This window comes from Gallinula chloropus (genome assembly GCF_964237585.1).
Source record: "Gallinula chloropus genome assembly, chromosome: 10".
NCBI lineage: Eukaryota > Metazoa > Chordata > Aves > Gruiformes > Rallidae > Gallinula > Gallinula chloropus.
The window spans coordinates 22330192-22400985 of record NC_140095.1 but is presented as its reverse complement, the minus strand read 5'-3'; the positions used below and the strand labels follow the sequence as shown (position 1 = coordinate 22400985).

At 54.9% G+C, this 70794-nt stretch overlaps 1 protein-coding gene across 1 annotated transcript; it reads right to left on the bottom strand.

Annotated features, from left to right (window-relative positions):
- Positions 1 to 10847: 10847 nt before the first annotated feature.
- Positions 10848 to 63086, bottom strand: KCTD16 (potassium channel tetramerization domain containing 16). Its single transcript, XM_084268821.1, has 3 exons — positions 62969 to 63086; positions 61571 to 62706; positions 10848 to 11809 (listed from the first exon to the last, which is right to left on the bottom strand). The coding sequence occupies exons 2-3, from the start codon at positions 62400 to 62402 to the stop codon at positions 11358 to 11360; spliced, it is 1284 nt and encodes a 427-aa protein (XP_084124947.1). The 5' UTR covers positions 62403 to 62706; positions 62969 to 63086; the 3' UTR covers positions 10848 to 11357.
- Positions 63087 to 70794: the final 7708 nt, after the last annotated feature.

Genomic DNA, 70794 nt, shown 5'->3' with positions numbered 1-70794 from the left:
TGCACAAGCTGGAGGCTTGCAGCGTGCCCAGTGTGGGGCTGAGACAGCGACAGGCAATCGTGTCCCCCCGACAGCTGCTGGCGTAAAAATGAAAAAATATTTAAAAATCCCACATTTCTCCTGTTGCTGCCGGCACAGAGCGGGGAGGAAACGATTCATTAGTGGTGTTTGTCAGCTGTTCCACAGGAGCACGGGGGAGTATCGACTCCTGCTGCAGAACACTGAAACCCCCAGCGCAGCGTCGGGGAGGCAGCAGGCACCGGGATGCGGCTTCTGCCCAGCGGCAGTGCCCATGGGACAGGGGATTCCCCTGGATTTCAGTGGGATTTCTCCATGCAAATGCAGCATGGCAGGTGAGGAGCGGGTGCTGTGTCACTCCAGCCCCGCACGGGCTCCCTGGTCCTCGTTTGATGGAGAAAGAGGTGTTGGCTAATCCCCCCGGGTTGTCTTGCACTGCCTGGGGCAATGTGGAAACACTTAACTTCCACTGGAAAATGCATAAGGAAAGGTAATTTAATATCTAGTCTGAGGAACAGATCGTTTACACTCAAAGCTCTGCTGTTATTAAGGCATTAGGAGCTTAATTCCAGGCTTGAGTGCAGGCCTGGGAGCAGACGGGCTTCCCCAGCTCCCAGGCTCAGGGCTGGGGAACATCCCCAGTACGTTTCCATTCTGTGGAGTGAGGACACTTGGAAAAACCAGTGCAGGAAGAGCAGTTTGCCCCAGACTGTGCTCAGCCCGTGCTGTTGCCTGTGTTTCATTGAGATGCTTTGCTTTCCTAATTTATTTCCCAGATTTTACAAGCCAAAAGGTCTTTACTCTGGCTTTCATGAAGATATATGGTTTAAGCTTAAATTGCTGTTGTAGGAATTTTAAAAATTAAAAGAGAAAAAGGGAGAGGTCTGGTGCAGGTTGGCTGTGGAGCGTGGCTTTGTGATCCGTCACGCTGGCAGCTGCGGCGCCGAGCGCTTCTGTCTACTTCTGAAGATGGAATCAATCACCTCTGCTCTTGACAAGCCCTCAGGAGAAGAGCATTTATCAGTATCTATTAGAACAGCCTAAAAAGAAAGACTCCAGAAGTGACATTTCAGGGAGTTTGGTCTGGTGGGAACACAGCAGGAGCCTGATCCTTCCCCTGAGGAGGCTGCGCTGCGCCTCATGCAGCCGCTGCCATCGCTCCTCACACCTCACACCGTGGATTTGAGGAGCAACTTTTTATACCCCCCCCGTGTCAGTCCTGCCAGGGGGGAGACTCCAGAACAGGAGAGCAGGAGGCCAGCACGTGAACCCACACAGGGTCCCCGTCCCAGGGCTGCGGATGAAGCCGGGTCTGCGGCCAGCGCTGGCGGGACGGTGCCGGCGCGGAGCAGCACCCGCCTCACACCCTGCCCAGGCACATGGCTGGGTCTCCAAATCCACCCTCATTAGCAGCAAAAGGGCTTTGCTCCTCCGTCAGGCCAGTGAGCACTGAGCCCTGTGGCTCAGCACCCCATCCTGCTGGGCCCAGCTCCTGCAGCACCGACGGACCATCCAGGGATGTTCCTCCCTTGGCAGTGAGCACAGAACGGGCAGGGCAGGGGCAGCGTTTGCCCAAGCACTGTCCAGACCTTTCTGTACTCAGAATCTGGCACCACATCCATTCAGCCCTAATAGTGAAATCACTGGGACCATTACAGTAGATTATGCACTAATAATTATGCAAATATTCCTTCAGTGAAACTATAAAACTCTCATGAAGACTGAGCACGTGGCTGTTATGAGGGGAGAAATATGTGGGAAATGGGACTGGAGATCAACTTGAAGGAGTTGTGGGAATTTGTCCGTTATCAGTTAAATACCTGGTTTGGGATGCCTTTGCAGACAGAACCTGGAGATGTTCTACAGGAGCTGAAATACAACTGCAGGGCACTCCCAGGAGCCTCCTCTGGCCCCGCAGGTCCCCGTGAGTTATTTTCAGTGGGAGTGATAGAAGGACAGACATCTTCAGGCTCGGCTGCTGAAGGCCTTGGCTGCCTGGTGATGGGTGTGTAACACTGATAGTGCACATCAGAGCTCTGACAAACCTCTCCCAAAACACCAGCACAACTGGCTGGCTGTGCACGACCATGGGGAGACCAGCAGCTGAGGACGGGGTCTCCTGTGGTCACCCCCCCGCCCCCCCCCCCCCCCCCCCCCCCCCCGAGACACCCCCACCCTCCTCCACCCCCCTGCCCCCCCAGAAGAGTGTGGGCTTGGGCATAAGGGGCAGAGGGCTGGGACAAGCAGCATCCCCTTTCTGTCAGCACACACACGTGTCCAGGTCACACAGACAATGCCCAAAGTGGTTTTGTCTTTGGTTGGTTTTTATTTCTCAATAAACGGGTTCTACAAACCAGGGGAAGGGCTGCAGGACACACAGTGCTGCCCTCACTGCCCCCGCACAGATTTTAACCTGCTGTATTTACAGAGTTCCCCCTGCAGCCCGGGGGGGGGGTCCCAGCTGGGGGAGGATGGGGCAGCACCAGCTCCTCTCACTCTGGAAGTGAAAAGTCAAGTGACAAGTGAGAATCTGCTGCCTTCTGCCCCGGTGAGAGTCGCGGTGCCTCATTTCCCCACGGGGGCTCCTCTTTGCCCGGCCCTTGGTCTGGCACAGGGAGGCTGCAGAGCACAGGGTCCATCCCCACGGTCCCACCCGAGCCCTGCCTGAGGGGATCTCCTCCTCTGTGGGTACCAACCAACACCCGAGCCCCTCTTTGCTGGGGGTTTTGGGGCACAGGAATAATGTCACCCCCATTATTGTGTCTGCACAGCATCTGGTGGAGTTGCTGAGCTCGGCTGGCACAGGATGCCCAGTGCTTGCCCTGCCCTGCCTGGGCAGCTCATCACTGTGCTGGGGAGAGGCAAGGCATGGTCTCCTCTGCTGGGGGTCTGGACAAGCCATGAGCCAGTGCTGGTTCCCCCTGCCCCCCCGGCTTACAGCCACACAGCCCCAGGCAGGGGCACGGCAGCCCCGGCTGCTGGGAGAAGGAACAGGCACACAGGTACTGCCATACACAGGCACCTTTAACCATACAGTTGTAAGGCAGAGTGAAACTACCTCCTGGTGTCCCCTGGTACCTGAGGGGCTCCTGCTGTCCATGCACATCACCCAGCCTGGGCAGGAAGGCCTGGAGCTCTCCGGAATTCCCATGCTGGAATCCCAACCTGGACACCCTCTGCCCCTGCACACCCACCCTGACCTGGGAAGGCGACGAGGCAGCTCCAGCACTGCCAGGGACTGTGAAATTCAGCTGCCAGCCCAAGAAACCTGTGGGAAGGTTCCGAATGGGGCTGAGAGGGAGAGTGAGACCCATCCCCAGGCCGGGGGAAGGGGCAGAGCCGGGGCTGAGTCCCGAACTGACACCTCGGAGTGTTTCTTCTCCAACTGCTGGCACCTGTCTTCAGCTCAGCAGCCAGCCAAGAAGAACAAGTTGGTGGGTTTTTTTCTCCACATGAAAGGGAATAAGAACAATAATATATTCAGCAGCAGTTCAGCTTTTCTTAGGATTTATTCCAGGGAGCTGGGCAGAGCCTTGCTAATTGGCACTCAGGCTGAGCTGAGAACCCGTGGTCACGACACCCCCATTCTGAGGCGTGTCGGGAGCCCAAGAGCTGCACTACCATGCCTGAGACATCATCAAGTGTTGCTGTAATTAATAAAGCCAAAAGAAGCACAAGAACAGGTACAACACTGCTGCTCTGCTTGTGGTCTCTGGAGCCACCCCAGGAAAGCAAAAGGACAACCCCACCTTTGGGTTGCTTTAATTGTGACTCAGTCTCCCTGAGCGATGGAAACAGCCCAAGGCATCGACACTGCATCTCCCCAGAGCTCCAGAGGTCTGAAGGGAGCTTTTTCCTGGGACAAAGGCCGGTGCTTCACCCTCAGGGCTGAGAGCTGAGAGCCACAGGGCTGTGGTCCCCGAGCCCTACATATGGCCCAGAGCAGCCCTTAAAGAGATGTGGTGACATGTTGGGACACTCACAATACGTCCAGCCAAACGTGCTGCTTTGGGAAAGCTGCAGAGTGCTGGAAGGGGTGTAGCTGCTGGAAGGGGTGTAGCTGCTGGAAGGGGTGTAGCTGCTGGAAGGAGCAGGGCTGTGAGCCACGGCTGCGCTCAAAGGGGCTCCCAGCAAGCCCACCCAGCTCTGGGCAGGGTCCCTGCTGTGGGGCAAGAAGGGGTCAGCTTGGGGGGCTGGGGTGTGAACGAGTCCCTGGAACAGTTGGGGAGTCTGTTCAGGAACAGATGGGGAGTTTGGGAAACAGGGGGATGTGCTGAGATGGGCCACAGGGCACATGCTGCTGTCCTGAATGGGTTTCATCTCTCTCAGTTCTCATTTTTCAGTTCAAAACTGATCCAATTCAAGCAAAAAAAAGATAAACTATGGGTGTAATAAATACTTGTTAATGCTGTTTCTGGTTGAAGTGAAACATTTCGGGGCTGACAACAGGAAACTTGTAGTTTTACATTAAAAAAAAAAAGAAAATAGAAACTTCAATTTTTGGTTTATTCCAAACTGTGATTTAAAGAAAAAACCAAGGTCAGAATCCACTCATCACCAAGGTCTCGTCCACACACAAGCACAAGAGCAGCACAGACAGCTGGAGCCCAGCTACCTGCAGCTACTGGTTCCTGTTACGGGCACCAGTCACCTACACCTCAGACAGGTGCCCTTAGGCTGAAAGGGCATTCCCAGGGAAATACCCTGTGTTGTTTCCAGTAAAACCCAGTGGCATCAGCATCGCCACTTGTTAGTGATGTGTGAAGATGAGTGCAGCACCCTGAGCCATCCCCATCCTCATCCTCACAGCCACAGGGCCCGGGCTGGCCCTGGCCAGACCCAGCAGCAGAACAGCACGATGCTCCTGCCCAGAGGCCCGGGCTGAGCTCTGGGAGGAAACAGGCAGGAAAGCAGGTTTACTGCCCCCGGGGTCTGTTTAGAACAGCAGCACCGTCTCGTTTCATCCCTGCCCTCTGTGCCCATTGTTCATCTGGGAGAAGCTCTCCCCAGAGCTGATGGAGGTTCAGGGAGCACCCGGCCCGTGCTGGCTGGGAGGCATCTGCTGGGGTGGGAGTCGTGGCATCGTCTGGCTCGTGGTCCCTCCAGGCTGTGAGGGGCACAGCGAGCATCACACCTCTCCATCTGAGGGGATGCACCTTCCCAAACCTGCCCTGCTTCCCATGTGCTTGTGCAGATGCCCCCATGTCCAAATCCCTGCTTGGGGATGCACCATATGGGGGGCTCTGCTTTCACCTTCATCGGACAGGGACTTCTGAGGAGCAGCCACAGGACGCAGATGAAAAGTAAGAACAATAAAATCCATCCCAGAACACTTGGTCTCTGAAGCAATTGCCTGTTTTCCTGGCCCATGGTGATGCTTCCTGGCTGGAACCACCTCTGTGTGTGTGCAGCTGGAAGACCGCTGGGTCTGGGGTGGTGACAGCAGCAGTGCCAAGCCCCCAGGACCCCCAACGGCTGCGCAGGGGAGGGAGGTGTGACAGCAAACCCCGAGGTGAGTCTGTCACTCACAGAACAGCAGTGCTGGAGGAGAGGGTTGCAAATGGCCTCCCCACACCCCCCGATGCCCTCCCCTGCTCTCCTTGTCTTTGCAGCAGCTTTTATGGAGAACATAAAGCCTTCACACCATCCACAGCCCCCAGGACCTGCCAGGGATGGACAGCATGGGGCCCAGCTCCAGGAAAGGCCGTGGCTGGCTGCCCCTCACCCCCAGAGACATCTCCCCCTCCCCTCCTCCTGCCCTCCTGTGGCTCAGCCACAGCTGCCCCGTGCCAGAGGACAGCAGCACTGCCAGGCACCGCCCCTGCAGACACCGTGCAGGCTCCTGGGTGCAACGATGGCTGTCCCAGAACTACTGCTGCTGGTGATGCTACGCTCAAATCACAGCATCACAAACTCTCTCCTCAAGACAGGCAGCAGCAGCTCACCCCACGACCACTGAACTCCAGCCCAACCCAGGAATAAAAGAGGAAAAAGACCCCCAGCACCTTTGGGGCAGAATAACCCCCAGCAGCTGGGACAGGGCGAGCCGAATGCAGGGCTGAGGCAGCCCGGATGCGCCTGGCTGTGGATCCACGAGCCCGTGTAGCTATGTGTGTGGAGCTGTGTGGAGTGTGTGTGTGGCTATGTGACACCTGAAGGACACCACCTCACTCCTCCTCATCGGTGCTCTTATCGTGCACACACGCTGAGTTATTTGAATGGCTGGACACAGACTGGCTGCAGGTTTCAGCTGCTGATGCCACACCAGCAACAGCCACCCACAGCACACAGACTGGAGCAGCTCTCCTCTGTATCGGCATCCCAAAGGAAAGGCCATCCCTCTCCTCCACCAGCAGCGATGCTGGAGCAGAAGGCGACAGCAGCCAGCCCATCCACCACTGCCAAGGCTTGCTGGGGGCAGTGGGGGCGCAGGTTCCTGGCTGGAATGACTCCTCACAGGTCACGCTGCGACTTGGGTTTCCCTCCCCACCCCCCAGTCTCTTTCTTCCGTGGTGGTGGTCACACCAGGGAAATACAGCAGGCTAAAAGCTACAGGGTTTGTTCTTTTCACACACCACAGCAGAAACAGTTACCGCGTTATATTTGTCAGAGTCACAGGAGTTGATGCATATTTGCTATTCACAGACTGCAGGATATTGCCAATCACCTCACTGGTGGGACTGACAGCACGGAGATACATGCATTCATGTGAGACCACGCCGATGGTGGCTACACTGTGTTAAGCACATTCAGCTCGTTACACACCTTCCAGGAAAACGGGTTCCTTGAAACCTGGAGTTAAAACTTGTTGTTTTCCACGATCACACACAAAAGAACCTGTAAACATTTGACATGACACGTATGTACAAGTGAACCACGTCGGCAAGAGAGAGGTAATTCAGTGGGTGCCACTTAACCTACACCAGTGTGCAGCAGCCCGGCTCAGCCCCGGCCAGGTCGTGAAGTGCTGTATGAGGTCTGAGAGTGAAGCCCAAACAAGGCCCCGAGGAGATCACCAGACCACCAACCCCCCGCCGTCAGCTGGGACGATATTGCACAGGCAGCACTCACTCCTCTGACAGGGGTGCGACTGAACAACCCAAGCCCCCTCCCCGGGGCGGCTGCAGTGCGTGGGGAGGGGGCCAGCCCCCCGCTGCCCGGTGAGGCGCAGCGATCCCCCCGAGCGCCGGGCCCTGCTGTCTGTCTGCTCCACACTGGTGTGTCTGTCTGCTTAGCTCTGGGTTCTGCTCCTCCGTGTTGATCGTTGCTATAGAGTAAAACCTGTAGTATCGTCCTATAAACGGAGCCGTTAGCTCAGTGAGACCGATGCCAAGAAAAATAAAGGATGTATTTTTATAATATAAATAATTTAAAAGTGCTTTTTTAGTTCTTTTACTATTAATCTACAAAACCCCCCTGGGGCATAAACTATCCATAAGACTGGACAATTATTTTGTACCATGATACACATGGGGCCTTGTGCATAAAATACTCTGAAAGTCACATCCACACACACACTCACAGCGGGGAGAGGGGCTGAGGGCAGGGGGAGAGGGGCTGAGGGCAGGGGGAGAGGGGCTGTGGGGCAGGGGGAGAGGGGCTGCGGGGCAGGGGGAGAGGGGCTGCGGGGCAGTGGGAGAGGTTGGGGAGTTTTCTTCAGCCCTTCTAGGGACAGGAGAGCAGAGAGGGATGGCTCAAGGGCTCGGTCATACTACAGCCTGCACCAGCCAGCATCAACCTTGCCTCCTTCGCCTCAGCCTCACAATAAGCCTGACAGAGGGACTCACAAAGCTGGAATTAGAAGCCCAGAAGATGTTCCCCAAGGTGCTGTGAAGCATCTACATGGGTGTGCAGAGATTAAGGGAGAAAGTGAAACTGCTCAGTCCCCATGGGCTCACGTGTCCTCCCCACTCTGACCCCCACACGCTGAGTCCTGCCCAGGTGTCTGTCTCAAGGCACCTGGCAAAGCCCCAGGAGATGGGGAATTCCTCAGCAGAAAGGTGTGAGCAGGTCGCTGAGGCCAGCGGGGATGCATGCAGCAGGGATGGGAGCTGAGCTGAGCCCAGCTGAGCTGAGCCTAGCCAAGCCCAGGCACCAGCAGCCTGCCTGTGTGGGGACGACACCCACAGAAGGTCGGATGTTCCTCCTGCACATGGAGCATCCTGAAGCAGCACCTGTAACTACCCCGGGACCCCTCCTGTGCCCCCACCCCAGGGGCTGGGCACCGGCAGGGTCCTGTGCCCCACGGCCGCCAGACGGGGCCAGAACAAGGTGCCCAGTGCCTGGCTCTGTGGTTGGGGGGGGGTTCACCAGGGGGTAGTGGTGGCCCAAAGCAAAGCAAGGTGGGCGAGATGGGAACCCCTGAGCGGCAGTGAGGGATGCTGTGCAGCATCCCACCTCTCAGCCCTCCTCCCCCAGGGAGGCCAGACAGCTCCCCAGCACCAGCCAGGGCTCTGGCAGCGGGGGCTGCCCCCCCAGCAGCAACAGGCCTCCATGCCCAGCACCAAGCCCCTACACTGAGTCACCCATAAACCACGTTAGACCAGAATTAGATCCCTGCAGTGCTGCAGGGCACATAGGAACACCCCCCACACGAGTGTGCACCCCATCACATGAGTGTGCAGCCCCCCAACACGAGTGTGCACCCCCAGGCCTGGGTACCTGCTCCCCTCTGGCTCCGTCCTGCCGTGTTTCCTAGCAGATCCTGCTCACCTGTGATGACTGAAATTGGAGGCTGCTGTTCCTGTAGCACTGGAGGGTAACACCCATTTCACCTACAGCTGAAGACACAACAGCCACACAAATCAGGCCCACTGGGGCGTGGTTCATTTGGTCTCATTTCCCCCCAGTTATTAATCACTGTGCAACCCTGCGCCCCCAGAACACCAGCCTGGGAACACACACACACAGAGCCCCTGCTCCTCCACCCACACACGTGTTTTACAGCCCAAGGAGCTGTGATATTAAAGAGAGATGAGGAATAACCCAGCGTGGTGGGAAGGACATGGTTTGAGCCAAGGAAGAGGGGTTGGTCCATTGTGAGCCTCACGTGCAGCTGGGAATCCCAAGGGAGAGCCCTGCCTGATCCCCAGGTTTGTTTGCTCAGTACTGGAATGGGGGGCAAGAGGCAGGAAATGTTGGATAGGGGAAGAAAAGGGTTCTGAACTACCCAAGAAATGACCAGGAGGAGCCACATCTGTGGGTCTTAAGCAAAACATCGATTTCCATGGGCAAACACGCCTTCGGAAGAGGGGAGCACAGGGCTGCACAGCTCCCACGCCAGAGAGTGGCCTAAACCCGAGTGGGTTGGAGAGCCTGACCCCACCAAGCCCAGCATTCCCAGCCCAGCCCCTCATTTCACCAGTGCTGCACGGTCACAGTGACAACCAGCACCCTTCTCACGTGCGAGACCTCAGCTGAGGTGATGCCAAGCTGCCACGTCCAGCCACACTCTCCGAAGGGAAGATGTATCACTGGGGGGTTCCCCCTCCCTACAGCCAGCTCACGCCTGTGGATTGCTCTGGACAGGCATTGCTCCCTTTTGGCTGGTGCCATTTGCACCCTCACCAATAAACACCCGCACGACGCCTGCAGCCATGGGTGCAGACCTCTGCCACTGTGCCCCTGCAGCCCTTCCAGCGCCTGCAGCAAACCAAACCACCACAGCTGGGCACCAGGAGCCCCAGGAGCACAGACACCCCCTGCACCACGAGCAACAGGGGGATCTCCCATCATCAACATCACCTCCCAGAGCAGCACCTCAAATTGCTGAGGGGAGAGACCCTGGAGCCTGCAGGACACGAAATGAGTCAGAACCGAAGTGCTTTGTGCTACCAGCACTGTCACTTCCCAAGCTTCTTCAGATGCACACACAGCAATAAAAGCTCCTTCACCCTGTGCCTTTATAACTCAATCTCTCCCAACAGCTGGTTGGTTCCCTGCTACAGCCAAAATACCTTAGCTGGGGCAACCCACAGTTCCAATGCTTCCCTGGGCTTGCTGACCCCAGCAGCACGAGCTGAGCCCCGAGCTGAGCCCCCAGCTGCTCACAGCTCCGCTCGCCCTGCGCCCCTGGCCGCCTCCTAGCACCGGGTTGGGCACCCTCAGGTCCGTGCTGCGGCACCCACGGGTTACTGTGCAGGGACTGCCTGCTGCACCCCTTCCCCCCAGACCACAGGGGCTGTGGGACCCCCGCTCCAGCCAGTGCAGGACGGGCCTTTCCCACAGCTCCCTGGGCAGCGGGCAGTGGGAACAGGGCACTCAGTGCAGTCTGGCTGGCCTCTGCAGAGGAGCAGGCACTGAGATGGTGAATGGGAGCACGGGGCCCTGAGGGGTCCATTCTCTCTCAAGATGCTCTCGGCTGGAAGGGCGCTGCTCCAGCCCCCCACCAGTCCAGGCCCCACATGGAGCTTGTGGGGCCACCTGGCAAGCCCGTGGCAACCTGCTGCCCTCGCTGGCACGGCTCCCTGCCTGCACTCTGCTCAGCCCTGCCCGAGCTCCTATGGCTTTCCAACCAGCATCACCCTGCACTGACCCCCCAGCACCGCAGAGCCTCGGGAAACACGACAAGGGGCACAAGGAGGATGGGGTTGGGGGGGGAACACAACCATCAAAACCAAACGTGGTGTTTTGCTGACAGCCAGAGCCCCACAGGCTGCTCCCTGCTCGCCCCTGAAACACACTGAGAAGCGGGGGAGGGAGTGGGGGAAGCAACAGCACAATGGGGTTTGTGCCGTTCAGCCCTCACAGGCCCAGAGGAGAAAGGAACATCCATGGGCTGCTAAAACCCTCTTATCTGAGAAAGTGCAGTTACCAGGAGAGAGCCAGAACGTCTTTAAGCAATATATATTGATATATATATACATATATATATACACAGAGATATATATACACACATATATATATGCACATATATATACACACACATGCTTAAGGTCAACTGCCACGGTGCAGCTCACGTGCCCGAGCCACACAGCCCTCTGAAGAGCACACTGCAAGGAGGACGCAGCAGGCAGGCAGCCTGACACCCGGGCACGGCCCCAGCAGCGCCCTTGTGCCCTGAAGGTTGTACTCAGCTTGTGTAAGACTCAGGAGTTACAAACAAAAGCGTTTGCCATTGTGCTTCCACGACTGGAGAAATACCCTTACCCTACGACTATAAACGTCACGGTGAAACAGGCGAATCGGGCAGTACTAGAGAGGGGGTTGCTTTTTTTTTTTTTTGGATTTTTTCTCTTTTTTTTGGTGACCTAACAAATAATTATCATTGGGAATTGGTTTTGTATCACTTGGAACCTCACCCTAATGGCAATAAGGTCGTGTGCTGCCCCTGCCCCAGCCTATAGGTGGTACTTCCGCAGCAGTTCGGATTGCCAGGGGTGTTTCCTCTCTGGAAACCTGTCTGGGATTTTGATTTTGAGGAAATCCTGGATACATTTTTCTAGCTCCTCCTCAATGGAGAGCTTCTCCTTCACCGCCTTCTTCTTGCTGGAGTTGGACTCCCGGGAGCCAGAGGTGAGAGTCCGGAGCAGGTCGCTCTTCCTGCGGATCTCGGACTGCTGCAGCAGCTGCACCGGCCCCTTCTTGGCCGGCCGGTCCAGAGTCTGTATGTTGGGCTGGCGGGTGACGGGGCCGCAGATGACGGTCTCCTGGGGGGAGCTGGCCTCCGACTGGCTGTCGCAGCTCGACGTGGACAGCTCGTTGCAGGACGTGCCGCTCTCGCCCTCCTTGTCGCCTTTGCCGTTCTTGCAGCAGCAGTCGCAGTGGGACGAGGCCCATCGGGAGGGCTCACCTGCAAGAGGAGCAGAGAGCACCCCGGGGTTACCCACCGTCCGAGCCCCCGCCCGTCAGCAGGCTGCTCGCCCGGAGACACCCGCGGGGGAACTTCACCGAAGGTCACCCCGAACCGCCAGCAACCCCCCTCCCCGTGGTCTCAAGGGGACTGACAGCAGATTCCGACATTCCTGACCCACTCCAAGTCCCACCTCCCCATGGGGCTCCCTGGAAGCCAATAAACCTGCATGACAGGGCTGAGGTCACGGCTTCACAACCAACACATGGTAAATTTTCGGCTGCCAGAGGAAGACAGCACCCAGGAGGGCACGGCAGAGCCTGCTGTCCCCCCTCCCCACTGCTACCCCCTTCCCCACTGCCATCTCCACAAAGCCAAGGCCAACAGCTCATCTTGGCACTGATCTTTCCCAGGTTGGGAAATGCCCCTTGGCATTGAGGGGAGAGACCCATGGGTGCCAGGCTCAGAGCCACCCCACTGGTGGGTTTGCCAGCAGATGGGTTATGCCAGACTCCCTCCCTCCTGCCCCTCTCTGCACCACACGTGCGGGTCCCGTCAGAGGGAGCAGCACCGTGCGGGACCACTGCTGGCACCACACTGTGAGGTCTGTGGCACCGTGACCCTGCGAAGGGGAGGGCAGAGTGACTCCTGCAAATGGCAAAACACACAGGCAGGTCGTGCTGAGCTTTGTGCAGATCTCGGGGGTAAAACCTGTCAGCCACACAGAAATCCAGTGCTGGGGGTTTTGGTCTGGTGCCCAGCACGTGGTGAGTGAGCAGGGGGCTGTGGGGGGGCTGTGGGCACACACACACCCCGGGAAGCACCCGCCTTTCCAACAGCAACCACAGCCCTCAGACACTGCTGCTCTCTGCTCAGACAGTTGTCATTGTACCTGGTCTGTACCCAGCACGGGCTTCACACTCACACTGGAGTGGATGTGACTACCTGTTCTTTCCAAAGAAATCTGACTGTTGGGGTGACCATTCGTGTCAATAAACGTCTCTCCCACCACTAAAGGGGCACGTTGGGTGCATCACAAAACTCTGGGCTGGCTTCCCCAGCCTTGGGGAACAGCGTCTGGGACACTGCTTCCCAGTACTGACAGCCACAGCATCCCTCCTCTCTCCAGCCATCGCTCCTGCTCTGAGAGGCAGAGCTGTGCTGCCATGCATCACCCCCACACTCCCCACTCAGCCAGAGCCCCACAGACCCCTCACCCAGGGCCATGGGAGGGTTTGGTCTTGCAGGAGGCACGGCCCTTCATTCGCACAGCCGGGGGTGATGGGACCCCCAGCAGCACTGCCCATGTCCTGACTCATGTAGCACATGGCTGGATTCTCTCTCTCAGCTGGAGACCTGCCCAAAGGCAGCAATCTGTGACAAAGGGGAAGAGCAGCATTGCCAGGGACTGTTCCCTGACCAAACTGCTGCAATAACCACAGATTTAAATGGCACTGGGAAGCATCCATCTCCCACTAAAACACAATGATCGTTTCCAGCTTGTGCAGGTCGGTATCACGATCCAGATCAAGGAAAGTGTAATTTAGCCCTGCAGCCTGGGCCCAGCAGCACAGCCCTGGGCTCAGCCACCAGCAGGAACCCTGCCAGCATCACCACATCCCTACGGCTGGGAAAGACCTCTGAGATCATCAAGTCCAACCGTCTGTCCACCACCACCGTGTCCACTAACCCATATCCTGGGGTGCCACATCTACCTGTGCTTTGAACCCCTCCACTACCTCCCTAGGCCCAAGGGCAGGGGTGGGGCTTGGCAGCAGCCAGGAGGGGACTGTGGAGAGTAGAGTGGGAGCACTGTCCCCAGGGTGTGCAGCAGTGACGTGGGATCAGTCCTGCCAGCAGCTCCCGTACGGGTGCAGGGACGTGGCTGAGTGGGGGAGGCGGATGGGGAATCGCTTCCACACTCCAGAGCCAGGAAAACATGGGGCAAGAAAGGAAAAAGGAGAAAAAGAAAAAAGGGAAGTGCTGCTGCTGACTTCAAGCCCCAAACCCAGGCTGCTGGAGGAAGGGGCTTTGTCTGCCAGCTCGTGGCAGCACCCTGTGGCAGAGCCAGGCTGCTGGTGGCTCTGCCCTGCTCTCCCAGCTCCCCTCTGCACCCACAAACACACAGCATGCAATGTGCAGACACTGCTGTAAAGACAGAAGTCAGGAAGCCCCCCTCACCCCTTCTCTCCCCTTCCTTGTCAGTGAGGAAGGAGTTTTTTGGCCTGTGAGCTGTGGGGCTGTATTTAATTGAGAGACTTGCTTCCAGAGCCGTTCGTGTCTGGTCTGGAGAAAGTCAATAATGGCTAAATTGGAATTCCTTATAACGTGCTTGGCTTTGGCAGAGGTGGTGTGTGTGCTGAGCCCTTGTGAACCCCACACACGTGCTCCTGGAGAACACCTCCCCGAGCCACAGCGACCCGCAGCTCCTTCCTGCAGCCACAGCAGCCGGGTGAGGGGCTCCAGCCAGCGGTGCTGCCAGGCTGTGCTTCCCCCAGCACACCATGCTCCCCCAGCTCTGCTCCAGCCAGCAGCACAGTGCCTGGCAGGCTGGGAGGGAAGCAGTGGGTGCTTCTGGTGGCCCCGGGACACACGGAGGTGCTGGGGGCACGGGGGGAGCATCTGCAGCTCCTGCTCTCCCCGCAGCGTCTGCTCTGCGCTCACACAGTCACCTTCCCCTTCACACCTGTAAATCCATCGTCTTCCCCGGCCACTGCCTGAGTGTTCTAAGACAACCATGAATCCTGAGAGTGGAAACACATCCAGCCAGCACCACTGCGTTCTGTGCCTTCCTCACAGCTTCTAAGGGAGCTCCTAGGGACACTGAGCTAAAGCCCACCCACACCCCGGAGAGCCCATGAAACCCAAAGCAAAGGGCTGTGCTTGCCTAGCCAAGGAACAAACCTCCAACACCTCCTGAAGTGCCCCAGCAGCCCAGACCCCAAACTTCAGGCCCTGCAGCAGCACAGGACATTGCTACCATCACCTTAGGAAGCTCTGCAAGCCAGAGCTAATGTTCAGCACCCACTGTGGTCACAGACACCTCCTCAGAGCTGTACTGTCACACCGATGGGGAAGAAGGGGTCCAGCCCCCTGTGACCCACCAGATGGGAGGGACCCTGCTCAAGGATGGCCACATGGGCAGGGGGACCCACCAGCTGCCATCAAGCACATCTAGAGCATATACTTCATTACCACAAAACAAGCCTTTTCTAAGTTAATTAAGATCTAATAGATGCTAATTTCACTTGATGAATATTCACCAACGACTGGCATACCGCAGCTGAGCTGGGAGACAGACAGACCTTCATCTGCTCGTGAGGCAGGACAGCAAAACCCTGAGAGATGTGGGTGCTGGAAACAGCCACGGGGTTTGGGGAGGGTCCCTGGGCAGGGACCTCCTGCCAGCACCAGCGATGCTGGGCAGGAGGCTGCTGTGCTGCCACGAATGCTCTGGGTGCACAGGGTGTCTCTGCAGAGACCTCCCAAGGCTCTGGGGAGAGGCGAGAGCCGGGCTGTGCAGCTGCTGCAGCAGAGAGCTAAACCCAGCAGGGTCCTGCTGGCCACCTGAGCAGCCACTCCACTCCACTCCAGAGAGGGAGCAGGCAAAGGGAAACAGATTTCTTTTTGATAAATTCATTTTTGACAGCTTTAAGTGGTGGGGAAGTCTGTAGGCACAGTTAAAGATGCTCTCAGAACCCAGGCACCCAGCCTGGCCGCCAGCCAGCCCAGCACCCTTGCCCTCAGCAGTGGGTGCGTGGGCAGCAGGCACTGCCAGACCCGTACCTCCACCTGCACAATGCAGACAGCTCACAGCCTTATGCTGGAAAGGCTTTGATATCATCATTCATTCCAAGAACAACCTAACAGGCTGGCCAGAGCTGCCCATTAAGGGAATCTAAATACAGAGGGAAAGTGGTGGAGAAAATGGAATTGCCCTTTAGCATTTAATGAAGCAGAGGAAAAGCCTCTCGTTTTCCTTAGGCTATCTACAGGCACCAGAGGAAGAAAATACGGGCAGGTTCCAGGGTTAAGCACTAATACATGAAAAATACATCTGGGGAACCAAGATCAAAGTAATTACCATGCTAGGAAGGCGGCTCTGGTGGTTAAACAGGTTCTGCAGAGGTACCTGATCTCAGGCAAGCAACCCAGCTCCACCCTGACACTGGTGTCCAGGGAAAAGCGGGGGGCATAGCTGGGTACCACACTGTTTGCAACCCCCCCAGCCCGAGTCTGACCCAGCCTGGCTGGGAAACCTCTGCTCCCCCCATGAGAGCTCCAGGCATCAGCTGAGTGCAGCGGCTGCCACCTCCCTGGGAGCCAGGGTGGCCCCAGGGCAGGGAACAAGACCCAGTGCAGCGCTCAGCCCAAGGAAGGATGCTGAGCAGACATGCCCAAGGACACGCTGCTCCTGCCCATGGGCTTTGGAGACCACGGGGTAGGGAATCCAGCAAGGGAACTGGGGCAAGGAAGCTGGAGATTCCAGGCACATGATCCATCGTTTTAAGGAACTAAATCACTCTCTGCATTACATCAATTAGCAGACATCAAAGTGAGGGACGATGACTGGTGGGTCTGACAGAGAGATGCTGCCTGACTGGGGTGCTACAGGTAACTCCTGGCACAGGCACAACACAGCCTGTCTGCAATGAAGCCCTCAGCACGAGGTGCTGGTGGGAGACCCCACTGAGCTGGGGTAGGGTAAGCAGAGACCCCTCGGAATGCCAGGAAGACCCTGATCAGCTCTTGGTGTGCAGGGGATGGGCATCTCAGGGGCATCTGCACGGTTCCCAGCAGCATCGACCTGCCCAGCCCCATGGCTGTGAGGGGCTGGGTCTCCTCCCCCCCAGTTCGGGTGCATCAGGAAGAAAAGGGAAGTTTCTCTGCACTCAGCAGCCAGGGGAAGGTGTCTGCAGCAGCAGCCCCCAGGCAGGAGCCACGGCTGGGCACGGACAGGTGCCGAGCCCTGAGCCCGGACACCATCCCAGGGGCAAACCAAACACTGAGCTGACTTAACCACAGAGCACATTAATTAATGTCTAAATGCTTGGAGATTCTTGGATAAAAGGGGCTAATTAATTCTGGCCTGGCTTTCCTGCCTTTCTCCCTGATCTCAGCACATTTCTCTCCCAGTGCCCTAATTATAATTATTATTATCAGAAGCTTCTGAAGCAGCAGCAAAGCCTCTGATGTATAATTGACACACCAGCCATGCAGCAATCCCCTCCTCCCCTCCCTCCTCCTCAGCAAAGGCACCGGAGCAGGAAGGGGAATCCCAGCGCAGAGGGATGCCCAGGGTGCCAACACCAGGGAGGGGAGAGCGGCTGAGGCACAAACCAAAGGGCAGCACGGGACCTTCACACCACAAACCAAAGGGCAGCACGGGACCTTCACACCACAAACCAAAGGGCAGCATGGGACCTTCACACTGAGCTCACCCCAGAGCTGTGCTCATGAGGCACGGCCAGGGTTGGGCTGGGAAGCCCATCTCAGGTAGGATGGCATTTGGCTGAGCCAGAGCTAAGCCTGGGATGAGCAGCCCAGCAACAGACCCTGGGGTGCAGGGCAGCAGTCCCCCTCCTCCCTTCCCCCTGCACCCCAAAGCCAGCAGCCCCCAGCACAGGGGGGTGTGCAGAAGCTGCCCCAAGGCTGGGATATCTGCCCACCCAACTTCCAGAACTGGAGATGGAGGTCTGCACGTTAGACCACCCAGCAGATGGGGTGCAGGGGGCCAGCACCCTTCACACAAGGAACACCTGAGGTGCACCCACACCGGGGGCCGCAGCTGCTTCCGTCCCGGGCGATCGGCCCCGGTTTGATCCCCCTACCAAAGCCCCAGCTGCTGCGCTGGAAAGGGATCCTCACCCCACCTCTGGGAGCCCCCGGGATGCTCAGAGGAGCAGACTGACCCCATGAGACCTCTGACAGGTCCCAGCAGAGGCTCCAACGCCTCCCAGGCACGTTTCCACTGGTAAACACTGGCCTGAGTGGAGATGTGCTGCAGGAGCACAGTGACTTCAGTGACACCGGCACGGGGCAAGCGCTGGGCTGGATCACTGCAACACCCCCTCCCCTCCAATTCCCCGTGACAACGTTCACTGTAACATCCCACCACATCCACTTCTTTCTGTCGTAACATTTCAGCCAAACACGAGGTGGGGTCCCTCAGAGCCACCTGACAAATCCCTGTTCTAAAAGAAATGTCAAACATTCATTATTTTTCCCTCCTGAGTTTGGAATGAAAGTTCAGGGGGGTGAGAACACACAGTGGGATGGACACTGCGTCCTGCAGCCCCAGTCTCACAGGCTGGAGAGCTCCCTGTGCCTCTGATTCTGCTCCTGCAGCTTTCACAGCCCTTTTCCCTGAGGCTTGGGGGTTTCTTTCTTTGGGGGAGGGTTTTGCTGCGGGGGTTTTTCCCCAAGGCCAGAGGCAGCTGAACCTGCCTCACACAGTAACGAGCACAGTTTGCTGCTGCACAGGGTGCAGAGAGGGCAATGAATTAGGAATCAAAGGCAGGAGCAAGCTTGCCTGCACAGAAAAAGGCACCTCACAGGCAGCAGGGGGTCTGGCTGCCCGCACCCCTGAGCTGGGCAGGAGCCCCTGGGAGGGAGGGGAGGAGGGAGGGAGGCTGCTGGCTGGGAAACCTCGGGGTGAGGCTGCTCCAGGATGGGCACTGGGCACAGTACCAGCCCTGGGGCATTTCCAGGAGCCCAGGGGAAGGGATGATGCCCAAGGGCAGGGCACAGAGGCTGTGCACTGCATGCTTTTGGAGGCACACAGAGGTATCCGCAGCATCCCAACACTCACCACCTCTCCATGCACGGGCTGTTCCAAACTCTCAGCCCGCAAACATCCTCACTTGAGCCATTTCATGACCCTGGTGGGAGTAGGGAGGGTGTCACCCTGAGTCAGGCTCTGGGACCACCCCTCAGCCAGCTGCCCATCACCTCCCTCCCTCCCCTGGAGTCCCCTCTCCTCAGTGCTCCCCTCTCCTCCCCGCTCCCCTTCCAGCCCTGTGAACCTTTCAAGAAAATGCTGTGCTGAAGCTTTTCCCAATATTCCCCATTATCCATGGAGCAAATAAAGAGGTGATGGCACCAGGGTTGTGGCTCAGGAGGCATCAGAGCAGTGACAGGGTGATTCAGATCCCTCACACACGCCTGGCGCCGCAAAGAGCTTCTGCATCCCTGCCTGAATTAAAGGTGTTGTGATTGATGAGAGACCACGGCCTAATTGGTGTTTTAATAAATACATTCTGACTCGGTAATCGAGGCAGATTTATCAGCAGAAAATGCCCCTGTCTAAATAAAACCACCCAGGTGAAGCTGGGGAGCGGTGCCGGATGCCACACGGGCAGCGGGACGGGCGCACAGAAGGTGGGTCTGCATTTAGGATCGAGTGTCCTGAGCAGAACTTCAGCAGGGAAACAACCAGGGAAGGGCTCAAACACCCTGTGCTGGCCTGAGCTTCCATCTGCTCAGAGGCAGGAGGGGAGGGGAGGGGGGGACTGGTGGATGTCCAGGCTCTGCCAGTGCCGCACGAAGCCAGCGTGGGCTCCTGCCCTCAGTGGGGCTGTGGACACTCTGCCATGCCCAGGACCTGAGCTGCTCTCTGCAGACACCTCACTCCTTCCCAGTCCATTCTACTTGTTTCAATCTTCTTTTCTTTTTTTTTCCCATTTAAATTTTCTGAGCTTCCTGACCCGGTGTGAAGACCAGACCTGTTCACCCAGGGTCCCTCCGTCCAGGGAGTCTCCCAGCACCCTGTCACCTTACCAGCCCTCCCGTGACCTCTCCTAAAACACTCAGTTCTGGAAAGGAGCTTCTGCAAGAGCATCAGATCCCTTTGAAAATAAAAATAGATCCCCCAAATGGTGGAGAAAATATGAGACCTGGTGTAAAAATACCAGACGGCATCTTAAATGAGCCAAAATATTGATATATTTGGATCTTTTCTCAAAGAAGCATGGGATGAAGTTAAATCTGAGTGGAAAGAGGCAAAGTGTGAGCAGCAGTATGGAAAGAACCAGAAAGTGTTCAGAGAAATCAGCCAACTGTGGTCACTGACGTTGTCAGAGGTTTCTCAGAGGTGTGGTGAACCCCAAGGGGCTCCACCTCCTCTCACATGTCCCAAAAAAGCCTTTTCAGCAGAGGAAAGCTGCCTCTGTGGCCGGTTTGTGCCTCTGGGCATCACTCTGCTGGGCAGTAAATAGTTCTGACTGGTGCTGCACCAGCCCTGCAGGGACCTGGGCTGCTCGGCACCTGCCCAAAGCAGCAGGTGGGTCCCGGGGGGTCTCTTCTGCTCCAGGCATCTCCCTCTGCAAGCAGAGGGTGACCAGCACCTTTCCTGGGGCACGTGGGGCCGCTCGGCTCCGCACCTCAGGTGAGCAGACCGTGGGGCTCCGGCCTGGGCTGGCTCCAACGAGGCCCCAAGGCTTCAAAAGGGGGGTGGGAGCAGGCAGGAGACCCCAAGGCTTTGAAAGGGAGGTGGGAGCAGGCAGGTGACCCCAAGGCTTCGAAAGGGAGGTGGGAGTGGGCAGGAGACCCCAAGGCTTTGAAAGGGAGGTGGGAGCAGGCAGGTGACCCCAAGGCTTTGAAAGGGAGGTGGGAGTGGGCAGGTGACCCCAAGGCTTTGAAAGGGGGGTGGGAGTGGGCAGGTGACCCCAAGGCTTTGAAAGGGAGGTGGGAGTGGGCAGGTGACCCCAAGGCTTTGAAAGGGAGGTGGGAGTGGGCAGGTGACCCCAAGGCTTCAAAAGGGAGGTGGGAGTGGGCAGGTGACCCCGCAGCTTCGCATGCAGCGAGTTATTTCCACGCGTGGGAAACTCGGCTCTGCCTCTTGTGCTGAGGACGTGTGGGGATGCCTCAGCAGACATCTCCATCGTTAATTCAGGTCATCCATCTACTGTTAATTGTTACTCATTGTGGTCTCTTCAAATCAATCAGGTTTTAAACCTCTTTATCAGCCTGGCCATAGCTGCTGAAGGTCATGCAGGTTTGTGCAGCCCGGATTCATCTGCCTTTCTACCTTCAGTTCTCAGCACCACATCAAAGCTTTGGCTGGGCAATGCTCTTCCAAGGCTCAGCCCTACGTGCCCCTGGCAGGTTGGGGGGCACTCAGCCTGAAGAAGAAATTAAAGTGCATAGCCTGCTTTGCAGGAAGGGCTGGAGGGCTCGGACTGCTCAGCGTTCCCAGCCTGAGACGATGTAACTCAGTGCTGCTGCCTTCCCCCTTCCAATACAGTGACCACAAACAGTACCTGGCCATCAGGATGGTGGCATTTCAGCCTGTGTTCCTCTGGGAGCATCACATTGATATGAAAACCTGACACATACGTTTTCTTCTGCCAACAGCATTTGCTTTTTCTGTCCTTCTGTCAAACACCTCCAGCTCGTTACGTGTGGTGCACAGAGAATTAATAGCTGCCAATACCAGCCTCTTCTTCCTGCTTCAAGTCCAGCCTTCCCCCTCAAACACAGACTCTTCTGTATCCTTTTTGGGTTATTACTGCTGAATTAATTCCCCATCTTAAGGCAGCCTTTCCTTTTCCCTTCTGGCACTGCAAATCTGCACTGAAGAACTGGAAAGTGCAGTTAGATTGAACTAAGGCAGCCCATGGCTCTCTGTGTGCTGTGCCCTGTGTCACCCCAGCACGAGCTGCACCCTGCTGTGCCATTCTGCTGGGACAGGCATGCAGCCCTTGGGCAGGGCACTGCACCAGCCACAACCCAGGATACAGGCTGGACCCCCACTGCTGTTGGGCCCCGACGACGCAGTCTGGATGCTTTCAAAGAAAGACATTCCAATCACCCATTAGTTAAAGCACAAGTAAAACCAAATTAGTCTGAATAATGAGAAACCCATCCCCTGCCCAGGCCCTGGTTCACATTGCCTGCACGAGCACTTCTGCAGGGTCCTGGGGGGGTAAAGCAGGAACCCCTGGTCTGGAGGAGGCAGCAAAGCACTAACACCCCAGCACAGGGCCAGCATCGGCCCCCCAGTGCTCTGCAGCCAGGGCTGCACACAGTACTGGCCCACTGGAGAGAGAGCCCACGGGGCACAGGCACACACACGTACCTGTGTGTGCAGAGGGGTGAACCCCAGAGCTCACACTGCAGCCTGGGCCCTGCTTCAGACACCCCCGTTGGCTGGCAGAGCCCCGGCGTGTGCGGCCCCTCCACGCCACTGTACAGAACTTGTGACAGATGGCTGTGGTAACAGGGGAGCCACAATCCTTGAATTTTTGAAAATTAGAACTTTATGGACTCAGAAATGCTCTGGAGATAAGAAGCTATCATGTCAGCCTATGTTGTTCCAATTAATTGCAATCAATTGCTAATTGAGAGCTATTTTAAGACCTGTCATTACTCTGAACAGAATGCAGAATGGTTTGTGGGTTCTCCTTTACCCCAACCACAAATGACACTGGTGCAAAGAAATCTCAGGAAACAGCATCAAAAGGAGTGCCAGGAGCCCGATTCCCCATCACCTTTTGCCCCTGTGGCAGGTACAATCCATTTAGGAGCTGTAGATCTAAAAACATAAGGGACAAAGACTGTGAGAGGGAGTCTCAGCCCCTCCTTGGGCCCCCTAAACCTGCCAGAACGGCAGAGCTGGTGTCACGGAGTGAACGGGTCTGTGGGTGCCTCAGATCTCCAGAGAGCACAAGCGTCTTGTTTGTTGAGACTCAATGTCAAAGAACATCGGGTCTCAAATCCCAGGGACCATGGTGAAGCAGAGAGGGGCAGAGGCACAGCGCAGGAACGGGCTGTGTGGGAGATGCACAGACTGGGGAGGAAAAGGAAAACCTGGTTTTACAGGCAGAAAAAGGGCAAGTGCAAAGCAGACCTAACCACACAGGTTTGCCAGCAGCGTGTCACCCCCTGCACGGGGCCTGGCTGCCTCCAGAGCCCACACACCGGCAGTGCCCACCGGCACGGGCTGGGGGCAGGACGGGCGCTCAGCAGCGGGGATGCTGCAGTGGGGACACACGTGCCCCCCGCCCACAGAGGCACAGCCCTCCTCCCCGTGCCCACACACTTTTCTGGGCTGCTGCCATAGGCAGCAAACGTGTTACCTATTGGGGTTTCCAAATCTGAAGATGAAACAACGTGGGGGAGCTGGGAGAAGCACTGGGCTAACGACGGCAGCGGGAGAGATGCACACATGATGCTCCAGCGTGGAAGCCGAGGGCACGGGGCCCCAGCAGCCTGGCCAAAGCCACCACCCTGGATGCTACTCACACTTCATGGGGTGTAAAGGCAAGTGCACATACTCACAGGGAAGGAAACACCATTTGGAATTGGTTTGCTGGGCAGAACTGCAGTTTGGTTTGTGCCTGTAGCTTGGCTGGCTTTACAGCAAAGGCCCCAAACCCCACAGAGTCATTCTGACATAAATGACCTAAATAGCTGTCGAGTGTTCAGCAACAGGCGGGATGCTCGCTGCAGAGGCTGGTGGAGCAGGCAAATCCAAGAGGGATGCAGCTCTCAGAGGCAGAGGCACTCAGGGGTAGGACCAGTGTGCTCAAAGACAGCCAGTCTGTCAGCCGACACCGACATCCAGACACGCACCGGCTTGACAAGCCATTTCATGATGTCAAGCAGAAAAATCCCCAGGCAAAAAGATAACTAATTCCTAAATGAGGAGTTTCTGCTAACAGAGCTGGTTTCAGCCAGCGCTGAGACACGTCTCCAATCAACCTGCAGCTCTGGTGCTCTTCACTGCGGTCTGTCACGCCCGTAGCTGGAGCAGACCCAGCTCTCCTTCTGAAAGGCCTGAGTTGAACTTTTTGCAGCTATTTAATCACATACCCCCTTCCCTTTCGCTTCCCACCTGCTCCCTGTATATCAATATATAACTTATAGACATGATGATCTATCTCCTCAGCCCCTGCCAGGGTTCCTGTGGGCAGCCACGCTGCCCAGCATCACCCCTTTTGCCTCTCATTTGTCGTGCTCTTGCAGTTTCTCAGTTGCTCCAGTTTCTTCTCTCTCATCTCCTACTCTCAGTACCCAGTGACTTGCTATTCCTGGAGCATCCTCCCATCGCCTCCTTGTCACTACTCCAGTGCTGTTCCCAAAAGTCACCCTTTCATGAGCTGCTTACCGGGCTCCTTGGTCAGGTCTCCTCTGGACTCTGCAGCCCAGTTTCCCTTCTCCTCAGGGTTACCAGCTTCTCATCTCTTTACCAGTCCTTTTCTTTCACTTTACACACGTGCAGCATAGAGGTTTATGATACTACAGATTAATAATTGAGCTGTAACAACAGTCTGTGAGCAACTCACAGCTGAAATGACTCCATTCAAAAAAAGTGGTGGGGGTTCTCTGAATTTAAACCAAGGTGACTAAGGGTTAGTTAATCCAGCCACACTGCTCATCCCTGAAGAGCCAGGCTGGCTGAGCACCCCGGGGAGGAGAGCTGCAGGCTGCCGCAATGAGCCCATCTCCCATCCCTGGGGAGGGGGCTCCAGGGGTCCCCCCTGCTTGGCACACCTGCCCAGGTGCCAGTCACACTCAGTGCCTGTGCTGGATGCTGGGTGAAGGGCAGGAGGTGGAGGAGAACAGCTCTTTAATGCTGGTTCCTGCTCAGGCAGCAGTGCCTGTGTGCCCAGACGGCTGGGACAGGCTGCAGCTGCCTGTGACACACACCTGAGCATCACTGGCACAGGCGATGGAGGCGGCTGCAGAGCAGCACGGAGCTGTCAACCTACCATGAGGGGATCAGCAGCATTTCTTTTCTGCCCAGATTTTTCCCATTTGCCAGTGTTCCCCCTGAGCCTGGATGGCACTGGCTGAGCTGTGAGGGACAGCATGTTCTGGGGGGTGAAGGTGAAGTGTGGCGTTACTTCAGGGGAGGTGAGCTCAGGCACCCAGACTGGGTGGCAGCAGGAGGGCAGAGGACCAGCAGAGCAGCCAGAAGTGGTTTTCCAGGAAGATCCGACTGAACAAGCTGCTTATTGAAAACCACAGCTTTGGGAACCGCTTTCTTCTTCCCTAACCAGCCAGCTCTACTCTCCTAATTGCCATGACCCGTTTTCTTCTCATCCTGGGCTTATTTTAACAAATCCAGCATCCTTCACCTTCACTTTGTGTTGCACAAGGTGGGCACGTTCCCCACAGGGTGACACCAGCTGCAGAGCCCAGGGGCAGTGGCAGTGAAGGCTGCACGACCGGTGCCCTCCCAGCTGACACGGGGCTCCGTGCCTCCCTCCCCGAAGGCACTGGCAGGTGACTGCCCTACTTCCAGGAGGTGATGCTGCGGCAGAGGCACGGCTGACTGCGGTACCTGCCCGGGTTGCAGGGCACTCCCTGCCTGTTCATCACTCCGGATGGCAGCGTTGTGTCACTCTGACAACGGGCACACGGGAAGGACTCCTGCTCCCTCCCGCAGCAGCTTGAGCCTCGTTCTTCCCACACGGCTTCTGGAGATCAGCATCGTGTGGCGCTGGCCCCACGGGCGATGGGTCAGGGTGGGTCCCAGCCTGGGAGCCGTGCCGCAGGGAGCAGCGTGGGTGCTGGTGGCTCATCGCCCACCCCAAGCTCGTCCCGCTGCCCGGCACGGCCGGATCCTGCTCCCCACTGGTGCCATCCTGCTGTGTTGAGGTGATGCTGCAGCTATGAAGAAAACCAGAACATGAGGGGCTGCGAGCCAAGGGAGCAGAGGGCAGGGCTGCTGCCTATCCATGGCTGGGAGCACGGCCACAAACAGCGCAGTCCGGACCTGCAGCCGGGCACACGGGTGGGACTGGGGCTCTGCATCGGGGCTGCTGCTTTTCCTGCACAATCAGATATCTCTTTCCATAGGGGCAGATGCCTCTTTGTTATGAGCTATTTAGGACACTCTCTCTGGAAGTTTTCATTTCTTTTTCCTGCCTGAACCTCATAAAACAGCCTTCTGCTCTACAGAGATAAATGTGGTTTATGTGCAAGAAGCATCCCCAGCCACAGTGGGCTTTGCCTTAAATCCTGGATCTGGCTCTTTAATGTTGCTGTGGCTTAGCCTGGTTTATTTTCTATCCTCTAAGTGGTGAATTGAACTTTAAGAAATGAATGGCTTGGTTTATCAGTTTTAGCATCTAGACAAAAGCACTTTTGCATCCAGTAACTGCGTGCGGCAGGAGACCCTCCAGATACGGCTTTAGAACCCAGCACTTTGTTCCAAACATTCTGAGCAGCAGCTTCAGAGCAATTAAGTTCCCCAAGGCTGGGCAACCCCGAACGCTCCCAGACCACCAGCTTTTCTCTTCTGTGAAACAGAGAGCCTTCTGCTGGTCCTCAGACCCGTGGGTAAGGACTCGTGGGGTACCTCCTTCACCGTGGTCCTCCATGATTGCCACAGTGCTTGGCCATGCTTTCGGGATGCCTGAGCTCTGCTGCGTGCAGCCCGAGACCAAGGCAGGAGCCTCTCACCCCGTGGGTCTGCTCAGGAGCTGGCACCAGGCTGGGGAGCATCCTCAGGGCCCTGCAGACCTGGCTGGGGGGACACGTGCCGGGCCGTGACCGCCACCACACAGCGTCTCGCTCCCTCCAGCAGCTCTGCACTTGGGGTCCCGTGTCACCCTCGGGGTCAGCAGCTGCCCACGGACATGAAGGCTCCCCAGAATACTGGCACACTGACGGGTAACTGGGGAGCACAGCGATGTCAGCAGTGTCAGACACCACCATACAGCCCAGGCTGGGAGGGAAGCACACCGTCCCACACGTGCCTCCCAACAACGCGAGTCACGGGTGTTCCTACACTCCTTCCCCATCCCCCCCATTCCCTTCTGGCACTGTGAAAATCAGTTGTTAGAGCCTGGAAATGTCAGTCACCAGCTCACACCAGGCAGGGTATTTGCTGTAGGTGCCATGGCATTACTGTGACAAGGAGGCTGGGAAAAACGCCACCGGGCATTTCTTGTGCAGCTGGTGTCAGCGAAACAAAAAGCTCCCACAGAACTCCACCTCGGCTGGAGCTGCTCCCTCAGTTGTCACCCTTTGGTGCAGATGAAGAGGAGTTTAGCAGAGCTGATGATGAAGAACCGGCCCCCCCTGCACGCTGCCGGCACTCCCTGCCCGAGCTGTGCCGGCTCTGCCTGTGCAGCTCAGCTGGAGCAAAGCAGTGATGTGGAAAAGGGAAGGGGAGGTGTGGCTGTGTTGCAGGGCAGTGGGGAGGCACGCGGTGGTCCCAGGGCTGGGGTAACAGGAGGGGTGGCAGATGGGACTGTGACCCAGCGGGGTGTGGGTGCAGCTCCCTTCGCTGCAGAAAGGAGTGAACAGCTCAGCAGCTTCAGCCAGCACAAAGCACACCGCTTGCACCCAGGAAGCTGCAGGCTCCCCGCGTGTGGGATGCTCGTGGCTGGGTGCATGGGTTAGCAGGAGTTATGTGCTCTCTGGGGCTTCATACTGCATTTCACACTCTCAAAATTCAACCTATTGCCTTCAAAAAGCAAAACAAATTCGTATTCCACATGGGAAATTAATCTCTAACAGAGAATATTTAATTAATGCAGTGCAATTCCATTTCATGGGTACTTGGGTCTGTGCTACGAGAAGCATTAGCCCAAGATCAGCACATCACCCAGCGCTGCTGGTGGAACCATCCGCCCCTACAGCAGCCAAGCCTAACAAACACCCAGGCTGCATTCTGGCACTGCTCTGTGGAGTTCGCTCTATTAGTCCTTTACATGAATAATTTACAGTACAGGTCTGTCTTGCTGCCATCACCAAATCAAAAGCCATTGGCAGTAGTTATGACATCACAGTGACATCTCGGCCGGAGCAGCGCTGGCTCTGCCAGCCCACCTATCTCACTGAATTCAGTGGGGTTCCTCACACAGCAGCAAAACACTGCCCATACCTGGGAAAATCACACCCCAATGTAAGTACAGGTGATCAGCCTTCGTGCTGAGGGGCTTCAGAGCAGAGGGACTGAGCCTCCTCACCCACCTGGTTTGGCTGCGATGTGGCAGGATGGAGGGAGCAGACCCAGGGGCAGCATTCCCAGCAGTGGGCAAAGCACCAAGACCTCAGCCAGGTCCTGCCAAGCCCTGTCCCTCCACTGGTCCCCTGAGCGGGCACCCATCGGGGAGCGTGTTCCTAGGGAATCTCTGCATCTCCCACACTGCTCAAGTCCATCCCCCTTGGTCTCTGCCTTCTGGAGAGACCCTACTGAGCATAGAGGCTCAAGACAGCATTGTGTCACCCATCCCTGCACTGCTGTGGTACCCTGTCCTTTTAACAGCAGTACTCCATCCTTCTAGCAGTGGTACTCTGCCCTTCTAATGGTGGTACTTGGTCCTTTTAATGTCAGAGTTCCAACCTTTTAACTGTGTTTCTCTGTCCCTTTAGCAACACCCATTTGTGGAGTGACTTGAGATTGTTCTGCAGGATGGAGGTTCGGTCCTTCACCAGGGCTGAGAAGGGCTGCAGGGAGCACAGGCTGGGGCTGTGCCAAGCCTAAAAACCCTTCCAAGTTTCACTTGTTTTGAAGATGCAGTTTGGGCTGAACCGAGACGCCTTGTCACAGTGAGAGCAACACTGGGGTCCCCATCCTCCCAGCACAGCGGCTGGACTGGGGTCACCTGCGGTGCCTATGGCATGGAGCATGCCAGGACCCTGCCCCAGCCACACTGCCCCAGCCAGGGTCCCGCTGCTGCAGGTCTGTCACTTGGAAAGCTTCACCAACCCAAGACCCAAGCCAGATCCTCATTTGCACATTAAGCCTTTTCTTCCCTCTCTCACTGCATACGAGGGACATAAAACAAGCAGCAGTGCAGTTTACTTCTGCTTCAAGGCCCCTCTGCAGAGCCAGGATGATTTATGGGGCCTTGGTGCACATGACCAACAGCCCCTTAATATTTATCAGCTGTGAAAACACTGCCCGGCCACTGCGTGCGACTGAGCCCGCGCCGCCCGCGAGCGCTCTAGGGTAACTCTGTGTACACTGCAAGAGGCCAAATATTAATCACTGAATAATTCATCCCATGAAGTTATTTTGTTTTCTAAAATACCATTCTGCAGATGTATTTCTGCAAATACATATTTATGATGTGGTTAGTGGTGTGATGTGGGCTTCTGCTTTGGCAGGGGGTTGGACCTGATGTCTCGAGGTCCTTTCCAACCCCTGTGATTCTGCGATTCTCTGATTCTGGTATCCTCATCCCAGAGCACACGCACTCAGTTGAATCCATCCCAAGGAAAGGAAAGGGAGGAAGGCCCAGCAGAACTCTGAGATGCAGGGCTGTGCCTGGTGAAGTGCTGCTGCTGCATCCAGGCAGCTCCGGGAACCAGTGGCTGTGGTCTCCTTAAATATTGATGGCTTCCCTGGGACTGTTACACAACACCAGAGAGAGTGTGGGAGCTGGTGGGCAGGAAGCAGGTCCCACAGCTCTGCCCACAGCCCTTCCATGGGACAGGTGCTCCCACACGCTGCTCAGCCCCTCGTCCCCGCACGGCGTGGGGGTCGCAGCGCCCTTCGGCCAGCACAGTGACTGCAGCTCAGGGTGCAGCCAGCTATGCTGGGTGCCACTGCCTGGCGTGGGGCCACGCCAGCTCTCATCCAAAGACGTTCAGCTGGCAGCACACTCACACCACACAGCCGGGCGAATGCCGGCTTTAGGGGAGCGCTGCTTGCTCCAGAAAGGCACTGCTTGCTTCCCATCGACCGCCAGCCCCGCTTGGAACAGCCTCCCCTGGAACCAGTCTGATAGTGGGTTGAAGGAAGAGCTGTGTGATTTAGGCAGTGTGGACATCCTGGCAAGAGCAAAGCCAGTTCAGAGCTTGTCACCAGGAGAGTCACCAGGATCCTGCAGCACGTCTGAACTGTCACGTAGACAAGCCCAAAGGGACTGATGCTCTGCCTGTCGCTGGAAACAGCTTGTGCAGGCAGCTAAAAGCAGGTAACGTCCCTCTGCCTACTCTGACAGACACGTGGGGCTGAAGGCACATACCCGGGCACCGTCTGCAGAAAGCAAATCTGCATGGAAAGCAAGTGCTCAGCTCCAGCTCCCTCCTCCGTGGATCCCAGCATCACCTCACTGCCTTGCAATGATTACCTGTGCAGTCGGGCTTGGTAACTGTGTGATACACACAAAAGAGGATTAGGAGAAGGCAACATGACTAGCGTTGCCTGATTAACCTCAGCCAGGAGTTGAATTCAGGTTGTGGTAACGAAGGGAGCTGGCCCAGTGCATTACCCAGCCCTCTTTCAGCCCATTGCTACTGAAGGATGTAATTGGAGGCTCCAGGCTGGGCCCTACCACCACATGGTGTGGAGTCTGGTCAGCTCATCCAGCAGAAGGAATGGCCAAGGAGCTCAATTGATGGGATGGGCAGGTCGGTTATCCCGCCTGGCATTGTCAGAACACTGTGACTGACACCCAGTGTGCCGGGTCTCACACTCACTCGATGGCCCTAAGATGGTCCCTGCACAGCCACAGCATGTCCACCGATGGGGCTGTGCTGTGGTTACCCCACTTCAGGAGCTGCAGATGGGTATTTCCTATGCCCACCCTGCCAGCTCGCTGTGCCACAGCTGAGCCGCCTGCCCAGCAGTGGGTATGCAGGACACAACCCCCCCTTTAAATACATCCAACAGGAAAAGCAAGACTGACACCCTGAACCAGCAGCGCCTGCCCCCCCCCTCAGCCCCTGCTCCCAGCCCCACAGTCAAGGGTAAACCCAGCAGCCATCCAAATGCAGGAGCATGTCGCAGCCACGTGCCTGCTGCGAGCCAGGCAGCGCTGCCGCCCTGCACAGCGCGGCGCTCGGCACTAGGGTCTCGCCTGACCAACATGCCCCGCCAGGCTCTGCAGCCTCTTCATAAACACACTGGGAGCTACTTAAACCCCCAAATGAGGTACAAGTCCTTCAACTGAATCCTGAGCCCTCAGGGGTCATGGAAAGTTCTGGATTACGTGTCCCTCTGGGAGCAGTAACACAACCCGTACTGTTTCCTGGGGACCCTCTCCTCTCCTGAACACCCCCCAGCCCCAGCCGAGGTTTTCCATTACACCAGACAGAGGATCGCCTGCATTGGCTCAGGTAGAACCCTTTCCAGCTGAGCTGTCTGGCAAGAGATGTTTATTCCAGCAAACCAGCAGCCATGGCAGGAATTCAAGATTCGCAGGTGCCCAGATAGAAGCTCAAATCCTCCTATTACCGAACCTCTGCGCAATTAGGGCATACAAATTACCCCCCTTCCTCAGAGCCCAGGCTCAGAGAGGATCCCTGGTTTCTCCGTTTCAGGCAGAGTCTGAAAGGCACAAAGGGCTGTTGTGTGTAAAACTCCCAGTGATGATCAATGCCATTTGGTCCTTATCCATCATTATGTCCTCACAGATCTTCACCTTTGTGATTAGCACGTTGTTTCTCTGGCTCTCCTCTTGATTAACAAGAAACAATTATGCATCCTATCATTACTTTCTAAGGGAGCTCTGCAATTGCATGTTTTAATTAATATCCTTGTTCTTTTCAGAGAGACTTCGGCTTTCAGTCTACTTTTCCTGAAGCAGCCAGACTGCTTCCATGGCATGGTGTGGGACCCTTCCTCCTGCAGCCCATGGTGAGGAACATCATCTGTGAAAACTTTCATCCCTTCTCCAATGAAAATGTCTAATTTAACCCAAGACAAACAGCAATCTATTGCTCACAGCCTTGCTTATGAGAGGTTCCATCTTCGCAGCACAACAGTCCCACACTGGCAGGTTCTGAGGTCACCATGACAACTATCAGAAGTCATTCTTCAGAGCTGTCTTGAGCAAAGCTGCAGACGTGCCGTGGCTGCGGTGCCAGGAGTGGGTTCTCAGCTGGTTTTCCATCCCGTGGCACACGGCTCAGTGGATCCCAGAGGGTCCCACGCCGAAGTCAGGGACCTGCTCTGTGTCTCAGCATCTGCTGTGCTGCATTCACCCAGCTGCAGGATGGGTTCTCTGCGTCTGGGTGTTACAGCTGAGCGTGGCCAGGACCACGTGATGCTCCTGTGTCTCCAAGGGCCACCACTTTCCCCCCTGTTTGGACCATTCCCTTTCCCTCTCATCCCTTCTTTCCACAACCAGCTTTTTGCTTCAGCCTCTTCCTTTTGCCTTTGGCTGGGAAAGGAGGGGAGATGTGGCTGGGAGCTCTGCCTGCAGCCAGCCCAGACCCTTGGGTGCTGACCAGGGGTGGGTAGATGGGCGCCCACAGCCGCAGCTGAATGCTGAGCACAGAATCCTCCTCTGAACTGCATTACACAGCTCATCTGTATTGCAATTTCCTGCCATAAATTCTGTGCTCATTCAATATACTGATTGTACCAGGAACACCATGAAAGGAACAATTGCACAGAGGCTATTGAGTGCGAATCAGCCACAGGAATTCTCCCTGCAATTAGAAACAAAGCGGTGCTAGGATGTGCCTTGGAGAGGGTCCTGCATTCAGAAGCAAGGCAAGAGGGAAACATTTTATTTTTAACATAGGGGAACATTGCTGTGGGGAAATCTAAATGCTTTCCATTTTGAAATGGCATTTTTGGCCAAGTCTTCCCATGTGATAAATGATGGTTGGTCTTGTCTCCATGTGGCACTAGTAAAAGAGACCAGGTGCCCATCGCCTAATTCCCAACTAAGGGTGGTCAGTGCTTGGACTTAGGATCCAGCTTATCCTGCTGCAAAGTGTGAGTCAGGAAACTTCCATTTTAGGCATCCCCAAGATCCAGAGAGAGAAATTAGCCAAGGAACCACTGAGCCTACAAGTGACTTTCAATACAAGCATCTGTTTTACCATCAGCCCGCAGGCATTTTTCCCTAGCCACATCCCTCTGCCTTGTTAAACATAGTCAGTAGCCCAGGGCTGTGGCACCCCACCTCTCCAGGACCTGCTGCTGCTCCTCCTGGCATGGCTGGGTGAGAGGCACCCGTGCACCCACCGAGCCCTCCCCGTGTGCCAGGGCTGCTCCCTGCGGCGACAGCTGCATCCTGTGGCATCCCTATAAACACTGTACACACCACTCAAAACCACAGTCAAAATGCCAAGAGCAATTACTTAATTGCTTTGATCTGTGCTCTGGTGAGATCCACGGAGCATAATTATATTCTTGCTTTAAAAAGAGTGAAGAAGAAAAAAAGGCTTTATTTTGATGTTTCAGTGTTTGCTTCTGAGCAATATGTGCTTAAAGGGAACTACGGTAATTTGTCTTCCCAGTGCCTGTTTTCCACAGCTGAAAAAATAGGAATAGCTGCTGTACATTTGCATCTCAATTTTAGCTTGAGCAACTTGACAAGGATTCAGCTAAATGAATCGGCACAGTTTGCAAAGAAGGCAGCTGAAGTAAATAAAACCTCCAGGGATGCTGACAGAGAGAGGCATTAAAATCAGGATCTGCTCTTTCACAATGAAAGAAATCCGGCACTTAAAAGATGATCTGGAGCTCAAGGAAGCCCTTCCATCAGCTCCAGGGGGGCTGGGGGCACCCAAACAGGCCAGGCACCGACCGCAGCTCCCAAGGATGAAGCCTGTGGGGACCAAATGCATATGGAGATCCAAGTCCTGGTGTGGAGAGGGGGAAGAGGAGGGCACAAGCCCCTGTCTGATGCTCTGGGGTAGATGGTTGAAAGAACAGGAGAGGCAGAGTTGAGTCCATCTGCCAGTGCCTGAACCACCCCGTAGCAGCCCCATAGCATCCCTGCATCCCACCGCAGCTCCAGGGACCGCTGCGTGGAGGTGTGTGCAGGCAGGTACCACGGCTGGGTGTCTGGGGAGATGTTACACCCCCACCAAGCCCCAGGGTTTTACTGGGAGCACTTATCTTTCAAAACTTCATCTGAGACCGTGAAAAATGCCTTAATTTTCCATTCACTCAGGAAAAGTGAGAAATATTGGCCAGCTGCACTTTTTATGGGGGAGTTATGAGCACTGATCTTTGAGAGCTGAAAAATATGTCCTGCTTTTGCATAACAATTAACTTTTATGTTTTTCAAGAGGGCTGTTCCCTTTACTGCTTCCTCGCTCCGGGCCAAATTCTCTCCTGGTCTCAAGCCGGGAGCTCGGCTGCCTCCAGCCCCGCTGCCCAACGCGGCTTTTACCCTTTGTTTTAACCCTGCCTTTGTCTGAAGGTCACACAGGCTCGCAGGGAGATGTTTCAAAAGCATCCAGGACGTGGTTGACTCTAATCCCTGGCTTCAAGGGAAGCAGGGGAAGTTAATGCAGCACGCTTTCAAAAGCCCTTCCCGGAGCCCCTATTATCTTAAAATGCAGCATGTTGGAGAGGCTGAAAGCAGAGGTGGGGCTGCTCCGGCTGCCGCTGCGGGAGCCGCCAGCCCAGTTTAATTAGCAAGGCTGAGCTGCAGCAGAAAGCTTTCCTCTTCGGATGCAGCACAGAGTGATGTAAAAGGTGCCCGTGGCCCCGGGCTGGCTTTCACCAGGCACCACCACTCCCTTTTGTTACTCGGTTCCTTTCGCTCCGGTGAATTCAGCTGCTCACAATGGTTCACTTATTTTATTTGAAAAACTGCACCTCTGCCCAAGCCTGTGGTCAGCCCAGGTCAGACAGAGCAGCAGCTCCAGGATCCCTGCAGCTTATTTCACGCCCAAAATCGCTGTCTTGGGGACAGTGCAGCCAGCGAGGCGGCAAGGGACAGCCAGGGTGAGCTGAAGGCTTGGTGGGAAAGTCATCGCCACAGGTTTTATTGCAGCACAGAAGAGTCACCAGTCTCCCTGCACCCGTCTCTCTGGGTCACACAGGGTGCTGCTCCACAGCCCGCCCGAGTCGGGCCCAGGCGGTTCCTGCACCTTTGGGCACTTGTTTCCATTTCACAACGCACAGGTGCTCAGGGATGAAGGCAGCAGGTTTTCACCTCTCGGCAGCAGAGCCGGAGCTGCCCTCACAGGGCTGCTGTCACCACGGCACTTCCAGGTGCCATGAGGTCCCGGCGTGCCCCGCACCAAGCACTGTGCGTGGCACAGGGCTGCTGTGGCTGATCGGGCTTGGCCCGTGGCACCCTGAGGTGCAGGGCCAGTGTGCCTGATCGGGCTTGGCCCGTGGCACCCCGAGGTGCAGGGCCAGTGTGGCTGATTGGGCTTGGCCTGTGGCACCCCGAGGTGCAGGGCCAGTGTGGCTGATTGGGCTTGGCCCATGGCACCCAGGGGGATGCCCAGCAGCGCTTCAGTTCATTCTGTTGTGCAGCTCAAGATCCCCAGTGTGTTTCAGGAAGGCCACCAGTAGGGCTCGTGGTGTCTGCAGTTAATCCACGCAGCAGCCGTGTGTCGGCGTCACCCCAGAGTCACCCAGGGGGAAGGTGACACCCAGTTTTGCATCCGGCTGGTAATTCGGTTCTGCCCTAATGACCTTCAGGCGCTGACGATGCCCACCCAGAGCAAAGCACATGGCAAGAGGCTTCTGTCAAACCCAATGTCACCATCCCTGTGGTGCAGCAAAACCTGTTCCTGCTCGTACCCCACCCGCTGGGTCCCCTCTGTAGGAATCTGAGCAGAAATGGGGCCCCTCATCGAACAGGGATCACACCACCCAAACCTTCCCTTCCACTAACAAAGCTTCACAGGGAACAAAAGAACTCTTCTGTTCCTCAGAGCCAGCTGTGGCCAGATGTTTCTCCAGAGCACGGTGAGGCCAGTGGCAGGAGAAGCAACAGGTTATTGTTTCCAGAGAGAACCCACATGGCCATTTTTATCCGAGGCGCGGGGAGGAGGGGCCTTGGACACGCAGCATCTTCAGTGCCATCTCTCCAGAGTACTTTGAGCTAGAAATGAATCCACGAGCTTCCCTCCAGCAACAGATTGCTCTCTAATTCACAGAATGCAAATGCAAATGCTGTTCTTGGCACATAACCAAGCTATTGCACAACACGTTTGTTTCTAGAGTAGCAGCATTTAACACAGTAGCAATAAAAGGGAAACAATACCTGGCCTCCACCTGCACCTGCCTGGCTCCACTATTTCTGCATATGATGCTACAAAGCTCCTAAACCAAAGGCAAAGCTCAACCCTGCAGGGATCTGAGAGTGCCTATCCCAAAAATAATGAATGGTGAGGAGAATTAACAGGTATTTCCATGGTGTGCAGGCCTGCCAGCACTACAGTCATCTCAGGGGTCATTCCGTGTGAGCTCCCTGATACAAACACTGCCTGTGACTCAGCTAGACACGAAACAGTTAAATTTAAAAATGCTACAAAAAAGCCAGTGGTTCAGAGTCTCTTCCAGTTCAAACCGTCTGGCTCAGGATCAACAGGAAGACAATTAACATGTGTTACCAGCCCAGAGAGCCTGTTCTCCCCAGTTCAGCTCTGGTGCCTATCACAAAGCACACATCTGGACACTGCAGCCAGGCTCCCTGCTCTCCTGCAAGCCCCACGGGGAGCAGAGCTGGGATGGGATGGAGACAGGGAGCCCCCCACCCCTCCTTCCACGAGCCAGCTACGTCTGCTGCCAAATAAAGACATTTAGGAAGAAAAAACCAGAGATGCTGCTGTTTGTCCTGATGTTCTCTTCCTGGTCCCACCGTGGGTTCCACCAGTGGCTCACCAGAAGGCTGGGGGCACTGGGACACACTGGGACACACTGGGAAACCTGCCTGGACCCCCTGCACCTCCCAAGGAAGGAGCAGAGGGGAAGCATCTCCTTCCCCAGGCAGCAAGCCTATAGGGGAGCAGATGCTCTCACACCCTCTATTCAGAGGGTGAAGGCTCCTTCCTCCTCTGGCATTTCCCCCAGTTGCCAGGCTTTAAACGCAAGGGGCACTGTAATTAAGCTGCAGGTGACTCTTTCCCCCTTGAAACAAGCCGGTTTCTCCAGCCCAGGTTTCAGCAGCCCTCTCCATCGCAGGGAACGCTCCCCATAGACGTGTCGGAACACCAGGGATTACCCACTCGCTATCACCTCACACAAATTACATCTTATCAGAGAAGCACTGAAGTACATAATACAATTACTCAAAGAACAATTTGCTGGTGCCAGAGACAGTATTTTACATATGCCACTGAATTTACAGCTGAAGACTAAACACTGTCACTGAGCACTGATCTAATAAATTTTTCTCCTTTGGGTTTTTTTTCTTTCTTCCTCCTACTCCCTGGAGACCCGAGTCGCACACTGACGAGGAGCAGGGATTAATGAGAGGCTAAGCAGCTCCTTGGGGAGAGTATGGCCAGCCTGGAGCCCTGGCAGCAGGCAGCCACAGCCACACCAAAACCAGCTCGTGCTTACTCAGGACACACAGCTGGGATGCTGGGAGCTGAATCCAGCCCATCTCAGGTGACAGTGGGACACCAGTTGCCCAGCCCCAGGACACGCTGGCCGCCACACACTGCTTGTGGAACCACAGCTCTCACCGTTGCTCCAGGACTGGCAAGCTCACCTCCCACATCTTATCTGTGGGTAATTATACACATAGTGCCAAGGCTTTTATCTGTCTGTCTATCCAGATTTATACACATACAATAACCTTATTTACCTTGAAAGGATGGTGGGTAGGCTAGTAAGCAAATATTTGACGAGTATTATCTGAACTTTAAATGTTATTACTAATAAAAATGTCAGCTTGAAAATCAATTAAGTCCCATGGAGCCAGATTCTCAGCAGAGATGAATCAGTTTATTTCTGTGGAAGTCAATGAAGTTAAACTAATTTACACAGCTGCTCATGCCATCCAGATTCCCAAACAGTCATAAATAGTCTATTCTCTCCTTTATTTAAACCAAAGTGCATAACTTGCTGAAGAAGCAGCCAGCCTTGCTGTGATCTTGCTGTGATAGCTTCTGAGCTGGCTTGCCTCAATGAGATGCTGCCTTTTTTTTTTCTTACCCAACAAGCCCAAACTGACTTCTGAATTCCCTGCTGTGTACCGTATCAGCCTCACGTGACACAGCCATGATGCAAGCCGTGAGAAAAAGGCAGAACCACCCCTATTCTGGGCTCTGCTCAGTTTTGCTTTGCTCTCAGCAATTCCCACTTACGTCTCTGAAATACCAAACGCCGTAACTTTCAGTTCCTCCCAGGGAAGGAGTGTGACCGAGGGTACTGCACGTGGCTAATTAAACCTGACCACAGCTCCCGAGTTGTGCAGCCCCCCCGTTGTGAGGTCTGTCACCGGCACACACAGCACGGCAGCTCCCCAGCTGCAGCGCAGGCCGCGGGCGCCATTCCCCAGGCCTGAGGCCCTGAGCAGCCGGCGCGTACCCCATGGACGGCACTAACGCCAGAGGCCTGGCAGAGCGCTGGCTGCTGGGCAGCACCGGGCTGCTCACCCTTCACCCCTCACTGCTCACCACCGAGCTGCTGCCCGGTCAGAGCCCCCGGGTTTGACCACAGCCCCTGGGCTGAGCAGAGCCCAGTGCCACCAGCCACGGGGCCTGCACCAACCACCCCAGCGTCACACCCACCCTAGTCCTGCGGTACCCCCTCTCTGACACCTGAACACGGCCTTTCCTGCCCAGTAACCCCCTCTCTGACACCTGAACACGGCCTTTCCCACCCAGTCACCCCCCTCTCTGATGCCTGAACACGGCCTTTCCTGCCCAGTCACCCCCCTCTCTGATGCCTGAACACGGCCTTTCCTGCCCAGTCACCCCCCTCTCTGATGCCTGAACACGGCCTTTCCTGCCCAGGTTCAGGGTTTTAGGGAAGCACCAGTGTGTGGCACCATAAATATTTCATTACAGGCAGACACTGGAAACACTGAAGTTAATATAAATCTCCAGGTAGCTGCACAAACACAGCCAGGAATATTTTCACCTAAGTGAAAATCTAGGGCAGCATTTACTCTCTGCAAAGTGTTTAATGCCTCCTTAGCTAAACATCCAGGTTAATTAAATTCTTCTCAGACACTGATTTGTTCCTATTTGTTACATTGCAGAGCATCTCCCTCCCCTGCTCCGTACCCAGCGCTGCACAGACATTCTGACACGTTTTGTCTCTCATCTCAGATTATTTTAATTTTTTTTTTAGCTTTTCTAAGTCCTTGCAGGATACTGGCTGAGAACTGACGTGTTTCCACACAGACCTTTCGGAAGCCAAGGCGCAAAAGTGTGAACTGTGAAGTTCAGCAGAGACCCCAGCACCTTCCCATCAAATCCACCCCTTCCCACGGGGCCTCTGGGCCAAGACCAGGCAGCAGCTGGGAATAAACCACTGAGGATCCACGAGGAACCCCTGAGGATCCACGAGGAACCACTGAGGATCCATGAGGAACCACTGAAGATCCCTGCACGTGGGAAACCTGCTGGGCACGGGATTCAGATGTATGAAATGGGAAAACCAAATTCAGTGTTTCACTGTACAGAAGAGAAGTTATTCCCTGGAAGAGCCAACTGCAGAGCTGGCGATGGGGAAGCAGAAACCTGCCTGCAGCCCTGCTCTGTGCCAGCTCGGCTCCAGGAGCCCCCATTTCTCCCAGTGCTACCAGACCCATCTCTCCCCCCAAAGCCCTCCCCTCACAACGGCCGAGGATCCGGCCCGCAGAAGGAGGGGTGGGATGGAGATGGGGATTTCATCACATCATCACACCCTACACTACCTCTGCTGGGAGCTTTACACTGAGTTCAAACTCTTCAGTGGGCCACAGTACAAGTTAATAGCAGCTCATATGATGGGGTGGTACATATATTCGTGATCTTTAAACTACTATCATAATATGAAGCAATTATCAACACACAGAGAACTGGAACAATTAGCACATCATTGCTAATAAAACAGGGTCATCAAATAAAAGATACATGATAATTGTATTACATAACCATACAGCTGAAAAGGCACAGAAAACACGTGGAAAATTAGCAAAGACCAAGGAATGATGAGGCTGACGGGAGCCACGGTGATGTAACTGCAGTGAAACAAAGCAAATGTCAGCGTCCTTCCTGGAGGCAGCAGAAAGCTGCTGCCTGTAATTGGACTCTGTGTTACAGGAGAAGTGGCCTGCAATCTCTGTTAGCCACTCTCCAGCACGACCTGCTCCTCCCCAAGCCTATCGTGTCGCAAATGCACATGGAGAATGAATTGATGAGGAAGTTAATAATTACCAGCTTCCAAGCAAATTCCCTGAACATGCAATTATTTCACCCCGAAACGCTCCGGAGCGATAAAAGACAAGATGGAGAGCAAAGCAGTTATCTAAAACTGTGCCATCAAAGAATTATTCATGCTGGAATTGGCACTCGGGGAAGAAACCCCACGTACACACACTGGGGGTCAGAGCCCAACAGGGACATGACCCAGCCACAGCACCACAAAAACAGGGCCACTCCTGCTCGTACATTTGCTCCTCCATGCAGACTTGAGCCCCCATCCCATCCCATCCCATCCCATCCCATCCCATCCCATCCCATCCCATCCCATCCCATCCCATCCCAATCTGTTTTGCTCATTAGGCAGCAGTGCAGTGGAGCCCATGGGAGCTGGGCTCCCTCCCAGGGGACATGGGCAGTGTGAGCACAGCCTGGGGCAGGAAGGGCTGCTACACGCTCTGCTGAAGGTTCTTCAGGAAGAGAACTCCACAAAACAAGAGAAATCCCTCCCAAGGGCAGGAAGCAGGAGCAAAGGGTGGAGGGTTTTCCCCACATCCCTTGCAGGGCTGTAGCCCGAAATCAGCTCCTGGGGGTGTGTGGACCCTGCCGGGTGCCTGCAGACCAATGGGCAGCTCAACGAGCTGTCATCTCTTGCCACCTCACCAAGCAAGGGCTTGCAGAGGGCGTGCAGCTTTGCAGCAGTTCACAGGCCCGTTGCCCTGTCGCCTGTGGGTGCACCAAGAGTGGGGTCTCAACACAGCCTCCCATTTCCCCTTCTGACTCAGCTCGAGTATTTGTGCCTTGGTTTCGCTCCAGAAGCCTTGGAGCTAAAGCAAACCTGGAGTTTGGAGGCCGTGGGCAGTGCTGATGGGAAGTCCCTCAGATGCCCAGCAGCAGAGAGCACACTGCTGGCAGTGTCTCATCGCCCAGGCATAACTCACACGCAGCCTTCAAAGTCCTTCTGATGGCACCTGCATCCCGACACCCATGTGGGTACAAGCCAGCGCCTCTCCAGCACACAGCACCGGGGGATGAAAGCAGTAAGTGAGTGCAGACCACAAAGGCCAGAGCCAGCTCTCCCTAAAAGAGCCACTTGTGCATCTCCTCCTTCCCCCCGGCTGCCTGACGCAGCCCCTGGCAGAGAGCCGGCCCTGGGGGCTGCTCGCCTTCCCCAGCCACCCCAGCCCCTCTGGCTCAGTGAGGAGGAGCAGATGTGGAGCCAGCAGACATAGCTGAGCAAGGGGAGGTGCTGACAATGGCCACAGCATGAAATACCCTGGAAGAATCACAAAGCTGCTGTGTTTTGCTCAGGAAAAGCCAATCCTGGGAGGAACTGGAGGTGTGTTACTGGCTCGGGGGATCTGCTGCCTCCCAGCTGCAGGGCTGCAAAAAATGGAGCGATTGCATCTGGCTGTGGAAATCCCTGCCACCCCCCAGCCCCCCGCATCCTGTCACCTCTCCATAAACCCAAGTTTTTCCCTGTGAGCAGGAAGGTGTTATCCCCCACAAAAATGGAAGCAGCAGGAGGCTGGTGGCAACGGGGAGATACACAGTGCTGGAAATGGCTCCATGCAGAACTGCCGCGCTCAAAGCACCCAGACCAGGAGCTGGATAAGTCACAGGCTGAAAGGTGATCCTGGGGAAACAGCTTTGTGGGGGACAGGCAGCCAGGGAAGATGCTGGCCCGATGGCACCGCGGCCGGAACGAGAGCAGGAACAGCAGCAGCATGATGATGCAGCACTCGCCCCATCGCAACGGACATCGAGCGGAGGAGCCAAGAATCCCATTACGTGCCGGTACCCACATTACCCCGGGATGAATTACACTTGACAAAGTGCATTTCTGCATCCCCCCCCAGCTCCTCTCAGCCCTCACACACATCCCAGCATTACCATAACCCGCAGCGCTTCCCAGGGGCACTATATTCCATACATCATTCATGCTTCTCGCGTGCATCGCACTGAATTCCACAGGCAGGGACGAGAATGAAGTCACCCCAGTTAAAGCCAAAAGAACTTTAAGAAAATCTGTTCTCATCTTAGGGTGGGATCATCCTGCCCCTGTTTAGGGTCATGATTTAAGGCACCGAAAAACAGGAACAGAGGTGAGAACTGAAGGGCTGGATGACAGCCATGCAGAGAGCGAGCTGAAAATGTAAGAGGCATTATTAGAGTCTGATGCCCTTAATGTTGTGTGGAAGTTCATTTTCCAATATATTTCCTACAAACTGTTTCTTTAGGAATTTTCCTCAGATCCCAGGAAGCAGCTTTAGAACAGCTTCTGTAGCCGTGGGCTGCTGCTGGGGGTGTTGGGGCAGCATCTCCCAGGGCAGGGCGAGGGGCTGCGTGATTCCTGTTACAACTACCCAGGCAAGGAGGAGGGGAAGGGGGGCAGACAGAACTGGTTACTGCTTGTTTGCTCCGGGGATTTCCCTCCCCAGAAATGCCAAATAAAGCCCCAGTACTGCAGCATGCCAAGAGTGAAAATCCAACAGCAGCATGGGAATGTCCTCCACTGCATCGCTGGGGAAAGCAAGAGCCAGCCAGCTGGAGCAGGGACAGGTACGTGCAGAGGTGACTTGGGGAGCATGAAGCCTGCAGAAGGAAGAGAGGAGAGAGGACAGCAGGGTATGCAGCGTGTGGTGCCCAGAAGAGCAGCAGATGCTCAGCTCCTGGCAGCCCTTCAGGCTGGATGCTCAACATCTTGAGTTCCAGTTCTCACTTATATGTTTAAAAAAATACCACACATCATTAAAATAAAGTCCAAGGCACTCAGGAGAGCAAGATGCTGCAGAAAAAGGTGGGAGGGCCACGCTCCAGTGCCTGGAGCAGGGGAAGGGGCTGCCTGCCCTGGGGGGAGCATGGAGAACCTCCTGCCTCCCAGGAAGCTGCGAGCACCCAAAGCTCCTGGCACCACCACAGCCCCATCCGGGAAGAGCCGAGGCGCAGATCGATGCTCACTGCATTGGCCTCCACAGCAAGCAAGTACAACCAGAGCAAATGTAATGACAACTGCTTAAGCAGCACTTAGAAAGGAACATAAGAGACAGTCCAAGAGGATGGGAAATTGAATTTTAAGCCCATCAGCAGTGCAGGACCGTAGCTGTGACGCAGCCTCCTCGGCTCGTCCTCCCCCACGCTGCAGTGGGAGGCTGGGTGCAGGTGGACGGTGATGCTCCAGGGGAGGGTGCTGAGCTGGTTTAGTGCCAGCACCCCAAAGGGGGACTGTTTCTGGGAATTTCTATGAATTCCTGATTTCAAAAGACGCTTCCAGTGTCAATGCAGAACGCGGGGGCTTGAGCAGGGAGCAGAACAGAGCCGGGTGATGCTCTCCAGGGATAAGGCAGATGTTCTCCACACACATCCAGGCACCCAGAGAAGGAAGGCACTTTGCATCTCTGCCTAAATGAGAAAGCACCGACTTCACACCACCACCCACGGACAAATAGCTGGAGCAGACGGCACTTTTCCAGCGTAATTTGTACTACACGCTGCAGCGAACATGCATTATGGTGAGGGATTGCCCATTCCCTGATTTTCCAGGCTTCTTAAGCCCATAATAAAGAGCACATGTCAGGGATTTCATTGCTGGCAGTCAGTGGCAGAAGCTATTCCTCCTCGCTGGCGAAGGAGGTAAGAGACACAGCTCTGTGCGGCTGCAGCGGCTGTCAGGGAAATACAGATCTGCGCTGTGAGTGGAGGCCCGTGGAGCAGTACATCAGCCCCACACCCAGCAGCAGGCAGGAAATGGCTCGATCCATCAGGGTGTAAGAGGAGGTTATTGGTGTCGGTCCCCTCGGCCCCGCTGAGGAGGAAAGGAGGGAGCGGCTATCGTCACCCCAGATCTCTCACCGGAGGAGACTCGTCTGCCCACGAGGGCAACGGGCAGCACGTGGCTCCAGCACATCAGAGCCAAACACAGGAGAGGGGACAGAACTGGCTCGTGCCTGCCAGGTCTGACTGAAGTCCTGAGAGGATGCTTTGCTTTCTCACAGGAGAGACTCTGGATTTCTCTTTACACCCTCCAGCTTCTTCCCTTTTCCCACCTGCACAGAAAATTCCTTTCCCATCAGGTACAGTTCATGATCTCGGTTTCAGTTTTCCCCAGCACAAAAAGGTTTGCATTAAAGGGTGGGGTGGAGACAAGTAACCCACGAGCATCATGAACTGAAATGCTCCTGGTCCCCCTTTCCAAACACTGACAGGTGTCCCCCCCATGCATCTTGTCCTTGCACATCACTCAGCATCGCTTGGTCAGCTCATGGAGGTGCAGGGAAGAACCAAACTCATTTAGTGCTTTGGATTCGACTTTGTTTAGGTGTCCAACACCATTGTCCTGTGTTTTGGGTTTTTTTTTTAACATAAAACATGGACCCCACACACTCAGGTGTCTCAGACATTGATGAGTCCGAGTGTGCCCAGGCACAGCCAGTGTGCTGCCTCTGCTCCTCACGTGGGTGTTCACGCTGCCACATCTGAGCGGGACAGGACCAGGACCTGATGTCATCGTTAAACCTCAGTGTGAACCAAGCTGGGCCTGGGCATCCCACTGGTCCAGATCCACGTCAGGAACTTTGTCTCACCACAGATGAGTCTGACCCTGTGGCAGGACAGAGGTCCCAGCCCCCAGCACAGCACCGCACCCTATCCTGTCTCTCTTGCTCCCCAAAAGGCTGGACCACCCCACGTGGAGCTGCCTCCCACACGCTGCTGAAGCAGCCCCGCTGCAACGTGGCGCCACTTTAATGTCAGCGTGTGGATCAAATAATTGTTTGGATTTTAATATTGAGGCTCCGTTTCAGCGATTTGCATTTAAATGTGTTGCCAGAGAACTTCCAGAACTCTTTAATAGGAAGCCCCATTTGCATTTTAATGCACACTTAAAGAATTTCCAGCAACCTTTTCATGTGAATAGTGTTATCTGAGCCACGTTCCCATTCGAGGGGGAACGAGCCCTGCCAAATGGCTGGGAACAATTCTAGCAGCGCTGCTCTTGTGAGTCAGCCCAGCCTGGCTGGACTCTGCTTAGAAAAAGGGAAAAAAGAAGAAGTCTTCCCAAAGACAGGGTTTGCAGGGAGAGCTGGGAGAGCTGGAAGGACGGAGGTGGGACCCAGGCTGGAGCAGAAAAGGCTGAAGAGCAAACCCCTGGGGCTCAGCACTCCACAGCACCCAGAGCCGGCAGGAGGAGGCTGAGTGGGCTCCACAGGGCTGTTTGCTGGAGCTCACTATGGCTTTATAAAGAATTCAGCAGGGTAATGTCCCACTTGAGCCACCCGGCAAGGTAAAGGACCAGCAGCCTGTCTCCTACGCCACAAGTGAGGCCAGACCAAAGCGTGATTTCTTTCCCCTTCTCCCCAGTACAATGAATATTTTAACCTCCTTTGCCTCTCCCTGTGTTTTCAGGTCACATCCCAGCTGTACCACTGCGTTTAACCCCGCTACTCTCACCAATCCAGTGCCACGGCCACCCGGCAGCTTACCAAGAGCTGGCAGAATTTCTGAGAACAAAAGCAGAACAAACCTTCACAGAAACTGAAACCAAACACAGAAGAGGGGGAGAAGGCCCCCGAAGTCCACAGAAGCACCCCACCAGGGCAGAGCCCCCCATCACAGCCCTCTTGCCCGGCCAAGTCTCCCACTGCCGGGGCGGGCTGGGGACAAGCTGGTGGGCACAGGGATGATCTGACACCCCTGGGTGAGTTCTTTCCATCAGTAAAGCCCCTGGGTGAGTTCTTTCCATCAGTAAAACCCTCGCTCACACTCCTGGTTATCGGCTTTACTCCGGGCTCGGTCCTACGCAGAGCAACACTAAGCTGATGGGAAGACATATCCTTCTGTCCATCTGTAATGGCAGCACAGAAATGCTCCCTCAGCTCGGGCTTTCTCAGGGAACAGCTGTGGGTTGAGATTATCTTAACAGAAAATTGGGCTTCTACACTGCTCAGGTTGTCTGTGCTCACACAGAAGCACTGAGTGTATCCAATATGCAGTCGCTCAGCTGATCAGATAATTAAGTCACGCACCAGAGTTTTACTAGGTTAGCTTATGTGCTTCTGGGTTGTGAGAACAGACACAGGATCTAGCTCCCACCAAAGCCACCCCCAAACCCCTCATTAGTTGTACCTTTAAAATAAACCAGTCCAAAAATCCGTGCACAAATACTCCAAGCAACTGAGAAGCCCCAGGTCCACCAACAGCTCCATGGAGAGCCAGTGCCCAGCCCAGCCCTCCTCACAGCACTCGGCTCCATCCCAGAGCCCACGAAGTGCTCGACTCCATCCCAGCACTGTGCTGAGTACAAATCCCTGGGCAGCTTCCCTCAAATCCATGAGCCAGGCTCGTCCCTGGGAACTCCGAGACTGCTGTGAGATTAAAATCAGCTCTTTGAGGCCACTGAGGTATCTTTGCAGCCAAGACACTGCTGGTAGAACACAGGAACACTGCCCTGTGCTAAACAAACACAAGGCTGAGGCATTTATCAAAAATAAATGACTTTAGGGGGGGAAAAGACACTTATTTTTAGCAGCTGGCTCGTGCCCTGACAAGGCTCCGTTCGGGTCACATCACATCACCACAGGCAGTGACTTGGCTGGTCCGTGGTCTCCTCGGTGGCTGCTGGCACACGTGAGGGACGCCTGCGCCTGTGGCACGTGAAGGGTGGACTCACTGCAAGAGCTCGGGGCTCAGACTCAGCACCCCCCCTGCACCCAGCCCGTCTGCACTCAGCAGAGACCCCGGGACAAACACACACACGTACGGGGTGGCTGGTGAATCAGCTGCTCTCCCAGCAGAGCTCTGCAGTCCCCACTTTAAAAACTGCAATTAGCAGAGAGATGTGCAAGGAGACAGAGCAATAACCAGTGAAAAGCAAACTGGGTACTTCAGAGTGTAAGTTACCTATCACATAACTGGTAGAGAAGCAAGGATGTTTGTTTGTTTACTCTCTGTGGGGTCACCTACTGCTTCCCCTGCACAAAGCTGTCAGTATATCAAGGGGGACAGGCTCCTCTGGCTTCAGCCAATCATCCTCTCACCAGAGATCACAGCATCAGTAAAGGTGAGCAGATCAGCCGGGTTTTGACCAGCTGCAGTATTGGTTATGTGGGACTTTCAGCACGCTCTTTATTGCAGTAAACATAACCAGAATGCCCCACGTGCCCCACCATCACCAGCTCATGTGTGTTCAGTGGCAGTGGATGGTTCTCCTCACCCACTCTGGGACAGGGCTTGGGGGACTCTTGCTTCTGTTCACAGAAGCAAAAGGGTCAACTGGGGCTTGCAGGAGCCACCTGGGAGCCTCCCCTGGGGGCTCGGGCACTGCATCCAGTGGGGACACCGGATGAAAGCAGTACTTCTGTGGTGCCTTACAGTCCCAGCTAACGGGCACCCTATTCCTAGGTTTCCCGGCCAGTGAGGGAGGGGGCACAGGATGGCCTTTAATGCCCAGTTCTCACCTGCTGAGGAGAAGACATGGGGGTGTGACGGGTTTTGTATCGTCCCGTATTTAACCACCAGCTCCGAGCACAGGGAAACCTCTCCTGGCACTCCTGGGGGTGCAGAGAACTGTGGGTGCCATTTGGCTGTCAGGGGCACAGCGTGTGCCAGGCACAGCGTGGCACAGGAAGGCTGACAGTACCGCGGGGGTCTCACTGGGGTCTCATGATGACAGCAGGGGATGGGCGCTGCAGTCCCAACCCCGGGAGGGGTCTCTGGGGTTTCACTCTGGAGCGTGTGGTGGGTACACCCCAGCTCTAAGGGCTGACGGCAGGGGCTAGTTTGGGGGTTCAGGCACACACAGGACGTGTCCCTGTCCTGCAGAAGGGGATTGCTTCGCAGGAGCTGATATCCAGGTGGATGTGTTCAGAGCAGACATGACTCTTGTACATCCAAAAAGCTCGAGGCAACCCGTGTCCCTGTGAATCTATCAGCAGGGGCTGTCTGTCCCCAGGGGCTGTGCACAGCGTGCCAGGTTGGTGCAGAAGATGATGGGGCATCGCAGGACAGGCAGAAACACGGCCGTGTGCCCCAGCATGCACACAAGCCTCCCTGGCCCGTGTCTTCAGAGGAGCAGAAGCAAACGCTTCGGATTAAAGAGGCACTGCCTGCTAAGGTCTGCAGGGTCCAGGTGATCCCCACAGCCCTGAGAGGGACAGAGAGGGGAGAGGGGCTGGGCACAGAAATGCACGGCGCAGGCCAGGGTACCCCCTCCTCACATGAACTGCCCCCCTGGCCCCATGGAGAGGACTCGGGTCACGCAGCTCTGCCTCAGGAGCTCCATCACCACAGAGAGCAAACTGATAACCAGGCTGTGCAAGCAGGAAGAGACACAACCAACCACATGGCTAATGACCTTACGCAGAGCTGTTTGGAGGGAAACACGGTTCTCTCTAAGGAGACCTTCTGTAAGTTTTAACTGAATCCCTTCTCTTTGGTTCCTTCATCCCTCGGGGATAAGCACATTAAAACACTGACGATCTGTACAAGTAAGAGAAGGCATTACAATGCCATTATCAATATAAACCAATTTAAAATGCTTCCAATATTTAGAGAAGAGCCACAGCGTGATTGCAAACAAACTCTCTGATCACTTTCTCAAACAGTGTTTAATCTCCCCGACAGCCGTGGCTCGGGAAAGCTGCGTCGGCAAACACACAACAAAGTGTGACTCTGAAGCTGTCCCCACAGCTGAGCAAACACATTCCACCTCCTATTCCACTTATTAAATTTCACTTTTTTCTTTTTGGAAAACGTTCAAAATGGTCATGGGACTGGGAAACGTCTTCATCACTGACAGCTCTTCCTGGGCTGCTCCTGCCGAGGGCAGGTGTGGGAAGATGGGGACAGGAACGTGTCTGTCCTGTGAGGTGATGGCTTGTGCCATCCAACAGTCCCACGGACACTTGGGATAGGGGACCGGGGGTCCCAGCAGGGAATGGGGCTGGCATGAAGCCGAAACCAGCTCCCCACAGCCAGGACATGTCCAGCAGCAGCAGAGCAAGACCCCACCAGCTTGGACATCTGCACCAGGGATGGAGAGCTGGGGCCATTGCTGCCGTAAACTCCAGGGACAGAGGGAGACCCCTTTCCCACCCCCAGACCTGTGGGGCTGTGGTTTCAGAGGCAGTGTTTCCATCACAGCACGAAGAGCAAGCAGTTAATATTTCAGAGCTCTCCAATCCCCTCGCCCAGAAGCAGCAACAGAAGCTTTCAAATATTCATGCTTGCGAGGGAGAAGGTGGCAGCCCGGATCTGTGTGCTGTGCCTGTCCCCGCCATCCCCTGCTCCTGCGGGTACCCACAGGGAGCATCACGCTGGCTCAGGCAAGGAGGCAGCTGCGAGGATGCGATGGAGCCGGGTGCTCTCCTGTACGGTGCCGTGGTGTTTTCCCATGAAATATTCATGACCCATCCCAGCTCACCCCGTCCCCATTAGCGCTTGAGCACCTGCCGAAGCCGCAGCGCAGAGGCGGGGCCGCTGCGTGCCGCTGGACAGCCCGGTGCGGGGCAGCCCCCGCACTGCACGCAGCCGGCCCCTCCCGAGCGAAACCAGATCAGCTCAAGCCCCTCTGGCTATGGCACCGGCTTCTCGCTCAATGTCACCCAATCCAGGATAATTATGGAAATTGCTAATTATCAGCAATGAGTGGGAGGGCAATTTTTTGTGCTCCACTGGATCCCAAAAGCCCTTTCTGTGTCAGCAGAAGGGCACGTGCCAGCCCCCCCAGGGACCAGACATCCCGCAGCTCTGGTCTGCAGGCTGCCCAAGCGCCCCGGCAGCCCCCCAGCCCCAGCCAGCCCCTGCTGCACTGAAGCCGCTCTCCATCGGTCTCCCAGGGAGCAGAAAAACATGACTGGGGGTCCTGAGCACGGACTTGGGGAGATGGGGTGCTGGGTGCTGGGTCCCTGCCGCGGCAAAGTGCCTCCATCCCACTAGCGCTGCGCTCCCAGAGCTGCTGCGTTTGAAGGACGGGAACAGCATCTTCTCCATCACCGTGGGCTTAACGAGTGAGCGGCAGGGAGATCTGCCTGCCAGAGGAATGAGTAATGGCAGCAGGCACGAGGGAGGAATACATGAACCTGATTGTACCTACACCTGCACCCGGCGTCTTTGCCCCTGCGCCATATGTCTGCTTCGCCTTCCGTGGAAGCCTTCCCTGCAGCCAGCGCTGCCAGGAGGGACACGGGTGGTGCAGCAAGGATGGGTAACACACTGGGATGGGTATTTGCTGGTCCAGTCGCTTGATCACAGTCAGATCTCAGAACTACGCTCCCTTGTTAGGAGTGAGCTGGGTAGACACTCACTCAGTGATTAAACCCTTGGGAAATGTTGTTTTCCCCAATCTAAAGATCTCAAATACCTACAGCTTGTTACAAATGCAGGAGGAACCGGGGGCTCTCATGCTTTCTGAACCAGGCTCTGAATTAAACACCCAGACCAGAGCCTGGCACAAGCTTCCCTGGGACCAGCCACACATGGCAAAACCCTCGTGCCAAGAAGGAAGATCAACCCATGTCAAGCCTCAACCCCCTGGGAGGATGCTGCCAGATGCAGCCCCCAGCAGACATGACTCCAAAGCACGTTCAAGGCTGGCACACACGAGATGTGCCCAAAACACGAGCTCCCAAGTCCTTCCCCTGGGTGTGGGGCATGGGGCAGGAGAAACAGCACAGAGAAGGTACCCAGGAGCTTTATGCTGACACCAGTATCTTTGCAGGACACTCACTGGTGTGCAGTGGCTGTAAAGCCTTTGGCTGAACGTTAATAATTGGTGACAGTATATCATTTTTCTTTCTATAAAAGCTTATTTAAGCTTTTAAATTATGTTGAAAATATAACCCTGTGTTTCACAACAGGATTAGGTCATAAGTACCAGATGCTTACTGGCTAGAAGTGGGGTCAGTCTGGAATTACTCCAGCACAACCAAGACCAGGTGCTTGCCCCAGCGTCCCCAGTCACACATGTGCTGGTGTATGTGGTCTGTTCAGCCCTCCCTGCCTGCACATGCCCTGCCTCAGGATCCAGACCCATGGGAGGTTTTGGGGCAGCTGCTGCCCCAGGAGCCCAGCACAGGCCCCACTCACCTGGGGATGGGGGTTTTCCCAGGGAGGCTGGGCTGAGCACTCAGCACCGTCACCTCGGCAGAGCTCGGGGCTCTGCATCCCTGCCAGGCTGGTCCCCTCCCCACACCTCTGTGGAGAGCAGTGACAGCGCTGAGGGGAAACAGAAGGGCCACTGGGAAGGAGATGTGAATACAGGGAGAGGAGTTTCAGGCAGAAACGGGGCTGTTTTCCATCTGAGTTACAAGGGAAAGAGATGCCTCAGACATGTGCACAGGCAGGCGTGTATGTGCACGCACAGGGGAAGGAGACATGACAAGTGGAGCAGTAATAACAATAGTCCAGAAGTAACTTGTTCTTAACCTGTTCAAAATAAAAATAACTAGTGTACAAGTTCACTCCTTGGACCATCTGCATTTCACAAGCATAAGTTAAAATCCTGACACCATCTGTTCCAGTGGAATTTTAATACTGCACCAATATGCCAAATCACTCCCAGGGACAGCAGCCTCCTCACTCACCAAACAACTCACTGCCGAGCTGCAACGAGACGGAACCAAGAGCAGCCACGGGGAGCCAAAGCAAAGCGGGTGCTCGCTGCTAATCCTGGGGTGGGGAAACAGCCCTGGGCTCGCAGCCCCCCTCGCAGCCCCCATGCCAAAAAGGCAACTTGGCCAGGACATCTAAAAGTGAGAAATACAGCGAGCGAGGTCCCTGGGTCCTGGGGGAACACATGCTGTCCTCAGCAGCCACAGCATGTTTGTCACCTGGGGGGCTGGCAGCCCCACGGGACCCAGCACCGCCGGGACAAGGGATGTTCAGGTCCCCTGGCACAACACAATGCCCTTCGTGGTGGCTGTGGCCATCTGGTCCTCGTGCACCTCTCTGCCAGGCATCCCCAGCCACCAGCTTCGGTTTGCAATGGACCAAAGAGGAGACGCTGCAATCCCAGCACGGCCCAGAGGGGCTGGGACTGAGGATTCAGGGATGAGTTTGGATTCAGTGGCAAGGAAATGTCTGAGAAGTGTCTAAAAAAACCCACCTTGCTAAATTAGCCTAGCAGGATTTACACCATCTTTTCACTGATTATTACTAGAGAGGCTGCTGAAAGCCTTTGCATATTTTTATTGGTCCTAGTGTGAAAAAATCCATTTTAAGATGGAAATTAATGTAATACCTGCCAAGCCTTCTTCAGGGGTAGTTTTTTTCTCTTTGCTTAGCAATATCATAGTTACAAACCATGCATCACATCCTGTGCTTCTCAGGATCGATTTCTTCAAGAAATAAACCCAGAAATGTGTTCCCTTCCCACTGCAGGTTATCAAGTGAATGAAACTGAGGGGGGGAGGAAGGCAAAACACCGTCGAGTGAGTAAATCTTACAGACGTAGCACATAGCCATTTTTCCTGATCAATGGAACCACGTAGGCATGTTCACAAGATTTAATTAACTTCTGTTCCCCAATAAATCTATGCACAACGTTTCCCTGCAATTATTTATTTACTGTCTGCCATGTAGCTTTGAGCTTTCATCCAGAGAATGATGGGTTTCCGCTGCATGTTCACGAGCAGGCTGCTTCCCAGCCGGCTCGTGGGGAGGTTTGCTTTCCCTTCCCCAGCTGTACAAGCCTGCCTGCCTGCAGAGACACACTTCAGGTATGATGCTGTTTGTGCCAAAGCCACTGGCAAAAGTTGGCAGAGAAATGCACAAAGGAACCACATTCAGTCGGCTGCAGCAGGTACGAGTGCGGCTTCTCCCCGTCTGCATCCGACCTGGTGTGATCCCGGGTCTGCATCGCCGGGCTGTGGTTACACAGACTCAAACCTCTGTGCTACAGGAGAGTTTGTCTGGGCACGGCAGCCACACAGTGTGTGACACCCCCAAAGGGTTTGGGACCCGGCGCAGCCTCAGATGGAGCTCTGAGTCCCTTGGCTGCAGCCCTGGAGGCGCAGGGCGGGCAGAGATGGCCGGGGAGAGGCGGAGAAGCAGTCGCTGCGCCCACGGCAGCAGGACTGGGTGCTCCTCAGCCGGCCTGACTGCAAACGTGTGGGCGGCTGCTGGAGGCGACAGGACAGGGGCCTTAAGGGTTTTGATGGATCACCTTCTGCAGCCCTTTGGGTGTCAGCATGGGAAAGGCCATTCCAACTTCTGAAACCCAGAGAATATTTATAAAGTAAATAATGATGCTTCCTAGGGACAAGTCGTGTGTTTGGAAGGTTTGAAAGTGGGAGTCAGAGGAGGTTTCATTCTTCCTGAGAATGAGTTCCAGCAGATCTGCCCATCTCCACGTGATGCAAACTACCATGGGCTGCCTAATCCCAGACCTGGGAAGTTGTGTTTTATCCCTATAATGTAGGCTCATTTGTATTCACTGCCCATCCTGCAAGCAAACAAACAAACCAAAACAAAATCCAGAACAACTAACAGACACAAAACAGGACAAAGCCCAGTTGTGACAAGCATTTCTATTTTAAGTCCAAACAAAGTGCTGTCCTTCTGGAGGGAGGTCATTTGAGCTATTTATTTCTATCATGAAGGACACCAAAACCAGTGGACAGAAAAAATACTACTGCTGCTGAACATTCATCTTTCCATCACCATGTGAAAGTGCTTGTTGGGCTTGTGATATCAGCAGCATCTTTGTCTGGGTGGGAAGAGGTGAGTTGGCCTTAGTGAGAAGCCCCCTGAAGTGGGGGAGCAGGCTGGACCAGCTGAGAGGGACCCCATCTCTCCCTGGCAGAGCAGTGTCACCAGGCTGTGGAAAATCTTCCAATGAACGAAAGTAAAACCGACTTCTCCATCTTTTGACTCCTGCCTTCTCCCACAGGACTCTTCAAAGCAACAGATTCTTTAATCTTTACTGGTGAAAGCGTTTTCATCAGCACCCTTATTTAAATACTCTTTGTCTACTTAAAGTAAGGCAGACCAGCTTTCTATCTGCAGGCTCTGAACTGAAGGAAGGGAATGATTTAATCCTCATGTAATATACGTGCATTGACTTGAGAGAATAGAGGATTTGTTCTCTTGAATGCGCACAAATGAATGAAATCAAGAATCCCTAAAAACTGCTCTCCCCAGCTAGGAAACACATGCTCTTGCATCGTGGTAATTGTGGCTTCGCCAGGGAAAGTAAAGACCCCCTTGGGCTGCACGTGGTTTGGGTTAAACACCACCCAGGGAACGCAAGGATTTTCTCCAGCCATGGGTACAAAACCTCCCTGACCCACAAGGCTGTGAAAGAGGAGATGCAGGACTGGAAGTCGTTCTGACCGAACTGGGCAGGAACAGCAGAGGTAAAGCAGCCAGGAAAAAGCCCCTGGGTTGCCTGCAGCGTGTCAGAGTCATCTACAGAGACAGCAGGAGCCCAGCTTTCATCAAACTGTCATCAGCATGATCCTGATAGCCACCTCTCAAGAAAGCACATCTGTGCTGAAATAAAGCCCGTTCAATACCTCTGCTATGCCAAACAATGAGATACCTTCCCCACACACCCCTCCGATTCGCCCCAGCACAGGGGAGCAGACACGTCTGCCAAGGGCAAGCAGCAGCACGGGGCCACTGTGCCACAGCAAGGCCTGGCCCCAGCAGCGTGAGGGCTGGGGCAGCTCTACCCGCACAGCAAAGCTTCTCCCATTAACCTGGGCTCTTCATAATGACTCTTCTGCCTACAGCATAACATAACACTATCAATATTAACAGTAAATACAATAAGTAGCATTGCCTGTGCATAGAAATGACATCTCCACTGCCCCACTGAGTTCAGAAGGACAACCCTCCCTTGGACTCTGCGAGGAGACTGAAGCTTTATCCATGATTGTGCTGCAACATCACCACAGGAAAAGAACCAGGATCGCTCCTGAGGACGAGCCCCACACTGACTCTGTCACCTAACAACTAAGAGAGAAACCCAAAGGAGCCCAAAGCCTAAATACTCCTATGATAATCAGTGACTCATCAAGCTCCTCCTTATTGCATGTTAGAAGCAAGGGTGGGTTACACCTCCAGTCAGCACCCCCCAGTGCTGCAGCAGCCCCTGCCCCCTGCTCTGACACCCAGCTCATCTGCCACCAGCAACGATGCTGAGAGAGAAAACTGTTCAACTGGCACATGAAAGGACCCGTTACCAACAGGGGTGTCATACCCAGTGTAGCCAAGGACCAGCAATCACAGCTTCACAGGAGCATGCAAAAAGCCATCGTCGCTTCCCCATGTTGGGGTTCAGCTCTGCAGTCCCCCTTTTATCTCAGCCTGTGTGGAACAGAAGCTTGGATTTCCCACACTACCAGGGAAAACTCTGAGCTGAGAAAAATTCAGTAAAATCCCCTTTGCAGGCACCCAAATAAACATTTTTCCAAGCTCTGATGGTGACAGTGTGCTTTTTGCTCACTCAAGCTTTGCTCCGAGTTTTTGGCTTTGAGAATATTTAAAGTGCAAAATTCAGTCAAAATCAGCATGTTCCACTGGGTTCTATTTCAGCCTGATTTAATTCTGGTGTAAAAATACACTCTGATTCAGTTTGATGGAAATTCAATATGAAGTCTTGAAGTAAGGCTCCTCCAAACTCTGTAGAGAGATTAAACATTTTTTCCTCTAAATTTGGCTTTCAGGCCCTGGCCAAAGACTAATGTGGGATCAGCAGTGCCGGGGCTCCACTCCCACCCACAGCCTGAGCTCCGGGGGGCATGAGAGCACCCCTCAGGCTGCTGCTCCCTCCAGCATCACTCAGTTCTTCTAGAAGCACACACCAGAACTCAGGTTTGTTTCCCCATTTGAAATGGAAGGCTTGGGAATACCACAGTCTTTTCCCAGCAAACTCCAGAGCCCCAGGTCTGAAGCACAGCGCAGCTCCAGGGATTTTCACCAGTGCACTGAAAGGAGTTTGTTTCCGAGGTTCTCAGGCTGGATGTCAAACCAGGATGGCCAGGGGTCTCCCCTGTATTTTCAGTAGAGGAATTTTTTATCTGAGCCTTAGCAGCTAATCAATGAGCTCCTATGAATTGCTAATCACTTTGTCAGTGGATTCTGGAGAAACACCAGGACACTTTTAACCCCAGCAACTCATGAACCAGCTCCCTGCGCCCGTGGGGTTGTTACAGCCAGAGTGCTCCCACCAGCACGTGCTGCCGGGCGCAAGGGCATCGCACGTGGCTGATGGTCAGCAGAGTGGTCAGCAGGATCGTGCTCCGATCGATCCTGTTCTGTTTATGGGTATTTCCACAGTGACACCCTGACAGTGAAACATAAACAGCGTTCCCACAAGCTGAGACCGCTCGCTTTCGTTACACGGCTGTTAGGAAACCCTGACACCAGCCTCCTGCACAGCCTCCTGCACCAGCCTCCTGCACCAGCCTCCTGCACTGGCCCAGCGAAGGGAGACGCTGTCCCCTGCTCCAAGCTTCTGTACCACATCTCCTCAGTCAGGCCAGAACCTTCACAGACTTAGGAGGTGTCACCCGTGATGGGCACTGCCCCTGCCCCCATCACATGCTCCCTTTCCTCATCCGATTTGAGGCGTGAGGCCGGCTGTTCTGTAAGCGTGTGGGTTACTGGGAGGAGACCAGTAAGGCAGCGATGCTTCCCTGGACCCCAGCAGCCCCTGGAGCAGGGTGGAATCCCCCGAGCAGGACTCTGACCACTAACTCAGTCACCATTATGCTTCGGTGACGATTTAAGCAATTTCACTTAAATCCATCTCACTCCAGCCTATTTTCTGCCTTTACAAAGATCTCATTCTGAGCAAGTTTCCTCAAAGGTTCCTGCTGCCCCTTGCAAGAGGCAATTTAGATTGTGCTGCTTCTCTCTGTATTTACTGTAGGAAATTGGCCCTGAACTTGAAAAGGCGAAGAAAAGGCGAAGAAACTGAGAAAATGTTGTGGTTACAAATTTAAACAAATCCAGGGAAAAAAACCCACCCAACCTGCTGCACGGAAGCGTTTGTCTGTGTGTACAATATGTTGCAGATACTCACTGAATGGCAAATATCTGTGTTGTGTTTTCTTATTTACATTCCTCTGCTCTTTTGGAATTTGCTGCCGTAAGAACCACAACGACACTTCAGAGCCTCTAGAACCCCTAGACCTGCTCAGACCCAGTGAAGCCACAGCACACCGGGCAGTGGGAGCCCCCCAGGGATGCTGGGTCACTTCCCCCCCGACCTGTCATCCCAGGGCAGCAGACTGGGCCTTCTCTGTTCCCACACCTCCCTGGGACACCAGTGGGAACATCTCACAGGCACACATCTACTTCCATCCCAGCAAAACCCTGGTGGATCCATCAGTCGTGCACACTGTCCCTGGAAAACATCCAGCTCTACTACAGTTTAAAATGCACCGGGTTTTGGGTTTTTTTTCCCCTAAATGCCAACCTCCCTGGTTAATCCTTTAGCTGTTACAGCCCCTTTCTTCACCACCACAGAGCAACAGCAGCAAGTGCTGAATTTTAGCTCCTGAGCTCACAAGCCCTTTCCACCACAGACCTCCAGGGATGCGGGACAGAGGGGTCAGGGTTCTCCTTGGCAGGAAATCTGTCCAGCTGCTGCATGGCTGTGGTGGCAGAGGAAGGATCTGCATTATCAAGTGGCACTTTGGAGCAGTGAGGTGACAGATCCACACAGTCACGTTAACATCTAGCTCAGATACTCAAGCTGATTAAGATCCTGTCCAAAGGGCTACGAAATAACCAGCCACACCACAAATACTGGGCAGAGACAAAGGCCAGTACCCAAAAGCTCTCCTTGCTGGTTCCTGCACCTCACTGCCCACACGTGGTTAGAATGAACTCGGGGTCCAATCAACTTTTTAACCACGTTTTGCTTAGGTCATCCATTAAGCTGGGGGTTTTCAGACTGTTCTAACAATCAGGTTGGAGCCTACTGGTTTCTAATAAACAACAGCATTTTTAATCAGTGTGATAACCACCAAACTCTACAGGCTTTCCACACTGCCATGACAAACCAGGAAAAAACCAACCATTGCTCAAGTCTGACCGAAAAACCCGGTGGTAAGGCCCTTCTGGGGTGGGTAAGGTAACAGACTTGGCCAACTACAGCCACACCACCTGCCAACGAGCAAAATTCCCTGGGAGAGGGAATTTTGTTCAGCAAGGTGGACCAGATTCACTGCTGATGACAACAACTACCTGGGAACAGAAACATCACCTGTCAACAGGAAAGGAAGGCTGCATTATTCATGGGATTAGACTATTTTGTTATCTTTTGGTTTATTTTGATCTTCACTGATTTAAAACCAGACAGAACCAACTACCAGAACATACAGCAGCCCCAGCTTAAAGAGAGGAAACCAGGCGATATTCCTCTTGCCTCCAGCCCGTCTGACGGCAGAGCCGTGGGTGTCACTGTGCAAGAGCTCTGTGTTTTGTTAGTCAACCCCCCACCACACAATCCACTCCTGAGTCAGTGATACGTACGTCGGTGTGGGATGGCTCAGCTCTGCGAAGCGATGGGCTGCAGCGAGCGGCATGAGTCCCCATGGATCGTCCTGGACAAAGGACACCGGGATGCTCCCAGAGGTATGTGTGCACCAGCCATCAGTGTGCCTGCCCAGAGTATCCCTGGGCATTTCTTCTCCCTCCATACAGCCCCACCCAAGAGGATTCCTCTGTTGATCCTGGGATACCCTGAACCCAACTACACAAACATCCCTGCACATCAGCCTCCTACCAGTGGGCAAAAAGCCCACCCAGGCTCTGGAGAGGGTAAGATGAGGTTTCACTTCAAGACTGTCAAATCAGCAAGGGGGATGACACACAACCCACAAAACATTTCAGGTCAGAAATCCAGCCACAGCCAGTATAAAATTTAAGTAAATGACTTGGACAGAACCTGGAGGGGAAGAAAATGCAGAAGGAGAACCTCAGCTCTGTTCCTCAACTCATGCTCCAGCCGTGAGCAGGAGCCAGGCTGTGACTCCTGCCTCCCCCCTGCCGCCCCCCAGGAGCTGCGTTTCCAAGAGCTGTGTGACAGGGCTGGGAGGCAGAGGCTGTGTGCCAGCCCTCCTCTGCAGCGGCCTGTTTCAAACTGGAGTGGAGCCCAGCTGCGCTCCCAGGACTGCACTGTCATCCCAGCGCCGGCTCTGCAGCCCATCTCGCCACCCACTCAGGCAAACAGCTGCGGGTTCGCTGCGCTGGAGGCTTCCTGCCTGCCCTGCACGTCGGGAAAACCTCCTCCACAGAGAACATGAATCTCCCATCAGCCTTAATAGCACCTAAATCTGAACAGGGGGAGAAAACGTCATGCAATATTAATGGTGCCATTCTGTTAACAGCACACCGTACCCATCAGTAGCTGCACCGTTCACACCCCCTCCGGTCCCGCTGATCTACTTTCAAATGGCTTTGCACATGGATGATGGCATTTAGCTTCATGCCAGCCATGGCCATTTACCTCCTGAGCAGCAGCTGGGGCACGCAGAGTACACGGTGAATCAAAAAATCTTCCTCCCCCTCTTCTTCATCTTTTGGAAAGAACCACCCTTCCCTGGCCCTGGAGAGTCCCCAGGCACCAGGAGCTGTGAAGGGCTCTGCAAAGACAACCTCTGCATGGGGAATCCGATGCATCTGGAGTCAGACGCAGTTGAACCCAACACCTCCCCTGTTTAGGCCCATTAACTGATCACAACAGCCTGATGAATTAACACTCACACAGACACAGTCGGCAGCTTCTAATCGGATAATTATGGGTAAGGAGCTGCAAAGAAGTTGTCACTAGAAATGCTGATGCCAATTTTACTGGTCCTCAAAGTTCCAAATGAAATGATTTCAGGAGATTTGCAAAGGGGATGCTTTTGCTCCAGGTGAATTCTGCAGGTACTGTGCCTGCTCTGAGGCCAGACCCCAGCATGTGGCCAGACAGCCTCTGCAGCCCACCAGCAGCTCCGGCGCAGCAAGCAGCCAGCGGCATGGGCTGCGATGGCCCGATTCGGATCCAGGTACAAAGAGAGTGATACTGCATGCCAGTCATTGCTTTAGCTGTTACTGGGGAAGGACCCTTGAAAAAGCTCCCTCTGAAACTGCATCAGCGTTGAAAATCACAAAACCCATAGGAGCCGACTGCAAAGCCTGTTGAACTGGACAACAGCCTTTCCTGGAACGCAACTGGATTGAGCTTTCCCTGCACTGGTGAGAGAAGGTTTTGTGACACCTGCAACAGACTTTTACTCCCCAAAAGTCTAAGGAACCTCTCGTCTCAGCACCTAACCCTAACTGCAGTGATGTGGAAGTGACGAGCAATGGCTGAAGGTAAAAATTTGAGTAACATGAAAATCAGGAGCCTGTTTGCTAATTCATGCAACACCTACCTTCATCCCCTCTTCCATTAGCCAACCCTTGTGCCTATAAGGGACTTACTTTCTTTTCTGGTTTTAAATCGAAATGCAAACACAATTTATTCTAATCCATCCCTTTAACTACATTAATTCTCCTCCTATAATTTGTACAAGACACTATGATTCCAAACAAAAGGAGCCTAATAAGGGAACCCATCCACTCCTGTCAGGATATAAGCAGATCCATGACCTTAGAACCATTCTGCTAAGAAATCCCACTAGAAAACTGATCGTAAGTAAATCGATGCATGTCAAAAATGCAGCTGGCTTTTCAGGATGCTGGCTTAAGCATCATTACATAAGCAGATTCGGGCTGCCTGTTGAGCACAGGCACAAGAGTAGATGGCGCTGAATCCAGCACCACACACAGACTATTCACTTCCTGACACATCTTTCATCTGAAACTTTTGTCAGCTCTCCTGTTACCTGTGAGCACCACACACAGTGCAGCAGGGCAGCCAGCGGGGCACTATCCCCCTCCAAACCCTGCGCTCCCAAGCAGCACCTGGCTCAAGCCCATCTCTCCAAATGGTCTGGGGAGATGTTCCATCCTGCACCCTCTCCAAATGACACTGGAGGAGAACAGCCTCTTGGACCTCTCCAATATTATTTAAGCACAGCAGTCGTGGAACGATTTTCTGATACAGAATTACAGAATCAAAATTGCCCTCATGTTACCATTGGTAACGGTGCCGCTACCTGAATATCCCTGGGAAGTTAATGAGCCTGCTAGAGCCATCAGCCAAATTACCACACCAGTACGCGCTGGGATGCGGGGTGGTAGGCAGGGCAGGTCCTTCTCATTGAGGATAGTTTGTTTTTCAGGGCACATTGCATAACACGGCGCAGCAAGTTGCCTCTCTGCTCGGAGCCCTCGTTCCACAGCACACCCGCGGCTGCCCGGGGCCTCCCGCTGAACCGCAGCCAGGGGGACGGGATTTGTTTGCCCTGCCCTGCGGGTAAGTGTGTCAGGTTTGCTGACAGATGGCTTGGCTGACTCGGCATGACTCTTATCGAGCAGCTATTACCTCTGTAAACTGAATCCCGTTTGAAGGCTTTCTGTACTGGAACCTGCAGTGTGTGCGCGGCTCGCACTGCTGTACCGGGGATGCGCGAGGACTGGGGCGGCGGATCCCCACAGCAGCATCCTTCAGCACGGGGACGGGGGCGGGGGGGCTTTTGGCAGTCTGTGCTGCCACCTAGCCAAGACCAAGCCACCGAGTCCTGCCTCGCTGTACCTTTCGAAACCTTAACTGGAAGCGCATCCCACCCTCCCCAGAGCTCAAGACTCGGCCCGTGGCAAACCCTGTGCTTTGAGAATTGTACTGTCGGTGGGAGAGAGCAGCTTACACCAGGCAGCAACGGTCCCCCCAGAAATGGTACTTACGGTAGAAGACGTATTCAGTGTAGCTGGACCAGACCTTGTCATCTGTGTACTGGTTGACAAAGGAAGCTGTCACCGAGGAGTTACAGGCCACCATGTGGAATCCACACTCGGACAACATGTCGAAAGCCCTCTCCAGGTGCTTGAACTTGAGATAAAACCTGGAGGTGTACCTCTCCGGAGCCCTGTCTGGGTCTCTGCTTTCATTCAAACTTTCTCCGAAGACCTCCTTGACCAGAGCAATCCTTCCACAAACCAAAATCCTTGGGACCCGCCTGAACTTGGCGTCTGCTTGGCTCTCCCTGCCGATAGTGCACGAGCCCCGGTACCCGATGGTAATGAACCCCCACTTCCGATCGGGCGGTAAGAGGGACGAGGGTGGGCATATTCTCGTGTCACTGCCCTGGGAGACCTCTTCATAGTCACTGTGGCAATAGTCGTCGGGGCTTTGCTTGCTGTCATCGGGAGTCAGGAGTTTGACCAAGTCCGGGAGCTGGAAGTACTCAGCCTCCCTCTTGAGCCTTCCCTTCTCTGGGAAGTGGTCGGGCAGAACCACTTGCTTGTCCCTGAGATAGTCCAGAATGTAGCGGAAAAGGAAACCATCTCTGTCGATGAAGAATCTTCCCTTGGAGTCCTTGGCCAGATCGTTGGCTGTGTCTCTCTTTGGGGTGAACATTTTCCAGAGCAGGGAGTGAGGGGTGCCAACCAAGGTGGAATGGCGAGTGAAGTAAACCTGGCCGCCCACGTTCAGCTCCACGACCTCCGGGAAGGAGTGCAGCCCAGTGCCCTGCTCTCGAGGAGGAAGGTAAGTCCTGCAGTTGCCACTCAGAGCCATTGTACTTTGAAACAGAAACCAGAGCACGAAGCAGCAGGACTATCAATCACATCAAAGCGTAGAATAAGGCTCCCACCACTGAGGAGAAGCGGGGCAAAGGGGAAGCCAGGAAAGGAAAACAGCCAAAAGGGTTGTTTAAAAAAAAATCAGAATTGTCCATGAGTGACGGCGTGGCAGAGGTGGCTGATGCCCTGAGCCACGCAGGCTGGAGAGCAATCACTGCAGGAAATGCAATCGCACCATTAGATCTTCCAACAAAACCATCACAATCAAGGTCAAGCCAAGCCCGTGGTCATTCACAGATCTGTCAGAAGGAGAAACAGAATAAGACAGGAATTACTCTTTTAAGCACCACAGAAGCTGCCACACAGAAAAGCAGATCAGTTTAGAAAGCCAGGCTAGCTCTCCTGCTGAAAAGGTCTATTTTGTGCAAGTTCTAGGCTTCTTTTTTCAGGAGCACTCAGCAATGGAAGGACTACATAGGAGTCCACACTTTAAAAGAAAATACGTACTTTAAACATCTAATTTAGACATGCAGATAAGGGAACAAGAACAGCGAGTCTTACCTTGGCTAATTAATCAACGCACAGCTCTCGTAAAGGAGAGCAAGATCGCAAGACACTCAGAACACACATACAGGCACACAGAGTCCAGCTAGTACGGAATCCGATCCCAGCAAGGGGCAGCAAAGGCAAGGAAAGTGCTCTCGGCAACATCCACGGCGCTCTCAAGAGTTAAAGCGGGTGACGGGAAAGTTAACCACGGCAGGCGGCGAGCGGGACCAACACACACAGCACGGCGGGGGCGCAGGCACCCCCGAACCCCAGAGCCCCCGGAGCCTCCGGCCGGGCCGGCGGGCGCGGGGCAGCGCCGCGGGCTGAGCCCGCCGCCCGGCTCGGATGACTTGCAGAAACCCCGCCGCCCGCGCTACGGGCTGCCGGGCTCCGGCGGCTTCCGCGGCGGCAGCCGCCCGGGCAGCGCGGCCGGCGGCGCACCCATGCGCCCGGCGGGGCCGGGGCGCTGCGGGGCCGCCCCGCTCCGCTCCGCTGCGCCGGGCCGCAGGGCCCCTGCGCCGCGCTGCGCGGCTCTGCTCAGCGGCGCGGGGCCGGGAGCGCGGCGGGCGATGCCGATTGCATCATCTTAAAGGAGTCGGGCCGGGACCGGGGCCGGCGCCAGAGCCAGCCCCGCGGCCAGCGCCAGCACCGGGGACAGCGCCCGGGGCCGGGAGCCGCCGCGCCGGGGCCGCTGCCGGGGCAGGCGGGAGGCGCTGCCGCCCGCTCCGCTCGAGTTCGGGGAAAGTTCCTCCCCGCTCCGATCCTCTCCGTGCCCTACCGGCCGGCAGCGCCCGTCCCCTGCCCGCCCGCCGCCGAAACGTGCCTTGCCCGGCTCCGCGCAGACACGGCGCTGGCTTCAGCCGGCGATGCAGGCGGGCAGGCTGGGAGCGCCCGGCGCGCCCGGCCGCGGCTTTCAGGAAGGACCGTGATTCTGCCTCGCTGCCGGGGAGAGGAGCAGTGCCGGCGGCGACCCGGGAAGGGCAGGCGCCAGCGGGGCGGCGATCCGCCACCGCCGCGGGAGGGAGGGGAGAGAGGGAGGGAGGGAAGGAGGGAAGGAGGGAGGGAGGAAAGGAGGAGGTGCGACCCCGAAGGAGGCTCGGCGTGGCAGGAGCGGTCCCGCACCTACTTCATTTGCCGGGTCTGTAGCGCGGGGGGGGCGTGGGGAGCCGCGGCCGTGGCTCCGCGCCCGCCCCGCGCTGCCCGCGGCTGTGGCTGCGCCGACACCGCCACCTCGCGGCCGCGGCGCGATCGCGCAGGAGCGTCCCCGCCGCGCCGCGGGGCCGGGAGCCGGGCGGCTGCTGCCGCTGCTCCTCCCGCTGCCGGACCAGGCTCCGGGCCGCACGGCCGGACCCCCCCGGGCCGCTCTGCTCAGCATGTGCCTCCGGTTAAACAAGCACCGCGCAAAACATCCGCGGAAATGAAGCGATGGAGCCGCCGAGACAGAGCTCACCGAGTGATCAGCACGGCGGGTCCCAACCCCGGGGAGCTCACGGCTGGGCGTGCAGCCGACGTCCAGGACCGTGTTAGCAACGTGGGTAACGCGAAAGGGCTGGTGAAACAAAGCCCAGAACCCGGGGGATGCTTCAGAGAGACACCTCAGTGTGAGGAGGTCACCGTGTGCGGGGCTTCCTGCTGACCACGCTCAAGTTGCAGATACTTGGGTGAGATTCTTCCAAACCATGGCTGTAATGAAAAACCCAGTGAGCGTGCTAATGGCCACAGTTTCCAAGGCTAAGGCAGGAGATCATTCGTGTCCCTACAGACCTTCCCCACTCAACCCTGAGAGTCGAGCAGTGAATCGAACCCCTTGGTTTTTACCTTAGTTCGTTTATTCTGAACCCACTTCTGGGCTCCTGAGCTGAGGTGCTGTCCTCGACTTCTGGGTCTGGTTTCCAGTTTTCAAAGCAGCAGAACCTGGTGCTGCCACGGAGGTGGCTCGTGGTGTCTCAGGAGGGGAGAAGACAGAGCACTGTGCATCTTGCCTCGCAGTCCCAGCAGAGCGGCTGCACAAGCACTTGTCAAGTGCTCCATAACCCTTGGGAGGAGATTTAAGGGTGCAATGTGAGAACATGATAACTTGATGCTCCCCACAGAGCCTGGTGCAGTCCCTGCTTTAACCCCTCCATGCCCAGTCAGGTGAATGATAGATAGCTCCCTGTGGGATTCAAGCTCATTAGTGCTGCCCCTGTTCCAGGCGAGGGGTATTGCATCATCCTTTCCCCACACTGGTTATTCACGTTAGTGAACATGCTGTAATAATATTTCAATCGATTTTCATAGAGCCAGTGCTGCCTTGGCAGAGCTTGAAGAATCAATTCGCTCTCACCAGTAAAACCCATCTTGTTCGGAGGGGGCGGAAGCCATCTGTGATCCCACAGGGTCCCAACCACCCAGCCGGGGGCAAAGATCCCCAGGGTGGAAGTTTTAGGGGCTGAGTGGAGCCAAGTGAGGAAGGCTGATACACAGGCACATAGGGAATGGTGTGGTGATTAGAGAGTCTCACGAAAGATCCTGCTTCCTGCCAGGCATTCTGACACGGGTACCGTGTGATTAGCCAACAGAGATATTTAAGCTCTAAGTCTTTCTGAAAAATTATCATCAGAGTTGCTCTTGAAAAGAACAAACCCCTTAGAATTTCAATCACAACAGCTTTGGAAATGCATCTGCACTTTTCAAACAATAAGTGAAGGAAATTCAGCACCTGCTTTTCTCTCTTTCTGCAGGACGTTCCAATCATTTTGCTGCAACGTAACATGATTCCCTCTGATGAAATGACTTCAGCAGCAAGAGCATCACCAAACGCTTCCCTGCTAAACACAAGCCATCGGCCAAACCCACCCAAATGCAGAGTGAAACTTTAAAATCTGGGCCAAATACACTGCTGACCTAAATGTAAAATGTGTGTCAGGACCCCGCTATGGTTCTCAGCTCTTCAGCTGCAAACCCAAGGCAGCTGACTCGGAGAGCAGCTCCGCTTCTGACAGGAAAGCAAAGCAGCATCCATCAAAGGGAGGAGGGGGAAGCGTGCTCCACTTTCACCAGATGCCTACATAACCTTCGATGCAGCTAGGGGAAAATTTAGCCTGAGCTTAAAGCATGTGTTCCAAAAGTCACAGCAGAGCTAAGCTTAAACCTGATATACTAATGATGTGACGTCATTCACAGGTTTGAGGTCATCCCTTGTGACAAAGTGCTAAATTAGCGTTTCTGCTTTCAGGAAGTCATGGGACAGCTGACTTCATCAGATTCTGTGGGGGCTGGAAAAAGGTGGGTGTCTGAAAAGCAGCAGCAACGAGTGTTAGCAAGAAAGGGTAGTATTCAGCTAGGGCTGTAGTAGCAACGGTATGTGTACGCCTCACCTCCCATCCCGCAGTGTGAACACACAGGCTATAAATACGGATCAAGGCGCCCACGCATCGTGAGAAACGCAGGAGCAGTTCATCAGCATTTAGCAACGCTGTGCAGAACTTCAAGGCACTCAGGGAAGTAGCAGTGATTTCCAGCTGAAGTTGAAGGAGCAATTCTGGGAAGAAACAAATGTCTAAGTTGGGCTTTGGGCAGAAGATTTCAGCTGAAAAGCCACAGGGAACTCTCATCACTCTGGGTGACTTTTACACACAATAGTTGGAATAAAAAAGGGAAGGAAAAAACCCAGTACTTGGAGTTCTCAGCTTGTGCTTTGATTCAGAAAGGACTTCAAGGTGCCACCTCAGGATCCTTCAGCCACCTATCCCCTCACAGTCAGGGCTGCTCAGCAGTCTCACCTAAATACTGAGTCACGCAACGTTTCACCAGGGCAAAACTCCATCAAGCCAGAGAGAAGAGTGTGTGTTTTGAGAAGGGCAGCATGGCAAAGAGCACAAGCAATGCCTGGCCCCAGCAGGTGTGTTGGGCCTGATGCTGGATCACGCCAGAGCGACATACCCAGTCTCAGTGAGAACCAGACACCACGTCCCGTAGGCAGCTGCTGCCACTTCCAGACATGACTCCAAACCGATCTCAATCCACAGCAAGGAACGGTCACAGACCCCCAGCAGCAAAACGTTCCAGGCTCCTGCAGAGCTACAGACACATTCCTAAGAGGGGCACATCATCCCTCGGGTGGAGTGGTCCTTCCATCACCCAGGTAGCTCTAGAAACTGAGTTCCCAAGAAGTGAGCCAGGCAAGAGGAAGGATGATACTGAGGTAAAATAACCCACTCTCCACTGATCCAGCCGTGTGAATTAACAGCCAGTAAAAACCTCCTCCACTGAAATCCAGCAGTGTGTGAATAAGAAGCCTTAACAAATCTTTCCCTTAGAAGAAAAAGCATAAAGCAGCACTAAATTCCAGAATCTCCCCAAGAAAAGGATCTGCCAGCACAGGAGTGTGAGTGCCACAAAGTCGGGGTTATTAACAAGCACAGAGTAAAGCAGTGGACAGATCTGCTCTGATCTTTCATTCATAACTCGAGTGCATAATGTGTTCTCATCAAAAAAGGCAAAGGGGAAGAGAATCTTTCACAGCTGCTCACGGTGTAAGGCAGCCAGTTCAAAGAGAAGACACGTGAGAGGTTTGCTCCATCACACAGCATGCAGCGTGGGGGCACAGGCTGTGCAGTAAAACTGCATCCTCCTCCTGCACCACAGCCAGAGAGAATTCATCACACAAGGATCCTGGTTTCCAAAAACTGACACTAAGGGGGAATCAGGTTCCACTGATTTAGGTAACTATCCCTGTACATCAGAGAACATTGTGACCAAGAACGGATATATCCAACAATCCTTTAGAATTTCCTGGGCACTGCAACAAAGCAATGTGCTACACAAACACTCCTGGGGGTCCCTGACAGCTCAACAGACCCAGCAGCACACAGAGACCTCGTGCACACTCACATCAGCATCCAAGGATTAAACTCAAACAGAAATTGCTGTTTCCAGTCACCCTCTGGAAGGTCTGCCCTAGCAAATCCTCCTTCAGCAGGCTTCTTCCTCCCCTCCTTCTTCCCTTCCTCCAACACTCCCAAAGTGGTCTGAATAACACTTTCATCCTCGGTCTAGTTATCCCCTGATTAACCCTGGTGAAAGTACAGTGTGCCTTTCCATGTGACAGCTACAGCAGTGTGGGTCTCACTGGGCAGCCTGGTTATGCCATCGGGCCCGTGTAACCAACATTATGAGTATCTCCACTCTTCCCACCCTGGAGCCACTTCAAGGCTCCCACAAAACCAATCCCCTGTCGTGGTAACAGGGGCGCAGCTGGAGCGGGTCCCTCAAGACAGGCACAGGGCTGGTGCCCTACTGGGTGCTGCCTCTGGGAGCAGTGAGTGCTGTTCACACCTTGCGCCTTCTGAGTGGTGCAGGAGGCACTGGGAAGCAGGGGTGCCTGTCCCAGAGCCCACTGGTCTCTGCCAGCCTGCACCCAGCTCCAGACCAGTGTGAACGTGTCCTGTGAAGCTGAGACAGCTGCTGCCCTAAGGCCACGCTGAGGTGCCCAGCGCAGAGAGAACTAATTAATGAAAGCTCAACCTGAGCGGTGAGTAAATACTAACAATCTGAGTAAATTCAGATACATTTCCAGCCAAAGAGCGTTTTGCCAGCAGTTGGCAATTACACAGCCCACTGCCTGGGATTTGGGTCTCATTTTCCTGTCTAGTGACCTGCAGCAAAGTCGCACGGTTCAGCAAAGTGGCACTAAGTCATCAACATCAGATGCAGCCTGCACACTCCACAGGCCTCCCATGAAAGCTGGGATCTTCTCAGCCTCCAAACACTAATTTACCTGGAGTATAAATTTGCAAGAAGCAGCTTATACCCCAGTCACTGATCTCTGCTTATCTGCAGCTGTAATTCCTGCACCGTTACTGCACTGGGCTCTACAAACCACAGCTGCTCTCCAGAGATACCACGTACACTGCACCACAGGACAGGTTCTGCAGGAGAAGCTTGTAACAGGACTGTAATTTAAATACAGCAATCTCACTAGAAGAAGAATACATACATGAGAGTTTGTGACAAAATCACAGAATCCCAGACTGGTCTGGGTTGGAAGGGACCCCAAGGGTCCCAGAGCTCCAACCCCCTGCCACAGGCAGGGCCACCAACCTCCAGGCCTGGAGCTACACAAGGTTGCCCAGGGCCCCAGCCAACCTGGCCTTGAACACCCCCAGGGATGGGGCACCCATCCCCTCTCTGGGCAGCCTGTTCCAGCCCCTCACCACTCTCTCTGCAAAGAACTTCCCCCTGATATCTCCTCTCCCCCTTCCCTCCTCCAGCTTCACTCCATCCCCCTTGTCCTGCCAGTCTCTGCCCTTTAACAAGCTGATTCCTGTCCTGTTCCTCTGCTCCCTTCAGGGACTGGCAGGCTGCAGTGAGGTCCCCCCCCAGCCTTCTCTTCTCCAGGCTGACCCAGCCCAGCTCCCTCAGCCTCTCTCCATAGGGGAGCTGCTCCAGCCCTCTGAGCATCCCCAAGGCTCCTCTGACCCTTCTCCAACAGCCCCACATCTTCCTTGTGTTGGGCCCCAGCTCTGGACACAGGACTCCAGCTGGGGAGGGCAGAGCAGAGAGGGACAATCCCCTCCCTGTCCCTGCTGCCACCCCTGTGCTGATGGAAAATGACTGTAATCCTGTCTGGCACCGGGATGAATGGACCCCCAGCAGGTACACGTACCTCAGGAGCACCTGAGCCAGGGGTCAGGAGGGGGTCGGGCCACATGAAGTGCTCGTGGGTGTGCAGCTGCCACGCTCCTGATCCTCCTCACCCCGTGCCCATGCAGAGACACCAGTGAGACGCCAATCACAGTTCATTTCATGAAGTTCCAGCTGAACCCCCTCAGCCAGGGTTTCTCCAGACTCTGTCCAGTACAAAGCCCTGCAGCACTGCACGCTCTCCCCCTGTGCTCAGCACCAAGGCAAAGGTAGTTAGCAGCAAGTTCTCATTACAGTCCCAGCACTGCCTTTTCCCCGGCCCTACATGGGAAAAAGGGAGCAGAGTGATGAAACCAGAGGGATAAAGGGAGTGACAAGGACTGTGAAGAAAGGAACTCCCTCACGTGAGAGCATCTTCCCAGTGCCAGCCATGTTTTCCTCAGTTCCACAGTGTTCCCAGCTCCTGCAGCTCATTTCCAAGGGACAGGCTCATGAAGACTGGAAGCTGAGGGGAATCCACCCCTCTAGCAAATTTTTTGTCTGGCCAGAGGAAAATACTCATGTCATGCACTGTGGACAGGTGAACAGGTGTGAAGGGCAATGCTCACTGACAGCAGTGGTTTACTTTTCAGCAGCTCCATCACCTCCTCCATTTGTTTCCTCTGGGGCGTGTGGTCTCCCGTGAGCTCTCCCAGCCCTGGGGTGACTGGAGCACAGCCCGCTCCCCTCGGGAGCTCCAGGCAGATGGTGGGGTGCAGTGCTGCACTCATGGGCAGACCCACCTCAGCTACACTGCTGGGCCAGAGTCTCTTACTTCCACCAACAGGAACAAGAATTGTCTGAATCATGCAAAGGGCATTTTATCCCTGCTCTGCTCCACTCCACACGAGGACTCACAATGTTGTTTCTTGATGAGCAACTGGGAAAAACTCCTGGAGATTTCTGACACTGAAAATGCTGCTTGGGAATAAATTCCTCTGTGACCTCAGGTGAAACTCTCAGCGAGAGCCTCCGGAGGCCCTGGCTGCATGTGAACTGTGCTGAGCAGGAGGACACCCCGGGGCGTGGGTGCTGCCTGGGCTGTGCCACCAGGTAAGAAGTCACTCCCAGGGCGTGCCCAGCTCCGTGGGGCGGTGGGGCCGGGGCTCTGTGGGCTCTGCAGGCTGCGTGACGTCAATGGAAGGATCTACAACCAGTTACTGGGTTGTTTT

Bases quoted from the DNA above. Each gene is read 5' to 3' on its own strand.
- KCTD16 (XM_084268821.1), bottom strand. From the start codon at position 62,402: ATGGCTCTGAGTGGCAACTGCAGGACTTACCTTCCTCCTCGAGAGCAG. The intron at 11,810-61,570 runs GTAAGTACCATT...CTCCTCTTGCAG, and splicing joins CACTGAATACGTCTTCTACC to GTGAGCCCTCCCGATGGGCC.